Source organism: Brassica rapa, chromosome A08, assembly GCF_000309985.2.
Source record: "Brassica rapa cultivar Chiifu-401-42 chromosome A08, CAAS_Brap_v3.01, whole genome shotgun sequence".
Classification (NCBI taxonomy): Eukaryota; Viridiplantae; Streptophyta; class Magnoliopsida; order Brassicales; family Brassicaceae; genus Brassica; species Brassica rapa.
Genome location: NC_024802.2, coordinates 10,836,528 through 10,889,157, shown reverse-complemented (window position 1 = coordinate 10,889,157; position 52,630 = coordinate 10,836,528). Strand labels below are relative to the sequence as shown.

Here is a 52,630-nt window from a genome sequence, read left to right as displayed (position 1 = left end):
GTAAACAATGAATTTAATCTCTGAAATGAATCGGAAGATGCATTGGCTGGTAGAGCTAGAATCTTCATGTGTAAACTTAATACACCAGTCTGATGCCGTCTGGATCATTCACAATTACCCAAAATGTTATATGTTAATTTTTTTTTTTTTTTGTCAAAGACACATTACAGAATGTTTGATGTGTTTCTGGTCACCGTTTAATGTTTGGTGTTTGCTAGGTTCAAATTTATTTAGGGAAAATTGCCAAAACGGAACAAAAAACCAGCATCGTTGTCCCTTTGGTATAAAACATTTTTTGTCCATTTTTTCTCCCTTTTACCCTTTCCATTTCTAAGACTTAATGAAATAAATAGTTTTATGAATCAAAAATTTTTTATAAAAATAGAAACAATTGATAAAATACCCATATACACAAACTTGTATTTTTTTTTTGTTGAAAAACTTGGTAAATTAAAATTTTTGTTTACGTTCTACCAAAAGTAGATTTCGTCTTCTACGGAAAATAGGTTAGTAGAAATTGAATTCCAGATTAAACAAGTTCATCTACTTGTTTTAGAACGAACAATCTACTTTTAATTAAACTTCTAAATATATGGAATGTGAATTCTACTAACTGTAAAGTTAGCTACTTTTTCTCAGAATGCAGTTTCTACTTTTATGAGGTATTCTAAAATTCTCGGAATGCGAAATCTAGACAATACTCAAACGTCTACGTGAGGTAGAATCTGCTTATGGGATTTTTGTCTTGGTTCTACCCAGTGTAGAAAGTACCTTCTACAGATAAGAAAACTTGATTTTGGCAAAAATTATGGAAGTTTCCGTTAAAAATATATTCTAACTTCCTTTCTTAAAACGTATATATTTGTAGTAGGAGGTTTAGTTAGATCATATATTTGCATTACAGGTACTGTATATGTAGCTGGCTCAGTTTGTGAAGGAAAGACTTATAGGGGCTAAGGGACCCGAGCTCGAACGTCAAATTTGAATTTTTTGCTCGTGTTTTGGATTAAAAATTATAATAAGACAGTCTTAGGTCGAACACACGACCTTTAGGATGATCAAGTATAATTGCTTTCATAGTAAATCTGTAAATATATAACGATGGTTCACCTACAAAAAATGGGAAAAGTTGAGTTTTTGTTCTTACATATGTTGGGTAATAGGTTAATTGTGGATCTCAATCGGGTCGGGTTTTATGACTGAGCTGGATCATAATCTCGGGTTTATGAGAAACATAGTCAAGAGTGTTGTATTTCAGTCATGATATGAACTCGTGGAAGAGAATTAGACAAATTATTTTGATAACTTTGCGTCTCTAGACTACTTTTGGGACGATTCTAATTAAGGAATTAATATTTCACTGCCTTAGGGTCTATTTGTTGTGTATTCTAAAGTTCCACTACAGTTGTGATTTAGGGTATCGTTTAGGGTTTGTTAAGGGTCCCATTTAGGTTTGTTTAGGGTCTCATTTAGGAGAAACTTATCTTTGTTCATAAACAAAATACGGGTCAAATATCTCTAGATGGGTGCGTGCAGTGTTGAATTGGTTAAACTTGAGATGTGGGTTTGAAAAATTGGAAGAAACGTTTCTATAGTAACTGTCATTAAACTACACCAAGACATTCAATTGCATCTGGTACAATATAATACAACTTTAAACATGGAAAAGAAATCAAGCTTGAGTATAGGAACAAGCCTAACTTGATATTGACATGGAAAATAACTAAGTTTGTAACAAATATACCAAAGTGAAAATGTGATATCGAACAAGCATGTGCTCAGTGTCGGATCTGAAGCATTGAATCTGGTCAGCCCGTCAGCCTTAAAACTCAAATTGTAGATCGATAACAGTATGGTTGTACTTGTTCATCTTCGTCGCATCCTCCTGAAGGGAAAACAAGCCAATACAGACAAAAAAAAATAAACACTGAGAAATGCAAAAGAAAAGCCTTTTGAATTAGCATCAAGACAAGCACTCTTCCCACATGGATGATGAAACCAATGCAGCTGTTGTAATCAAGGAACTCCTTCTATTGTCTCCCAATAGAACGAACTACAAGTTCATTATTCCCATTGAGAGAAAGGTTCTCAAGAAAGGAGAATACAAGAAAGCATATACACACACGAGTGCACAGCAATACAATAGCATCCAACACTAACCAAATAACTCTTTGTTCATCTTCTGTTACCAACAAAAATACTAAGGTGTAAAACATTGATTTACATCGAATATAATATCTTCGCTATCTTTTTAAAAACTTAACATATAAGCTTGTAGCTACAAATTCAAACATCAAACAAACAATTCTTCAGAAACAGATAAGAACGATGACTTCATGTGATCTAACCCATCAACAAAGAACATAACTTTCCTCGAGAAATCTAAATCCAAACCAAAACCCAGATTGTAGAATTATTGGAAGAACGAAAAGATTGTTTTAAAGCACCAACCTCCAGAACTCCTCGACCGTGGAGAACGTGAACGCGGATCTAAGGAGCTTCCCCAAGTCGTCTTTTCGTTAGAAAGTCAACGAATAAAAAGAGGAACTGTGGAAAGTCCACAAATGCTCCAACGGATGCGATTCAGGAACTGTGGATTTCCCGATTTGTCAACATCTCCGTCTACGATCTCTCCTTCCTCCGCATCGTCGCCTGGTCCAATCAGATGCTCTACATAATTAGGTTTCGCTTCCTTGGTAGCAACAACAGGCTTGAGAGGGTCGTCTACAGCCATCGTATCTCCGACTTCTCTTCTCCGAACGATCTACTTCTTCTCGAAGGGATCCACATCTGTAGCCGTCTCAGTTTGTCGAGAGAGACGGAGTAAACAATTAGATCTAGGGTTACGGAGAAATGGGTTTTTTTAATTATTATTTTTCTTTTTATTTTTAATTACGTTTTTAATATTTAAAGTAGTTTAAATTATATTGTATTTGATTAATCAAAGGCTAATTTTGGAATTACGAAAAAACTTATACCAAAGGGACAAACTAAGTTTGATGTTATACTAAAGGGACAACTATGCTGTTTTTTTGTTCTGTCAAAAAGGTTTCAATAAGGCATATGCAATTCGCAGCTTTATTTTCCTTGGGTCGTGTGGCTTTTTCGACTTTCCCTTTATCTTTCTATAATTAAAGAGGCTTTTACCCTGACCAAAAAAAAGCTGTGGTTCAATTTTCGACAAAACAGTATGTCTTTTGAATCTAAAGAGATAATTGAACCAAACCGAATCAAAATCAATTCTTGCAACCAGTTCAGAGTGTTCAGTTAAGTTTGTCTAAAACTGGCCAAACCAAACTAGTTTTTGTTGGACCAAATATCCCTTAAACAAATAATTTTCTTAGAAAATATAAAATACCTATCCATTGCAAAATATATAACTAAAAGTATGAAATTTAAAAAATGTACTGCTTTCCTAAAATATTATTAAAAATACAAACTAAAAAATTTCAATCATTTATAAAACTGTAGAACACAATTGGTTTCACAAGTTTACCCAAAAATGTTGAAACATTATATATTTTGAAACAAAAATATCCCCTAAAACACTTATTATTTTGAAATGGAGGATGATTTTTTAAAAAGAAAAATTGGTTCGAATTTATTGTTTTTTTTTTTAAATGGACTATTAATGTATACAGACAAGGTTTATATATACAAACACCTGAAATAGTTATTTTGAAAAAGTATACATTTATCAAGTTTTCATCAAGCAAGTCAATAAAAGTAGAAAGTTAACATTAAAACACAATATTAAAAGAATCGGGGATATTCATTTGACCATTTATACTAATAATAAAGATTTTTAGCTAAAACCTCTATAACTAAGCTTTTATATTTTTGAGTAGAAACCTCTAAATTAGAAATTTACCATGAAAATATTTAATTTAATTTTATTTAATAAATTAGACCTTATGTCTATAATACCCTTTAAACAAGATGATGTTACTGTTAAATTTTAGTTTAGAAAATTCTATTTAAGCCCAACTTAACTGGGATTTTTAGCACTAAAAATTCACAACATAAATATAAACGAATATTTAATCCAAACTGTATTATGAACCAAAGCCGATATGTTATGTATTAATATCCGAATGAAACTTAAATTTATGCTTGCGAACCTGATAATCCAAGACAAATGAGTTTAGACGACGAAAAGTTAGAGTGCAAGAAATCCCCACTACAAGAAAACACAAGTTTTACGAGGGCAGTTTTCCTCGCTAATTCGTCGTAAAAGCAGTGTTACGACGAATTAGCGAGGAAACCCGTTTCGTCGTTATATGTTTGTCGTAACGCATATATCCTCGCTAAATCGTCGTAAGTTAGCGAGGAAATAATTTCGTCGTAAAAGCGAAGGAGGATATTTCGTCGTAAAGACCACGTAAAGATTCCTCGTAAGGACGTCGCTAATTTTCCTCGTAAAGACCACGTAAAGATTCCTCGTAAGGACGTCGCTAATATTCCTCGTAATTACCACGAAAATCTTTCCTCGTAAGACACACGTAAATAAATACTCGTAAAATTGACGTAAATACCTTGAAAACTTTCCACGTAAAGAAAACGTAAAAACCTTGATAGATTTCCAAACGTTTCCTCGTAAAAACCACGTTAAGCTTCCACGTAAAGAAGCCGCAAAATTAGCTACGAATTTACTTCGTTTCATTGTTTTATAGAAATATAAAAAATTATAATTATAAATATAATTTAAATTATTAATGAAATTAAAATTCTAAAAAAATCAAAACCAAAATATTTTATTTATAAATAAGTTTTGAATTCATAATACAATAACCGAAATTAAAAAGAACTTGGGTGGTCGTTAATTAATCGCCTCGTAGAATTCATCACTCCTCGCCTGAACATCCGCCTCGGCATGTGAGTCGTCGGTCGGTGACTGGCCTGGGATAGGATTTTGTTGTCGCATGGTCCTCAACAAAGTCGCCCATTCCGGATTTGTGGCCGCTACAACGTCCAAGAAGCCCTCGAGTCCACCCATACGAGATCGCAGCTGAGTAGAATCTCTACGCAGCTCAGTAGACTCTCTACGCAGCTCTTCGGACTCCCTACGCAGCTGAGCGACTTCATCATCCCGTCGCTGAACATAAGACGATGTCGCTATCGGAACATCGTTGACGGAACCAATCCCCAACGTCCGTCCCTTTTTTTTAGGGACAACCTTAAAAACAAAAAATAAATTTTGTTAGTAAAAATTTAAAGTTAAATTAAATGAATATTTAAAAAAATTAAAATTTTAGAAAATTTACCTCCTCGTAAAGCTTATCCACTTCAGGTGTGGATAAGGTGACGGGTAATCCATCGGTGGACTGTTGGGTCAGCTGGGTCTGGCGTTCTTCAACCCGAGCAGCCAAATCGTTGTAGATTTGTTCGGACTTGCCATCTATAAATCGGCCCGCCTTGTTCTTGTGGGTCCTCTCGTAAAGTTGCATAAGAGACGGGAATTCTCCCGTCTCTTTGGCCTAAAAAAACATTTAAGAAAGTTGTTAATTAGAATATATATATAAAAATATACTAAAAATTTAATATAATTAAATTTTTAATTACCATTTCCAAACGGACACCAGCGTGAGGTTTTTGGCCCGTAGTGTGAAGCATCGGCCCGTTCCCGTGCTCATCGACTGTGTTACGGGAGTTAGAGCAAGACTGGGCGATTCTAATGGAATCAGGAAGACGCCAATATCGGATGAGGCCATCCCAGACATCCGTGGTGAGCTCAGCGGGTTTGCCACGCTCATACCCCTTCACGATCCAGTCACCCTTCCAGTTGGAGACCGTGTCCAACAAGCGAACTTTCGCCTTCGCTTCAAACTTCTTCCTCACCCTCTCAGTGATCCCGAAGGCCCAATTATATTTTTGCTGTTGGAAAAAATAATTTCTAATTAGTTTTTCAGAAAAAAATATATATATAAATAATTAAAAAATTTAAAGATATATATTTAATTAATAGAACTTACAGCGTAAATTTTGAACCACGTCTTTCTGACGTAGTGGGGCGTCATTTTCCAGTTCGGATGTGCCATGGAGAAGTAACCTTTTATCGTGTCGGTTACGTCCGATGCAAGACATCCGTCAATCCCCCACCTGAAAAATACAAATTTAAAATATCAATTATTTTTTAAAGTTATAAAATAATTTAAAAAGAATAAAAAAATAATGAAACATACCATAAAGTTCCGTCCGGTCGGTCGGGGTCGATGACTGGTAAACCTTCTCTGCCTGGCAGACGGAGAATGTCCTCTACGGTGTACTGCGAGTAAGGAGCACTCGGAGGCACCATCAAATCGGGATGAATCTCGGCCGCGGGCATCGGAGGTGCCGGCATCGTAGGAGGCACAGGAGGAGGAGGCATCTGGGGAGCACTAGAAGAAGGAGATCCAATGACTCTCTGAGTGTACTGAGTCTCGGGGACAGTCTCCTGACCCGAAGAACCGGGAGCTGAAGAAGACGACGGGTCTAAACGACTACCCGGCTCTCCGAACATCTCTCTGTAATGGGCAGTAAGTCTACCTTTTCGAACCTGAAAAAAAAATTTAATTTTTTAAATTTTCGTAAACATATACTTCCCAAAACTATCCACCTAATCAACACTAAATAACATAAGATCCGTAAACCTATCTAAATTCCCTATACTAACCACCTAATCTATCCTAAACTAATCAAACTAGAGAGGAATTAGGGAGACTTACCATTGCTACGAATTAGGGAGGAAGTGGAGAGGAAGTGGAGAGGAAAGACGGAGCGAGCTCGCTCGGGATATATATAAGATTACTTGTCCTCGTAATTTCCTCGTAAACTTACGAGGAATTACAGAGGCCCGCGTTTTCAGTTACGACGAAATAGCGACGAAATACAAAGGCCCGCGTTTTTGTTAACGACGTTTTTACGACGAAAAGGGTTACGTGGAATTAACGAGTTAACCAGTTACGAGGAATTAGCGAGCCTTTATTTTCTATAAATACCCACAACTTTCCTTCTCAAACCACCCACACAAACTCACAAAACACACCCTATCTCAAATCACACTCCTCACCAAAATACTTTTCAAATTAGAAATATTTGAAAAAAAAAGAAGAAAAGAAGATATTAGAATTTATGTGGGTGAGACTTAAGTCTCGCCACATATAATTCCAGTATCTTTCTTTTTTTCTTTTTTTCTAGTTTTTATACTCCCGCTTTTCACCAATTTAGAAAATTTGGAATCTTTAGACTTCCCACCGAGTCGTCCAATCTGGCTAAAGATCTCTGGAACACCAGCAACTGCATATGTTGGCGCAACTCCACCATCATCATATCTTCTTGGAGCTCTTCTACGGGTACGTACTTTTGACGCAAAGTAGTACGATGTGAAGTGAGAAACTTCTTCCGTCAAACTTCCAGCAATTATAGAACCTTCAACTTTGGCGAGGTTCTTTGCTTTTCCCTTCAAATATTTCATGGCTCGCTCATACTGATACATCCATCCGTAATGTACAGGTCCACGAAGCAATGCTTCATATGGGAGGTGGACAGCTAGATGCTCCATGACGTCAAAAAATCCAGGAGGAAATATCTTCTCCAAGTTGCACAATAAGATGGGAATGTTTTCCTGAAGCTGTTCTACAACTTCTTCTTTAAGAGTGCGTGTGCTCAGATCCCTGAAAAATGCTCCAATGCCTTTTATATTCCAAAAACAATTAAACACATTGTTAGTCGTATATTATTTTGAAAACTAGACCGTTATAAAATTATTGTGATATAAAACACTACGAACCTGCAAGTGCTTCATGTACGTTTGTTGGAAGTAGCTCCGCAAATGCAAAGGGCAGTAGTCGTTGCATAAAGACATGACAATCATGACTCTTCATCCCAGAGAACTTTTGACCCTTTTCAACACATCTAGAGAGATTTGAAACATACCCATCGGGGAACTTCACTTCTGATGCCACCCAGTTGAACAACACCGACTTTTTTTCTGAAGACAGTCTGAATATCGGAACAGGAACTTGTCCATTGCTTTTAATATGTAACTCGCTTCTTGAGCAAATATCCGGCAAGTCTAACCTCGATTTTATGTTGTCTTTTGTCTTCCCTGGGACATTCAATATTGTATTCATGATGTTCTCAAAGAAATTCTTCTCTATATGCATCACATCGAGGTTGTGTCGCAGAAGAAGATCCTTCCAATATGGCAACTCCCAAAATATACTCTTCTTGTGCCAGTTGTGATGAACACCGTAAGAATCAGGCATATTACGAGGGACATGCCAATTACCACCCCAACGAACTGTTTCGTTAGCTCCGTAGTAGTCGATTTGTGCTTCAATTTGTTCTCCAGTTAGATATGGTGGAGAAGTGTCTCTCACAACCCTTTTGTGCCTAAACAAATTCTTGTTTCTTCGGTAAGGATGGCCAATGGGAAGAAATCGACGATGACAATCAAACCAACTTGTCTTCCTACCATTCTTCAGTTGAAACGCATCTGTCGTTCCATTACAATATGGACAAGCTAATCTTCCATGTGTAGTCCATCCAGACAACATCCCATATGCAGGAAAGTCACTTATGGTCCACAAAAGCATAGCTCGCATCGTAAAATTCGTCTTCGTTGAACAGTCATACGTCCTCACCCCTGTTGACCACAAATCCTTCAACTCTTTTATCAGTGGTTGTAGGAAAACATCCAGGGACCTTTTTGGATGGTTCGGACCAGGTATCAATATCGTCAAGAATAGCAACTCCCGTTGCATGCACATCTCCGGTGGCAGGTTGTATGGCGTAAGAAAGACTGGCCACAATGAATATTGTCTCCCTGACATTCCGAACGGACTAAATCCATCTGTGCATAATCCGAGATACACATTCCGGCTATTGCTAGCAAAATCCGGATGTACTTTGTTGAAATGTTTCCAGGCTCTTGCATCTGATGGATGAGTCATCTCACCATCCGTCTGAGTATGCTCGGCATGCCATCTCATCTTTGCAGCAGTCTGCTCTGATTGATACAATCTTTTCAATCTGTCTGTAATTGGTAGGTACCACATCCTTTGGTACGGTACCCTATTACGTCCCCGTCCTTGCGGTTTGAATCGTGGCTTCTTGCAGAATCGACATACTTCTAGCTTCTCATCATCTCCCCAATAGATCATGCAGTTGTCGATGCAGACATCTATCATCTCCGAAGGCAACCCAAGACTATAAACTAATTTCTGAATCTCATAATAAGAATCAGCAGACACATTGTCTTCCGGCAAATACTCTTTAAACAAGTCCGCCCATTCGTTCATGCAACTTTCAGGTAGATTGTGATCAGTTTTAATATTCATCATTCTAGCAGCCAACGACAATTTAGAGAGACCTTCTCTACAACCACTGTAAAGTGGTTGATTCGCCGCGTTTAACATTCCGTAAAACTTTTTTGCATCTATATTAGGTTCTTCATCTTCATCATGAGCTACGAATGCATCAGCTACCATATCATGAACTCTATCATAATCTACCATCTCCTCCTGATGGTAACTATGTTCATTATGCAAATGATGATTAACCGGTTCTTCCTGAAAATTGCTATTACTACTACTAGCTTCATTCTGATCATAATTATAACCTTCCCCATGTTGAAACCAGATATAGTAATTTGGCGTGAAACCTCTATTTATTAAATGCTTCCAAACATTTTCACGGTTTGCCAATTTCGAATTGTTGCATTTCCGACAAGGACAGAACATCTTACCACTTTCTTGGGCGAGCGGTGTTGAATCTGCTTGGTGCATAAATGTCTCCAGCCCCGCAAGGTATTCTTTCGTCACTCTCCCGTTAGCATCTCTATGCATATACATCCAATTCCGCAACTCGTAAATAGTCCCAGAGCCAGCCATTTTTTTTTCTTTCACGTTTTTTGTTGTTGGTGTGTTTAAAATGATGTTCCAACATCCATATTTATAGAAAATTTCGAATCTGGTAGTTGTAATTTTACTATGAAATTACGACGAAAATTAATTGTATGGCCAAAAAAAAAACGTGAGCCACCTACCAAGTTGGTGGATTCAAAATTTCCTCGTTAAGTACACGTAAAATATTTCGTCGTAAAGCACTCGCGAAATTTACGTGGCTTTTACGAGGAAAAATTATTTCCTCGTAAAAGCCACGTCAGTTTACATCGTCTTTACGACGAATTTTTTTTGTCGTTACCTTACGACGAAATAACGATGCTTTTCTTTCTCAACGTAATTTCCTCGCAAAATCAACGTTTTTTTACGAGGAATAGTTTTCCTCGTTAAACTTCCTCGGTAAAGATACGTTTTCTTGTAGTGCCCACCCAAACCACCTTCGGAATTTCATTCCTTTCTGCCAACGGATGTAGTTGTAACTGCAGTAACAATTTATGTGTTCTTCATTTCTCTTATCTTACTTGGGTTTGATGCAATAAGTTTTGTATTTGTCAGACATGTAGTAACTGTCAGACAAATTGGACAGAACAAACAAAAATGTAAGTCACCTAAAAGGCCACTAGAATAACCATAAAGAGAACATAAGAGAATGATTGAACTTGGCCCGACTTAGCTTGTCTAATGATGTTTATTGGCTTAATTTTTGGAAAAAAGTTTCCTAACTACATGAAGTTTACTATAATATGGTGGAAATCATCCAATGTATGAAAATGTGTCAACAACTACACGAAGCTTATGTTAATACATGTCACTTGTACGAAGTAAATAATAATATGGTGGCAACATCACAATCGGGTTTAATTGATTTTAAGCTAAGTTAATGGGGTCAATCCATAATTTATTAAACTTAATAAATTTAATGATTTATTAAGTTTAATAAACTTAATTGATTTTGTTAATAAACTTAATAATTTATTAAACTTACTTAATAAACTTAATAACTTTATTAAACTTATTAAAACTAATAAATTTATTAAACTTAATAAACTTAATCATTTATAATAAACTTAATCATTTATTAATAAACTTAATAAACTTAATCATTTGATAAACTTAATAAATTTATTAAATTTATTAAGTTTAATAATTTATTGAGTTTCTTAAGTTTAATAAATTTATTAAGTTTAATAAGTTTAATAAAAAAAATTTAAGTTTAATAAATTTATTAAGTTTAATAAATTATTAAGTTTAATAAATTATTAAGTTTAATAAATTTATTAAGTTTAAGTTTATTAAATTATTAAGTTTAATAAATTTATTAAGTATAATAAATTATTAAGTTAAAGTTTATTAAATTTCTAAGTTTATTAATAAATCAATTAAGTTTATTAAACTTAATAAATCATTAAGTTTATTAAGTTTAGTAAATTACAGATTGACCCCATCAAGTTAGCTTAAAATCAATTAAACCCGATTATGATGTTGCCACCGTATTATTATTTACTTCATACGTGTGACATGTATTAATATAAACTTCGTGTAGTTGTTGACACATTCTCATACATTAGATGATTTCCATCATATTATAGTAAACTTCGTGTAGCTAAGAAACTTTTTTTCTTAATTTTTTTAACTCGTCTTAAGGTATACTCAAACCTTTTTAACTTTGTTTTGGCTGTTCAAACATAGTAAAACCGTATTGCTTCTTTTACTTTGCCTTAAGAATCAAGTTTTGGAACAACAGTTAAAAATAAAATTTTGAACATTCTACGGATAATCCAAAATCAAGATGAAACAACCTGAAAGTCAATGGTAAGCTAAAAATAAACAACTCACTTTTAGAATTTTCTCTAAAACTCTCTCAAGCACCATAATTCTATCAAAAATTCAAAATTTTCAAGTTGTGCATTATCTACTCACTTAAACACATGGTTTCCCCCGATTCTGTGAAGGTTTAGTTCGTATTGACCGCATTCTGACATTTCGTCTTAAGAACTCATTTGTTTTGAGTTTTGGATTTGGCGAACATAAGGTTTAAACTCAATTTGAATATTTAAACATAAAAGATCGGAGTCGGTTTGAATTTTATAGGTTTGGTTCATGTTCGAATGCCCTTTATGTTATAGACTAAATGTTTAAGGGGCAGAATTAAAGGGAGCATCTATTACATAAAGTTTTATTTTTATTTTATTACATAAAGTAAAACTGGAGTTTTTCTATCGGAAACAAATTTAGATAGAGTTTAGCATTAATTTTTTTTGTCTATTTGATGAAACGTGCATTCACATTCGGAATTCTTTTTAAATTATTATGTGCTTTTATGTTTTCTCGTTTTAATTATTTAACAAAAAAAAATACCAGTGAAAAAAAAACCTTCAGTGTTGGCAAATTAAGATATGTATTCGTTATGTAACGACAACTTATAAAATGACAATTAATGTTTGTTTTGTTTTGCTGGAAATAACCAAAACATATACGTCTCCGAGACCAAGAGACACGATCACGGTTGTTTATCTTTAATATAGGACAACTCTTGAGAAAATTTTGCAAATGGATATTTTTATGCAATTATCCTATTTTATAGAACTTGTTTGTATTATAATTTTACGTATAGATCAACCTTTGGTCGTTCAAATAATTTTTACACGTTAACTGAACTTTCCAAGATTTTCCCATCTACCAAATTATATACTTGATTTCCAAGAAAGTGAGATAAGAGCTTATAAACTTTGTCCCATACTCATCTTACTTTATTGACCATAGTGTCCCTGATATTTTTGGCATTTTGACACAATTGACCAGTGTCCCATACAAAATCTCACCACATAATTTGTATCAGATTATAACATAAGGGTATATGTACATATTATAGCATAAGGGAATTTGTATCCGATTTACAAAATACCATCATCTTTCAGGTATGAAAAAGTTAAGTACAATGTAAAAAGAAGTAACTAAAATTTATAAAAGCAATTTTTTTTATAAACTAAATACATTTGTAAATCCAAATTAAATTATTAATTTAAACATAAAAACAAAATCAGTAAACAAAAACTTTTTATGTTTATTTATTATGAATACTTGTCATTTAATTTTAATTCTAATTTAAATATTATTCTAGCTTACATTATTAATATAACTATAAATTTCTAATTAGAATAATTTAGTCATTTAACTTAAGAAAAGGTGTAATTTTCAACAAAAAAAATTCCTTAATTTTATGTTATTGTATTCGAAAGTTTATTTTCGATACGGACCATTAGAATGACACCATTGATTTCAGATTTAAACTATTTAACTTGAATAATATCTCTGTGTCGTAACAATAATTTTACCTGGAATTTTGGCCATGGCTTAGCTACACTCGTTGACAGTGTCACATAAATATAGGATATGAATTTTGTATACGATATGCTGCGACTTATATGGAACCTTAGTTTATATAGTCGACTGTTTATATAGTCAACGAATAAACAGAAAGTTGGTAGATGTTGGGTTTTAATTTGACAATGTGAAACAAGCCTGAACATTGACCCTTTAATCCATGAAATTAATTAACGATCACAAGTACATAGTAATGAAGTATATAATCAAAGCTTAACATTTACACCAAAAAAGTATATAATCAAAGATCTTCTGTGAGAGTGAAACCTCATTATTAAAAATTACAATCAACGATTACTCTAACCATAGGAAACTTCGTTTTATGTTTCTTCTAATTTGTCGCGATCCATCTCATTCATTTGAAAACAACAAAGATTCTGTTACATGTAAGATTTTTCTAAATGTCCAATAGTATAATACAACGTAATATTTAATATCAACTTTGTGGTTACACCTTCTCATATAATCCACTTTCCAGTTTATGTGTTCCTCACGCTATCGAATACATGTTTGGAAACCTCGAGATTTTAAAAATGAATCAAATGAATAAGTTGAATTACCTTATAATGTAAATTACTTTGAAAATATTGTATAAGAGGGATCATCTAAATCTGTATTGAATATAGTGTAAATTACTTTGAAATCTCTACCATTTGTCCCTTTTCTTATATACACCCATACATACTGACAATATTGTTGTGTAATCAAACTGAAAGATTAAGCAGTATGCAATTTTTTTAACAATACAGATTAACTTTCATAAATAAGTTATATTTATGCATACATATTTTTAATCAAATTTATGTATACATATCTAATAATCAGAAACTGAGACAACATATATATAGAAAAATACAGTTCCATTTACATTTTAACGTAACCAATATGTATAAAAAAACAAAAAGTTATATATTATGATACCATTGGTCATCTTAACGGAAGTCAAATCAGCCTTTGGTGAATTATTTTTATTTGCGTAAATGATTAAAGTTTATAGAAATCAATTTAAATTTCAGTGCAAAAATCCCAAATCATGCATAGAAGCCCGGAATGTTTCGGTTAGGAGAATTAGAAGAACAGTATTCTTTTGAATTCAAATGGAGGAGGAATAAGAGAAAGAGTAGGCTTTGATTAACCATGAGAAATGAAGCAGGTAGAGACTTCTTTGAATGCGGTGGAAGCAATCACATAATGGTAAATACAAGATTCCAATTTTGATGAAGATTGCAATGAGAACATTATTAAGCATAACTGAATTAAATATTACCTATATACACTATTCAATGAAAAAAGTTAACTATGGAATTTATTAGTATGCATTTAAGCAAATTTTTCATCATAGTTTGTACCATTTTCTTCAAACTATAAAGTCTAACCTAAATATATAGCAAAACTGTAAACATATATTATATATGGGATTTGACCAAATAAAACATATTAGAATTTTTTTTCTTTTAGCAATTTCTTCTTACAAAATAGATTATGTGATTTTCAATATTCCGGAACTCTCTATTTTAACGTGGGATAAGATATTTTCACTTCATACAGTCTCATCTCAACAAGACTATCACCAGTGTAGTCTTGATGGAGATGTTCCCTGTGAATAAAAATAAGTATCTCAAATTTGAGGGAATATAACACCAACCAATTCTGAATCACTTCGATAAAATTTTAAGCTAAAAAGGTGTGTTCTAATTTGATAGTCGGTTGTGTGATAATCCTAAATTCGTGAACTGTTCGAGGAATTTTGGAAGGTAGGTAACTCAGATTTTGTTTTATCCAAGATAATCCGGATTAGAACCCAACTGATGGAGTGGGTGAAGAAACCAAATGAATCCGTAATCATTCTGGAAAATCAAAACTGGCTGGAACAAGCTCTATTCAACAACTTTCCAGATCCCCAATTAGTATAGTCGCTGACCAAGATGTCGCAAAAAATGTATGAAGAGCATGAACATTTTTAGAGGCAGAGAAGCATAATTCAGTGGTAAACGATGTAGACCGTTATTCAAACTTTCTTCCAAATATAAAAGAGGCTGTAGAACCCAAAATAAATATTCGGTTATTGAAGACGAAATGGAAATGTTTTTTTGGAAGAAGGACAAATTGTTTACCTCTTAACAAAATCAAGATTTGAGTGTAGTAAATAATAATGCACTAGAGAAAAGGGTTGCTCGAAAAATGAATCAGGATCATTCCCGACGACTTGGAAATCAAACATGCAATGTTACATATCTATCCAGATAAAGCACCAAAGCCTGGCGAATTCTTTGCTGGCTTCTACCATTATTTTGGGACATTATTGGTGAAAATGTATCCAATGATAATGTACATCTTAAGTCTAGCTCCCTGAACCCAAGATTTAATGAGACTCATGTGTGGTTGATATCTAAAGGGTCATAGGTCATTGATTAAGGAAACTGGGTTTCCATGAGATTTGGCTTTCATGGATAATATAATTGTCTCGTCTATCTCATATTCCTTCTTCTTTAATGGATGCCGCATGGTAAATTCTACTTGTCACGTGGGATCCGACAAGGAGACCCCATTTATTTGTACATCTTCACTATACACGGAGCTACTCTTAAGCTTATGCAAACAAGCCTAGGAAGTAGGCTCCCTTCTAAGGGTGAAGAATGGATGCTAATTCTATCCGATAAGTCACCTTGTTTTGCCGATGACGTTATGTTTTTTGGTAAATCGTACCGGCTAGTGTTCGAGCTCTAATCTTTATTCTCCTCCGCTATGAGAAGGCCTCAGGACAATGCAAAAACATGACTAAATCAACCATAATTTTTTTTCTAAAACGTCCTTGGCTCAGAGACTAAAACCAAGTTAAGAGGGAGCTCTACGTCTCTTGTGAAGGTGGAATTGGGAAATACCCAAACATTTTGAACAACAGAAGCATGACATCTTTGCTAGTATTGTGGACCGAGTGAGGCAACGGTCTCACATCTGGACATGCTTTTATTCCAGGGCAGACAAAATGGTACCCCTCAAAGCAGTATTAGTGAGAATACCGAATTATGTTATTTCCTACATCAAATTACCTAAGTCCTAAAAAAATCTAGTTGGTCCTCACATGCTTTTGGTGGGACGTGAAACATGAGATGAAGAAGCTTTGTTGGGTATCTTAGGATAAATTAACCTTTCTATAGTTTGTGGGAGATCTTGGGTTCAGAGATATTGAGATCTTTAATGACTCCATATATACTATCTTAAAAGAACTTCTCTATTTATTGGGCTGGACTCTACTGGATAAGTACTGTAGGCACGCATCTTTACTCAATTGTTCCGCCCCATAAAATGCATCACATGGATAGAGGGCCATTTTTGCTGGACATGAGGTCCTACAAAAAGGTCTAGGATGGGTGGTGGGTAGAGGTAACCAAATCAGTATATGGAATGAGACATGGATGTCCAAGATCCAACCATTTAGGCCTATGTGACCTTACTTTTCCAGAGGACATGATAACCTCTTTGTCAATGAACTGATCTACCTAACAACAAGAGAATGTATGGTGGATGTGATCAAACTTGATTTACTTCAGTAAGAGATTCAGACTTTAAAGCTGGCTTTGAGATCCAAAGACATAGATGCCGAGTTGGAATCAAGGATTTATTCCACCAAAACCGGTTATGCCCTTGCCAAGCTGAGCTTTACAATCCAAACAGTGGATAAATTCAACTAGAAACAATGTATTTGGCAAGTTAAATGCCTTTCCAAATTACAATACTTCATGTGAAAGCAGAAAATAAGGCATTCTCAGTAGGTGAGACCCTTCACCCAAACGCGAAATGGGTTGGAGCTTTCACAATAATGCATGCATAATTATTAAGAAATGATCATCTCAACACCCCCCCCCCTTTTGCCTTGCTACGGAAGTATGAACCTTGAAAGTTGTTGTCTCTGATGCGCTAATCGCAAGTTTTAAAGACACTAGGGACGTGTCCTTGCTTCGCGTGAAATATTATTTCATTGTTGTTAAGTATAATTTTTTGATAATGTAATTATGTTGTTTTCTTTATTTGTTAAAAAATTATTTGGTGTTTTTATTGTGTTATGTAGTAGTAGGTGATATATTAATATATTATGTGTTTTTTCTTCAATAATATGTTGTTGTGTGCATAGTAGTAATTGTTAATAGTGAAGTTAGTTTCTATATTAAATTTCAATAAATTTTATGAATTTGTTGATTCTAATATTAATGGTTTCGACTTCAAAATTGTATTTTATAATATTTTGGAACATTATTCTTTTAAGTGTTTTGTGCCCTCTCTCCATATTTCGACTGTGAGCCGTCACCATCTATGTATTTCGTTTCTCTTTCCGGTGTGCGGTGCTTCTCACCATCACCAAAAAAGACTAACCTTCGTGCTCTTGTTCTTCCTCGCCTTTTTCTCCTGTGAGATTATCGAATATCTGTTGTAGATCAGATTTATGAGTTCCCAGTTGTGCGGTTGTTTCTCATGCGTTTTAGGCTGTTCAGGTCAATATTGGCACTCCTCTTCTTTGGATTATGTTAGGAGCTGCATCCCCTTGGGTTGGAAAAAAGTTTAGTCTTCTTTGATGTTGTCTTTCTGTCGTCGTTGGTTTGTCGTTGATAGTCCTTGCTCGTCTTGAGTTTTAAGATGTGGTTTTTGATGATCTGACTTCTATGCTCTCTTTCATAGCTTGAGGATTGTTCTATGGTTTGCTGAATTTTTTTCGTTGATGCAGCTTTCATCACTGTTTGCATCTTTGGTGGTTCTCCTTTTCGCTATGTTTGCCAATCCAAGTTTGGATAGTGATTTCCTTTGTGTATGCTCAGTTGGCTTAGATGGTTGTCTCTGGTGTTAAGCTTAGGCCTTGTTTCTCGGTGTTTACCTTCCAGTCTCCCTCTCTCAGCTTGTTTATCTTGTTCCTCTCTTTTCCTTGGTATGGGTATGCCAAGTCAGTCTCTTGGAGCTTTGGTCCTTTATATCTAGAGCTGTGTGGTTTTTTGTTGGCATGGACATCTTGTCTATGCTTGTTTAGTTTATGAGATGGTTCTTACCTTTTGGCTGCTGGTTGTGCTTCCAGTGATTTAGGCATATATTTCTTTGCTTCAAGGTGACTTTAGTCTTCCGGTGATTATTTTTCCTCTGGCGTTTTTCTTGGTTCTTTGTGTTAGTGTTTGATTGTGCTTTTTTGTGTTCGGAGATTGCTTTGTCTCAGATTTTATCTTTCGACCATTCTCTAACTTATGCTTGTTCTGGCCAAGATACTCTATGGTAAGTTGGTTTTGGTTCTCGATCTCTTTTCAGCTTCAGACCTTTATTGAGTTAGCGTTATTATGTCATTTTAGTTTTCTTTATGATTGTGGAGGTTTTAGGGTTAGATTATGTGTTTGCTCTAGTTTATTATTCTTATTTTGGTTATTTTATAATTTTTAATAGTAAAAATAAAAATATAATTTGTAAATAAAATACTGTAAAATAGTAAAAAATAATAATATAATGAAAGTTTATGTTATTTTTAGTTGATAATAAATTAAATATTTAAAATATATTTATATTATTTTATTTATTTCTTTATTCATATTGAATTTCAAATTACCAATAAAATAGATGATTAGATTTTATGTGGTGATGATTAGTGCAAGAAGGATTAGATAATACACAATTAGAAAATGTTAAGCTAAATTGCAATAATCTAAAAGAAAAATGATATAAAATGTAAAAAGAAAAAATATGAAAACACATGTTATCAAACCCATTTTCCACATGTGAAAAGAAGGAAAAAATGTCTACTTTATATATATAGATAGATGGTATACATGTTAGATTATGGTTACTTTTTTCTCTTGTTGGAATTCAATCAAATGCATTTTCTATGACATCCGTGTGTTGCGTAGGTCTTTTACCTCTATTTCTTTCGATTTTATCCCCACAAGTTGTAATGTTGTTGATGATGGTTTACCAAGACAGCTTTGTTTGAATCTTCTTTCTCTATGAGGATGAGTAACTCTATATGCTTTTGAATTTAAAGTAATGAAAGATTTGATACAAAAAATATATATAATATAGGAAAGATTCAGAGTTTTCAGATGTATTTAATTTTGAAAATGTAAATCTAATGTCAATAAGATCAGCTGGGTTTAGATTGCGAAATTATACTATAGTTTGTTGTATAGTACATCTAGAAGTAAACGTACGTAACAAATTCAGCTAGAGTTCTTTTTGTTTTTTGAACTATCAGCTAGAGTTCTTTTAACGAACTATATGCATTTTCGTTTCAACTTTCAAGCTACGCAAGGGCAAATATTTATATACCAAATCCAATAACGAAATCCATTAACAACTATATATTGCTTCTTAAACAAGGGTTAACAAGTATATATTGTTCTTATTCTTTTATATGCAAATTCTTTCTTTGAATATCATCCCCACAATTACTCTGCGAACGCCATGACACATCATATTATCATTACCTAATCTTGATTTTTGGTATAAATATATTGCTTATTTAACTTATTTGTTGAATGACTCGTATATTGTAGACTAATAGACTTGTCACACACTGTGAGAAATAATATTTACATAAAATCGTGACGAATGCATAAAACTTTAGTTTTGTCATGGCTCCTTTTCCCACATGTATATATATACACATACAATAGACCGTAGATAGCTACGAAAGAAAGAATCAAATCTTCAATAATCCTTAATAAAATTAGGGTTCTTAAGAAAAAAATGGGAAGATCACCGTGTTGCGATCAAGACAAAGACGTGAAGAAAGGACCGTGGATGCCCGAAGAAGATGATAAGCTCAGGGCTTATATAAATAAGAAGGGTTATGGGAATTGGCGGTCGCTTCCAAAGCTCGCTGGACTTAACCGCTGCGGTAAGAGCTGTCGTCTCCGGTGGATGAATTATCTCCGGCCTGATATCCGGCGAGGCGAGTTCTCCGACGAAGAAGAGAGTAATATCGTTAGACTCCATGCCCTTCTTGGCAACAAGTAATACCTTTTTGTGAATTAGTATTTTTTTTTTCTTTTATGAGACTCTTTAGCATCGACTAATGATTTACGTCTCTATTTTTTTTTTCAAAACGATGTTTATCTGTTTCCATTTGCATGTTTTCATAATTTTGAAATATAAAACATTTTCCATTTTTCATAAAATAGTTATGCGAAATGCATATTAGACGTTTTAACGTTAATCGTTTGTGTGATGTCAAAAAAATACGTTAATCGTTTGCGCTTACAAATGATTAACAATTATTGATTAAAATGCTTAGAAGGTGACCCGTTTTCTATTTTTTTTTTTTATCTATTACTCCTTCCCTCTGTATCAAAATAAGTGGATTTTAAGGTTTTTGCACACCGATTAGGAAATTACAAATTTTTATTTAATTTTTCTCGCTTGTCTAAAAACAACAATAAATACATATAATTCAACCAATAGAAAATCATACTGCAGAATACAAATAGTCAAAAACATAAAATTACATTTACTTTTTACATGGAAACTTGAAAACATCACTTTCAATGAAACAATTTGTTTTTCTTTAAAACATCACTTAGAGTGATACGGAGGGACTATAGGATTATTAGAAGTCTAGTCTTCAATTTAAGATCTCTTACCATAAAAAATGTTAATCTTTGGTTTTTGGTTGTAACGATTAAATTTGACATTTATTCTACAGATGGTCGAAGATTGCGAGTCATCTACCAGGAAGAACAGATAACGAAATAAAAAACTATTGGAACACTCATATGAGGAAGAAGATGTTGCAAATGAGGATTGATCCAACCACGCACGAGCCAAGAACCAACGATCTTACCCCTATACTCGACGTTTCTCAAATGCTTGCGGCGGCTTTTAGTAATGGGCAATTTGGTAACAGTAACCTCTTCAACAACAACACTGCTTTGGAAAATCATCTCAAACTCCAATTAATCCATAAAATGCTTCAAATGATAACCCCCAAAGCCGTACCAAACATCAATAGCTTCTGTACCAACTCATTGATTCCTAAACATGAGCCTGTAGTCAATGATTTCAATACAAATTCAGTGAATCCTAAACCGGAGCCGGGGGCTGGACAACTGAATGCTATTGGTGGTCAACAGGTTTTCATAAACAAAAGTGACAATGAAGATTTCATGCCATCTTTTGGACATGACTGGGATGGTTTTGAAGATAACCAGCTTCCTGGTTTGGTTACGGTTTCTCAGGAGAATCTGAAATCAGCTAAACCAGGTACCAATACTACCACTGAGGTAAATTATAAAACCGGACCCGACATGATGCCGGGTTATTGTGGTGATCAATTACGTGAAATCCCATCTACTGGTTTGATATCGGTTTCTCCTGAAACATCCGGTTTAAAATATCGTGGTACGACTCAACACTCATCAGCTTCAGATGTCCTAGAGGACTGGGAGAAGTTCCTTGATGATGAAACAAGTGACTCTTGCTGGAAAAGTTTCTTAGAGTAAGAATTTTTTCTCCAGATTTATTTTTAATATATGCTATTTAGTATTTATACATGGTAATAAAATATACTTTCTCAAATTAAAAAATATATATATATTAACAGATAATTGCTATCTAATATGCAGCTTAACGTCGCCCACATCGTCACCCTGCCCGTTGTAGAAGTGGATATTGTTTAAACAACATTCATACACAAAAACGTCCATTTAATGTTATAAAATTTTGTAACAAAATTATTGATTTATATGTTTGTATTGATTTTCTTATGAAGGAATGTATGAATTGTATTCCTTCTCTTTGGTTTGTTTGTTGGATAAAAAAACACATTGTAATCACTTTTCTATATTTAATTTTTAATCAAAATTTGTAGTAATATAAATTGATTGAGGAACATTACAAAACTTTTAATTGCTATTTGATCACATGTTATGCCATCAAAAATAACTAAGAATAACGATTTCTATTATTTATATAAAACGAGATATGAGCCTGTTGCGTTGCAACGGATTTTGTTTGCGGTTTTAATTTAATAAAAACCATAAAATAATAAATCATTTTATTATAGTATTATGATTATTTTTTTGCATATGTTGTTTGAGATTTATTTTATAACTAAAACTTGTTTTCACACATAAGGTTAAGTTAATATTTCTATTTTATTACCATGGTACATAGATGACTTGTTATAAACTTTATACTTAGGATTAGAGAAAATACTATACATAAACATTTAAACTAAAAGTTAAGAAATGAAAGTTAAATACACCAATCGAATTAATGACAACATTATCCATATTCTTATGTATTAATTTAATGTTTAATTAAATAAGGCTTTAAAATTTTATTTTGCTATGATTTTTTTTTTAAAATGGAAAACATTCTATTTTATAAATCTCCTATTTATTTATAATTAAAAAATAAAAAACAATATTAAATACTCTTTTACAATTTTGTTTAAGATCTTAGAAAAGTTAAATTACTATCATATAACCTAGTACAGTTATCTTCTCTGTAGAATTTCAGAAAAAAATATTTTCCATCAAATAATTATTTTTAGTTATTAACAAATATTTTTAAAATTGCTATTTTTACCATTCATATCAATACTTATTTTACACTTCTTTTGTTAAATAAATAATTTTTACTATCATGCTCATCATCAAACACTCTCTTACAAATAATATCATATAAATTTTTACAATTCTCTTTTCGTTAGGACATAAAAATATTATACAAATTTCTTTTGTTTTGGACTTTTTTTATAAAAAAAGAAAACAACTATCAAATATTCTTTTACAGTTTTGTAAGATTTTAGAAAATAAAACAAATATTACATAATCTTTCACAATTATATTTGTCTAGGATTTAAGAAAAATATAATTTATATCAAATAACTATTTCCAGTGAATTAACTATTTTAAAAGTTGCAATTTAAAAAAAAAACAAAAACAAATTTCAATATCATTAATATTTTAACAATTTTTCTTGTTAATTGAATAATTGTTACTATGATGTTTATCATTAAATTTTTGAAGTAAAAATTGCTATTAAATAAAGTTTTAAAATTCTCTTTGGTCACGCTTTGAAAAAAAAAGAAATTATTAAGATTCTAGGAAAAGAAGAAGTTATTTTAACATAATGAAAGTTTTTATTAACACATTCACAATTTAATGATCTATGTTTATTTTGAAATTTTGGTTTATATTTTTTAACACAAAATTATTAAAAAGTAAAGTTAGTTAATTATAAGAAAAATAAGATTACTTCTACTTTTATATTTTATTTAGAATTTTAAAAAGGAAATTAATTATTTTATTTCTTTTAGATTTTTATACAACTATTTTATTTTAATAGAAATATTCTGTTTAATTATTTACTTATTTTGTCTTATACATACAAACACATATTTATCATAATCACACATACTCATGTACGACAATAGCATCAAAATTAAAAGTTATGCTAGCATCATAAGATGTAGTATGGATAATAAAAAAATTGAGTTGTATCAAGAAATTAAAAGAAAATACTTAGGTAATACTTTTCATGTAAATACTATTGGTTTTTTTTAAAATAATTTGTGGAAGCTTAAACTTAAATATAGATATGAAATATTTGCAGCTATTTTTTGTCATAATTTTTTAACATACAATTATCTATTAAAAAGGGTAAGTTATTTACATATAAGAAACTAATAAGAGTACTTTTACAATTTTGTTTTATTTATGCTTTTAAAAAAGTAATATTATTTATTTTAAAATTAGTTTTTCTTCATGTTTCTTTTAAATAATTTATTGTACTTGCAGGATTTTACAATTCGTTTTTTAAACATTTTTTCATAAAAATTAATGTTTATCTTTTATAACTCACTATTTTAGTATCTTTTAATACAAATATTATGATGAATAATAATAATAATAATAATAACAATAATAATAATAATAATAATATTAATAATAATATTAATAACTATTAAATAATATTTATAATTAATTTTTCAGAAAAATAGTTTTTATTAATTTAGTATATATATGTTTGATTATGATATAGTTTAACACATATCACATTTTTTAGTATATAACTACCATGTGTCATATCATGTTAATTAGCAATTTTGAAGAACCAAGCTCAATATAATCTTTTATAATTATATCTTCATTAAAAGTTTAGAAAAGAAAATTATATTAAATAAATTGTTTTCAAATCTATTTTTTAGGATTTTGAAAAAGGAAAATTTCTAAAACAATTACTACTAAAGTTTTTTTTAAAAAAATCGTTTTTACTATTAAATAATTTTTAAAAGTAGTTGTTTCAAATTTTGTTTTTATTATGTTATTATATATATTTTTAATCATTATATATTTAAACACAAGTCACAATATCTTATTATCAAAGAATCTTTTGCAATAATCTTTTGATTAGGATTTAAAAAAAGAAAATTACTATTAAATAATATATATAAAAAACTTTTATTAAATTTATTTTTGTTAATATCTTAGTATATATTTTTAATTATGAGATAAATTAACACATGTCACAATCTTAAATATATAATTGCTATGTGTCGCGATCATATTAATTAGCAACTTTTAAGAACCAAGCTTTATATAATAAGATCATAACTCGGTCTATCTACAAATATGTATTAAAATACAAAACCTAAACCCACCTAATTAGCAGTATAATATACAAATACTTACTTTTTAATCAAAATAAGAAATATGTTAAGTCAATCTCCAAAATAAAAAAATATGTTAACTCAGGACCTGATATATGATATCACGTAAATTATAAAACTGGGATTTCACGTCAGACGAGTAGATGGGATTTATATTTTACGTAAAATCCCATCTACTGGTTTGACATGATTTTAACAGCGGACTCAAGAACACCATGTTCAACCAACTTTTTTTTTTTGATCTTAAAGATTCGACTTGACCGTCCTCGGTTAAGCCTTCAAGATTATCCGTCTGAGCAGCCTCGCAATTCCCCTCCACCTCATCGGTTAGGCGATCGTCCTCTACCGATTGATCTCAACTTCCTGTTCTCTTTCCCCTTCAAAACCAACTTTCGCTCTCTTAGAAAACTTACTTTTCTTCTTCTTCTTTTTGGACGGACGAGTGTCAGACACCTGATCAATCGCCCCCTCTACCAAAGCCTTGCCCGCATAAGCATCTATCCACCCTTCAGGAGATCCACGAGCGTCAGAATCCTCCTCTTCCGCTGCCGTCATGGCACTGAATCTCTCGCCACCTAATTGAGCATCGAGAATGTCGCTGTAGTTTGGGTAAGACTTCAGGATTTTACCCATGAGTGGAAGCTTCAATCTTTTTCCCTTTATCTCCTCGCAAGGAACGTTCGATGGCCAATCGTCTGAGGCAAAGAGAAACACAAGTAAACCCAGAGAAATATTTGATGGCCGATCGATTGATCATAAAAAGGGAGAAAAGAAGGGACCTTTAGCGATTCGTTCTTGCTGGCGACTGATCCTCCGACGGTCAAAGTTTTCCCAATGTTGCCGACTGAGTACAACGATCTTCGGAACGTCCTTCCAAAAGGTATCCAATGGTCCAATAGTATTCAGATGAATAACTGCAAAGTCAGAAGACAAGCATTTTAAACCGACATTAAAAAAATCAACCAGTCGCTTGAGATCAGCTAAACTACCGGTACGACTAGGATGCAGAAGGGGTCGTCCGGCGGCTCTTCAAAGGCACTGTTAGCTTTAACATAAAAGTAGTAACGCTGCCAGAGTTTCATCCTCGAAGGATGGCCGGTCAGGATACTTAACCCCGAACGCATCTGCACAGCGTACACACCGCCGGGTCTCAGTTGGATATGTGTCAATTCTTCGAAGATTCGAACAGACATCGACAGACATCGACATGTCTATCTCCGCCGCCATCACCATCAACGCAATGGAAATTCTCACCGCTCTGATCATCAACTTAGTCATAGCTATGTCCCGACGCGCACAATAAGAGGTGATTATGCGAGGAATCGGAAACCACAACTTAGAATCTTGTTGGAAGAAACACTCATAGACGCATTGAAAACCGATCAGTGGAGCCGAAGGCCACTGGTGGGGCCGAGGAATAATAAACTCAATGCCGTGCGCTCTACACTCCTTCAACAGCGAAGAAACACTCTTGAAAGTCGATCAGGTGGGCAAAACGTCGTTCCAACTCTGCCCCTGTATGACAGCCGGTCGAAGGAATCTTGACGAGAGATCCAGCTGATAAAGGAACGGAATCAGCTGACGGGTCTTCTTTGTCGAATTGTCCGAGCGACCACCCGCGTCCTCTTTACCAATGTTGACGACCCCATCGTTCGCCAGCGAGTCGTAGTCGCTAATCGTTTTCCGAATCGCTCCTCAGCATCGCCAGCGACCTCGATCCGATCGGAGTTCAAGCTAGCAACATCACCGGGAGCCCCTCGATGAGCCCTAATCGCAGCATCCAACAGCTTTAGACCAGACGACCGATCGATCGAAGTACTCGAATCGGCCCTAATGCCCTTTCCCTTTTCATTTTCAGAATACCTCCGACGGAGCGACGACATCGAACGACTCAACGACAGTGAAAGATCCGGCGGAGATCCGACGGCGAGAACCTAAGTCGGCGACGGAGACCAGATCCGATGGCGCTCTTCGAAAACAAGAGGAGGTCGGCCAAAAAAAAATAAAAGGAAGGGAGAGAGAGGATACCTTTTTGGATCTGTGCAGAAATGACAAAATAAAGGATGAAGACCCTATTTATAGCAAAAACATACGGGCTTTGGGAACAGTCCCATCATTAGGCTTATTGGGCCTATTAAAGCCTCGTTTTCAGCACCACTAGAGTTGTCGCTTCAGTTTTCCACGTCAAATCAGACCGTCCGATCGATGAGTCTTCAACAAAAATGTGAGCAATGCAAGGAGCAACCTGGCGGCCGATCAATCAACCGGTCAACGCATAACTAATCAATGTTCCCCTCCTTTCGCCCAAATGCCATACAACGGAATGCCATACAACGGAAACCAGGCAGATAACTCAGTTAGCAATCAAACGACAAATAACATTGTCGATCTCTAAACCCTGCGACGTATCAGAACGAACGAGCAGGCGAGCATCGATCGAGGACTTGAGCAACTAGGTATATGTCGATTGATCGACCTAATGCCTAACAAGACCAAAACATCCTCGTGATAAACAACCTCGCACCAAACAATACTTCTCTAAAACCCGCGACATATCAATCCCCTGCGATCAGGTGAGCATTAATCAAAAACTTGAGCAATTGGACGCATGTGAATCGATCAATCGGCGCATGTCAATCGGTCAAATAGTATACCAAAGAGCATTAAACGATCGATTTGCGCAGGACCGAACATGTTGTTTTCAGAACTAACTCTTGCTACCCACTGAGACGAACCATGATCCCTCACGAGTGGGCTACCGGGGGGGGGGGGTTACTGTTGGAGATGAATTTGACATTCCTCCACAAGGCCCATCGAACAACATGATTCGGCGCATTAACATAGAAACCCCGACGTTGATGAGCTCGGTTAATGGATCGGCCGGCTTGAGGATTCGTTCGACTCCTTTAGCCTCACAAACGATCGACTGATCAAGTCAACATCAGCTCAGCAAACCTCTGTTCGACTCAAAAGCCCATCAAAGATGTAATCAAGCTTGGGCCTTTAGGGCGAACACCGCCTTAGGGGGAACGAAGGATAATGAATTGAAGCTATAAAAGAAAGACACGCAGGAGAGAGAAAGGGGATCCGAAATAGACACTAAAACACTGACGGCAAGTTTAGGGTTTTACAACCGATCGAGCCTCTTTGTATTCTCGTCGGTGCTTTCAACGAAGCTCCGAACTTGTCTCTTTTCCTTAAAATACTTGTAATCACTTTCGTTATCTCTTACCGTTCAATAAAACGTCTTTGAAGAACCCACAAATCGAGTTTTGTTTCATTTCATTCGACCTAACCAAACTCGGATTCAGCAATCATTTATTTCTACATGTTCACAAACGAAATGTCACATCATTTCGTTTAAACGCCGAGTAGGACAACCGTGAACTGAACTCGGAAAAATCCAGCTATGATAATCTCTTTTCAAAGTTTTCTCCATCGCCGCTGGGAACCTTTTCATATGAAAACTTGTCTTAGTTTACATAGATATGATTTCATATTTACAAAATTACAAATATATATTTAACAATTATAAGAAAATTAATATACTAATTTTATTTATTATTTGTTTAAAGTATGGTATATTAATTTTATATTAAAATAATTGTCAGACTTAAATTTTGTTGGTGTTTGCTTAAAGCGTATTATATAAAGAAGATTTTTTCTTTCCAAACTCTCAGCAATTTCTGTTTTTTTTTTTCCGTCTAAATAGTTTCATTAAAAAGGGACAAAGCCCAAACTGAACCAAACTACAAATGGCCCAAAACAGACCGGCCCAACTAAATCCAGAACGAAAGGCCTTCAGCCCCAAACAAACTGGACCTTCAGCCCACACCCAAAACCTAGGTCAGGAAACCCTAATTTCCGCGCCACACCGAACGACGGCGGCGCAGCCCAACCCCCACTCACCACCGCGCTAACTTCACGTCGCCTGGGATCTTTCTGTTTAGACAAAGGAAAAATGACGTATCAAAACAACAACATATCAGATCAACAAAAAGTACAAAACTAAAGAAACATAAGATTTTGTGATGTTGAGTTTTTGTTACAAGAGATATATTAGCGTACTAGGTTAAGACCCGCGCCTTGCACGGGATGAACATTATATATATAAACTATTTTATATATTATATATTTCTAACATATTATGAAATAATAAATATATATTGAATAATTAAAAAATCAGTAACTATTACTTATATAATTAAATTGGTAAGAACATATAAATAAATTTTATTAATCCAAACAATATTTTTTTATTTGATATATTATATAATTAAATTTAAATTATAGTAACATATATATAAATATTTTAATATTAATATTTATTAAATAATGCATTTTGCTCATATATTTTTATCGTTTGTATCTGTTATAGCAAAAAAAATTAAATTACTGATAACAAAATTATCATTGTGGGATTAATATATATATATATATATATTCTTATATCTTTTATTTTAATACTTATTAAATGAGACTTTCAACTTATATAATTTTTTAATTATTTGTATCATGTCATAACAGAAAATTTAAACCATGGATCACAAAATTTGAATATGAAACTTTTAACAGTTTTAGTAATTTATATTCGTTTTTAAAAATTCAAAATATAACATATAAAGAAAATTTTTAATTTTTATTATATGGTTACTATGGTTGTTTAATTTATTTTAATAGTTTAAAATTAAACAAATATAATATAAGACACACTTATTTTTATCAAATCTTTATTATTCAAAATAATTAATTGTCATATATATACTTTAGCCACATTAGGCAATTCCGTAATTTTATTTAAGGAAGTAATGCATCACATTAATAATGTATTTATGGTTAGTTTATTAAAAATCTTATTATATATTTAGATGGACCAACTTATTTCTCTAAAGATTCTAAGAATCATTCTAGTGATGACATGTGGTTACAAAAAATGTTGTAATGTTTCTCAAATAATATATAGGGGATTTTTCTAAAAAAAAACATTAACGTATTTGGAAAATAAAATGGGTATTTGAATTCGGATAACGAGGTTGCATTACACGCAGTAGAAAAGCGCATATGGAAGAAAGTTTGACTGAGAGAACCCAAAGTTTTGACGTTTGTGGCTACTTTCTACTGCCAAAAGATTTGATTTGACTCTCTGCTTGCTTCGAGGGAAAGCAAGAGTGGTGGACAAGCCTCTCTGCCTTCTCGCCGTTAAACAGAAACTGACGCCGTTTGCTCTTCCTGGTACAAGTAACGGCGGTAAGCACCATCACCGCCGTTAAGAGGAACAAAACAAACAAAAAGAATAAAATAAATATATACCTCTTATTCTTCTCTTTAAACACTCACTGAATCTTCAGTTTCTTTTGTTAATTCCTCCAAGGAAACAAAAAAAAAATGTACGAAGATCATCAAGTGGCGAAATCAGGCAAAGAAGGAGGACACATGGTTACTAATTACTCCGACAACATTTTCGGTTCGGCGTCTTCATCTCCGACAGGAACAGTCCAAAACCCTGATTTCAAACTTAGCACCTTCCTAAACCCTAACTTCTCCTACGTTATCCCGGTTTGTTTTCTCTTCCTAAACCCTAATTTCTCCAATTTTATCATTTTTTGCATCTTAAAAAGCTTATCATTAATTTTGGGGTTTTTTTTAGAAGGAAGAGTATGGGATGATGAGCATGACTGAAAACGGGTCAGCTTGGTCGGGTAATAACCCGGTTGAGGATAGCGCAATCGAACAACAGCTTCCTCCGGTTAAGAAGAAACGCTTACACAGACACAGTACTCATCAGATTCAAGAAATGGAAGCGTACGTCATTGCCTTTTAAAAAAAAAAATTTGTTGAATAATGATGATTAGTGTTAATTAATTGGTGTTTATTGTAGATTCTTCAAAGTAAATCCTCATCCGAATGACGATGACAAAACCAGATTAAGTGAAGAACTTGGTCTCACGCCTCTACAAGTCAAGTTTTGGTTTCAAAATCGACGTAACCAAATAAAGGTACTCTTTTTTTTTAAATTGCTTTGGATAAGACTTTGTAACAAACCGGTTAGTTATACTAAACAAACCGGTTTAAATTCGGTTTTCTTTGGCTCAAAACCATAATGAGATTAACAGATAGAACAAGACAGAAGCGATAATAAGATGCTAAAAGCAGAGAACGAGACTCTTAAGACAGAGAACCGGAAGCTTCAGTTCGATCTACAACGCCTCTCCTGCTCATCTTGTGGCGGCTCTAGAGACAAACTCCACCTCGAAAACTATCGCCTCCGCCAAGAGGTAACGAATCAATCAATATCAGCTGTTGATGTTTGTCTAACTAATTAATTCAAACAAACGGCTATTACATGATATGCAGCTTGATCGATTACACAGCATTGCCTCATTGATGAATCCTTGTCTTCCTCCACCAGAAACAGCCTGTCTTTTTCCAGACATGAAGGATAACATAACCAACAACTTGTTAATTGCGAAAGAAGATAAGGCGGTTGCAATGGATCTTGCGGTTTCTTGCGTTCAAGAGTTAGCGAAGATGTGTGCCACAAATGAGCCGCTGTGGAACAAGAAGGGGTCAGACAACGAGATAATCTCTCTTAATGAGGACGTGTACAAGAAGATGTTCCAATGGCCTTCAGTGGATGATAATCATTTTCGCAGAGAAGCTTCAAGAGCTAACACAGTCGTCATCATGAACAGTATAACTCTTGTCAACGCATTTCTTGATGCTGTAAGTAAAACAAGTCGAACGTGTTTCTTGACTTACAGTTTGAATACTTACAGTTAACATTAGGACAAATGACTTAGGTAGTAGAAAAAACAAACTTGACAAATAGCATTAAAATTTCTAAAATAACATTAAATAAAGAGTAAAATAATTAAATTACTCCAAACCTTTATCTCTTACTCTAACCCCATCTCCTAAATACTAAAGTCTAAACCTTAATCACTAATAGCTAAACTAAAACCCAAATATAAAATGTCTTTTTAATTTTTAATTAATGCTATTTGATGAATTTTTGCTATTTTGGATAAAAATGTGTGTTTAATGCTATTCTATGGTATTTAAAATTTGCTTGAAAGGATAAATGGTCGGAGATGTTTTGCTCGATAGTGTCAAGAGCCAAAACAATTCAGATCATTTCTTCGGGAGTTTCTGGAGCAAGTGGGTCTCTTCTTCTGGTGAGTAACATATAGAAGAGTCATCAAATCAATTCGTGTTCTTGTAATAATAGAACTTTTTGTTTTGTTTTCAAATAGATGTATGCAGAGTTACAAGTGCCATCTCCATTAGTACCAACAAGAGAAATTTACTTTCTACGGTATGTGAAGCAAAACGCAGAAGCTGGAAAATGGATGATTGTAGATTTCCCGGTTGACGGTTTGATCAAACCGGCTTCGGGTATTACTACTACTGATCAGTACCGGAGAATGCCTTCTGGTTTCATCATTCAGGACATGTCTAACGGATACTCTCAGATCACGTGGGTTGAGCACGTGGAAGTGGAGGAGAAGCACGTGCACCACGAGATGGTTAGAGAGTATGTAGAGAGCGGTGCAGCCTTTGGTGCTGAAAGATGGCTAGCTGTGTTGCGGAGACAGTGTGAGAGGATGCCTAGTCTCATGGCTACAAACATCACTGACCTTGGAGGTATTAACTTGTTCCACAAGTAAACCTAAAACTTACACAATCAATACGATTAAAAAGTTCATAATTTCTCCTTCAGTGATACCGTCTGTAGAAGCAAAGAGGAAGTTGATGAAGCTGTCACAGAGTATGGTGAGAACTTACTGTCTGACCATAAGCAATTCGTACGGACAAGCACTGTCTGAATCACCAAAAGAGACGGTGAGAATCACAACCAGGAAAGTTTGTGGTGGTGTTGTTCTATGTGGCGTCTCCACCACGTTGCTTCCTTATTCTCATCATCAAGTCTTTGATTTTCTGCGCCACGATCATGGTCGCTCTCAGGTAAAGATTCAAAACCAAAACCTTCTTCGATTGTTTCTTGTGTCCCAAGATTCTGAAACTATGTTTCTTAATGAAGATGGAGGAGATGTTCAATGAGAACCCGTTTCAAGAAGTAGCTCATATCGAAAATGGATCACATCCTGGAAACTGCATTTCGCTTCTTCACTTCCATGTTAGTGTTTTTTTTTCTAATAATTATTCGAAAACATCTGTATATATATCTCTCTAATAATATTAATCATTACAGGGGGCTAGTAGTTCAAATAATGTAGAGTGGATGCTTCAAGAAACATGCACTGATAACTCCGGCAGTCTCGTGGTTTACTCCACCGTCCACGCCAACGCTGTTCAGCTCGCTATGAGCGGCGAGGATCCTTCTAGAATTCCTCTTTTGCCCTTAGGGTTCTCTGTTGTTCCTGTGAATCAACCCCATGTCGTTGAGGGCATTTCCGTCAATTTGGATTCGTGTTTGCTCACCGTTGCGATACAGGTCTTGGTGAGCAACGCCACCACAGCAACACTCAACCTTTCCACTACAGTTATCAACAACCGTATTTGCTCAACTGTCTACCGTATCTCCTCCGCTCTCGGAAGTCCTCTGCTGCCGGAGATTCCGTCGAGCTTTAAACAAGAAATAAGCAACTAAGAGAAAGATTTTTAGGGTATTTTGGTAATTAAAACGCAGCTTAAACGGATTAGGTTTGTTTTGTAGATCCCATCCCATGAGAAGGGCTAAACACTAAATTTTTTGGGGAAGTCAAGAACGCACCAAGGCATGATTGTATTTTTGTGAACCGGGCTTTATCCGGTTTGGTACATGCGTGACTGGTTCGAAATTGACTTCCGATTTGGATAAACCAAAAAGTTGGATGTAATTGGTTTTATTATTTTGCAACTTTAATGCTAGTTTTATTAAATCTCTTTATGGTGTTTCATGTTGAATCTTTTGAAAATGCAGTCTTATATACTAAACCTTGTACTAAAAGAAATAAATACGTTCAAAATTCAAGTATTTATTAAATATAAATGAATCCGTCTAAGTTGTTCACATAAATTTAATCGTGCGAGTTTTCTGGCCGTTAACTACGCTTCCCTGATTATGATGATGTCCAGACGAACTGAAATGTGGTCAAGAAAAAGTAACAAGTGAACATGTTGATATTATTGTCAAAAAAAAAATGTATAAAACTTCCAATTATGGAACAAAAATGGTTTATTATTTGATCCATAAAACTTACTTATGGATCTGATTTCAAATCCAAATATAATTTTCCCGTTTTATTATGATATCACCGTATACCTCTCAAATACTATGAAACTAAGTTAGATTTGTACCTTGCGCGGAATAAATATTATATATATAAATTATTTTATGTATTATATGTTTTTTACATATTATGAAATAATAAATATATATTGAATAATTAAAAAATCAGTAAATATTACATATATAATTAAATTGGTGCGAACATATACATAAGTTTTATTAGTCCAAACAATATTTTTTTCTATTTGATATGATATATAATTAAATTTAAATGATATTAACATATATATATAATATATTTTAATATTAATGTCTATTAAATGATGTTTTCTACTCGTATGATTTTTTTTTCATTTTTTATTTTTATAGCAAAAACTTTAAATTACTGATAACAAAATTTTTATTGTGAGATTAATAGTTTTAGTAATTTGTAATTTAAAAAACTAATTAAGTTGTCAATGTTTGTTCAAAACTTTTATCAAAAAAAATTGTTCAAAGTAAATTTTGAAATTAAAATATTTATGAATTTTATATGATATATACTTTAATTTAAATATATATATATACTTATATGATTTTGTAATCATTTTTATCTTGTCATAACAAAAATTTTAAACCATGGATCACAAAATTTGAATGTGAAATTTTTGACCTTTTTAGTAATTTATAGTCATTTCTAAAAATTCAAAATATAACATATACAGAAAAATCTAAATTTTTATTATATGTTAATGTGGTTGTTTAATTTATTTTAATAGTTTAAAATTAAATAAATATGATAGAAAATACAATAATTTTTTTTATCAAATCTTATTATTCAAAATCATTAATTGTCATATATATTTTAGCCACATTAGGAAATTCTGTTTCTGAAAGTAGGATTTTCTAGATTTATTTTCTGTTCCAAAATGATATATTTTCTAAAATTTTAAGGTAGTTTTAGTAGTTAATGCTGAAAAGTTGTATACTTTTAAGAAACATTAATTGAAAATATTCGAATTGGTTGAATATTATTGGTTGATATTTATTGGAAAATGTATAGTAAACTAAATAATAAATTCAATTGTAAATATTTATTATATTCTTAATATGCGTGAATACTCTAGAAAATCCTTCTTTCGGGAACAGAAGGAGTAACAAAGAACATTAATAATGAATTTATAGTTAGTTTAATAAATAAACTTATTATATATATCTAGATGGACTTACCTACCTATTTTTCTAAGAATTTTAAGAATCATTCTAGTGATGATACGTAGCTAAAAAATTGTTGTAATGTTTCTCAATTAATATATAAGAGATGTCATTCATATAAACTTATGGTTATACTTGGAATATTTGTCACCCTTAAACCTTAACTAGATTTTGACCCGCAAGCCCGTGCGGGTGCATTTTTAAAAAAAAATATGATGCTATTTGATTTTTATGTCACTATTTAAGGTTGGTCAAAAAACTCGAATTCGAAGAATTGAACAGATTCCAATCCGAATAAGTAGAACTAAATCTGAACCGGAATTGATTAAATATCTGAATTATTCAAAATTTTGGTATTTGAAGAACTGAAATCTAATCCGATCCGAACCGAAGTATTTTGGGTATCCAAAATAGATTTATATACTTATATATATTAATTATTTTTAGATTTAATATATATAAAACATCCAGAATATATATGATGTAAATATATACAAATAATCAAACGTAAATACTTAAATATATGATGTAAACTTTTAAGTTCGCTTAAATGCTTGAAAATATGATGTAAACTTCTAAGTTCGCTTAAATTACTTATATAAATGATGTAAACTTTTAAGTTCGCTTAAATGCTTGAAATATATACAGATAATCAAACATAAATATCTTAAATAGTTAAGATATACTCAAAACTCCAAAAGTACTTAAATTATTATTAATTCTCTATCTAAATATTTAAACCAAACCTATTTAAATTGGTTATCCAAATCCGAACCAAATCCTCAAAGATCTAAACTGAACACGAAATCCCAAAAAAACTCGAAAATGAACCCGAACGCCCACCCCTAATCACTATTACATATATATCCTATATGTGTCATCATAGGTTACAAAATATGTGTTATCATATAATTAAACGTATTTTATACGTACCATCAAATAAGTTTCTTATAATTAATAATATTTTATACGTACAATCATATAAATAATCACATATATTATATTTTAAAATTTAATGTGAAATATAAAAACCATAATTTAAGTTGGTGTTTGAAATTGGGTTTTGTATTGTATTTTTCTTATATATATTGAAAATATTTTTATAATAGTTGTTAGAAAATATGTTAGTAAAAATCAAATTTTGAATATATATATATATATATATATATATATTTTTTGAATGAATTTTTAATATAAATCAATTTTAAATTATTATTTTGATTTGAATATATTATATATCAAATAACATAGACTCATTACTTTTTAATATAATGTAATAGGCTTCCAATTTTTAGTAGCATAAGCCCATTATTATTTTTCCTAACTTACTACTATCCATGTTTCCAAACAGTACTATTTTTTTAACTACTATCTATATTACCAAACAATCTCAATGTGTACTTCAACTTTAATAATATAGATAGATGTACATAAAATAAATGTAGTTGTTAAAATAAACAAAAAAAAATAGTACTAAAGTTAATTTTCTCTTTTTGTTTTGTCGTTTAAGGAAACTAAAAAGTTGTTCAAAAAAAAAAAGGAAACTAAAAGAAAAATTTCCATAAAGAAGGAAGAAATACAGAGAGTTGGAGAAGCGAAGCAGAGAACGAGAAACCCTAAAATTCTTGACATCGTCACGGTTACAGAGATAAAGTCAGAGAAAAAGCTCAAAGCCTACCTTCCATCGTACGGGGAAACAGAGATGGGCAAACCCTTGACTGTTGTCTACTTGGTTGCTCTACTTGTTCTTACTGTCTCCGCGGCGGCCGAGGAAGGAAACGACAGCGGTTGCTCCGCTGCTGCTGCTGTAAATTCAGAAAAGGATCTTAAGTATAAGATCGTGGCTATCTTCTCTACTTTGATTTTCGGAGTTTTTGGTGTTTGTTTGCCCATCTTTGGCCTGGATGGAGATGGTTTTTTCTACGCATGCGTTAGGCAATTCGGTGCCTATGTAATGGGACTCGCCTCTGTCATCTACATTCTTCCTGATGCTACAGCCAGCCTCACAAGTTCTTGCATCGGAGATTTCCCGATGACGGGAGTTGTTGTAGCCAGGGCTGCTGCCATCTTAACCATGATTGAATCCAAGTCCTTCGCTTCAGCTTTTATGAATATATCTCACTCGGAAAATCACAACGGTGATGATGATCATGTTGATAATAGTGCTTCACAAAGACACACTGTTTCCCGACAAGATCACAATAAGATTAGACAGAAGCTCGTAACTCAGGTAGTCTAGACACACCAAAAAAAAATATCCAAACCTTTTTATTTATTTTAGTTTAAATAAATTCTTGATTACAACGTTTTTGATTTTAACATATGGTCTGCTCTCTTTCTTTAATTGTTTAGGTCTTGGAATTAGGGTTTGTGGTTCACTCAGTGATTATTGGAATAGTTTTAGGAGCATCTCCAAATCTTAGCACAATTAAGCCTCTTATACCTGCAATTGCCTTCCATCAGTTGTTCCAAGGAATTAGTCTTGGAGGTTGCATCTCCGAGGTAATCTTACTTTGTTTTAATCTCTCCAATGTGATAATGATGTTCTTATACCTTTTTTTCTTTTGTTTGTGTGTGCAGGCAAAGTTTGAATTGAAGAAAACTTTAACTATGGTGATAGTCTTTTCTCTCACAGCACCTGTAGGAATCGGGATTGGTATTGGAATCGCCGAGATTTACTACAAGAATGGCCAGACCACGATGATAGTGTCCGGTTTCTTACACGCTGCAGCCGCCGGAATGTTGTTGTTCATGGCTGGGGTTACTGGTTACAACCTCAAACCTCATAGTACTCTTCACATGTTAAAAGCTTTAGGTTTTGTCCTCCTCGTGTTGATGTAGGGTGGGGGTTCAAATTACCCATTCGGGCTCTCTCCTCATCCTTCCTCCACTCTATCACTTATGTCTCTTTCTCAACCATGTAACCAAAGAAAATAAGTTTTATTCGACCAATATTACTTAATTTCAATATAAAATTGTAAATTCTAATCTCTTTTTATGAAAAGTGATTGATTTTGTTCAACTCTTAGCTCCTTTGCTAGCTTCTGCATCCTGTGTTAGTATTAATAACCCTACCATTAAAGCACAGCTGTATAACAAATATATCAAAGGGGCATCAAGTGAAAATAGGTCAAGGATTCCTTGTAAGCCGGCTTGGCTCGAGAAGTATCATATTGCTTAATCTCATAGTGTAGATTTAAGATGTGACATGGAATTTTTAATGAAGTTACATAGTTTTGTTCGATTGGTCGTAATAGATTGTTGATGTGGCAGCACCACTTGCCAAAAATCCAGTCTTGTTTTTTTTTTTGGTAACACAAAATTCAGTCTTGTTTGTATAAAGAAGATAATGGTTTAATTCACCGACCTATTTTTTGAATTTAATAACATATTATTCTGAACCATTTTGTAGTTTTTATATTGGGAAAATTGGAAAAATAGGACATTCTCAACTTAGATTTGTCTCAATGGGATTTTTAGAAGATTATTTAGGAAAATAGGATTTTAACTCTTGTAAATACCATAATACCCTTAAAATAAACCAATTAATATGAATTATAATTATAACAATGATTTTTCGTAATTGATTAGTATTAAAAATAAAAAAAGGAAAAAAAAGATACGGTCGAGGTAAAACCCGTAAAGTTGCCCTAATTTTTTTAATCTTCTTTTCTCTGCCGTAGCTCTTGACTTCATTCATGGCGATTTAGGGTTCTTGGAAAATCATTGTTCTTCATCGATGTTTCGTCAGATGGTTAGTCTTTAATCTCGTTTTCGTCATCCTCCTCTTCGTTCTCACATACGAAAAAACGAAATCGTACGAGTTTCGACGGTTCATTACGAAATAAAAGTGTTCTTAGATTAATAAGTTCTTGAGTTAAGACACTTAATAGTTTTAAGTGTGTTTGAATCTTGAATTATAATCATCGCAGGAGCCGAGAGTTCCTCTGGCAAGGACACACTGTTCACGCCACAAAAGAAGACGCAGATAAAGAGGTAACACTAGTTTTTTTTTCTTCGTGATCTAAACCTTAAACATTTATATACTTGAAAAACATGTTAATTTCTGTGTTTAATTTTTTTAGGTTCTTGAGGCTTTGGACCATTACCGTCACATTTATGAAGAGTATTTTGCAGTCCCAGTTGTAAAAGGTATGAAGAGTGAGAAGAAGTTTGCAGGTGCACGTTATACCACAAGCGTTGAGGTAAAAATTACATTTAAAAACTTGGACTGATGTATTTATAAGTTGTCATGTAGTCTCTTTATTTACAAATCAGTAAATGCGATTATGTTTTAGGCTTTCATACCAGAAACTGGTCGTGGTATACAAGGTGCAAAGATGTTTGACATCACATTCACAAATAAAGAAGGAAAAAGTAAAAGGTGTGGCGAATTCTTGGGCTTATAGTGCCATAACGGTAAGAAAATCTTGAAAATCTTTTTTTAGTTTTGTATAAAAGTATTTGTGCTTGCTCATATGAAACTTACTATTGAAGTTTCTAACATTTGTTTTGAAGATTGGAGTGATGATATTGACTTATGGAGATGACAAAGGATTGGTGAATCCCCCTAACGTTGCACCAATCCAAGTCAGACTCAGTGAGGAAGGAAATGGTCTTGATGTCTGTGATAGCTAACCAAGATTGAGCTTAACCGAAGTCTGTGATAGCTTTGATCCAAGGGTCTTGATGTGATCAAGCAAGCTCAATCTGGAACACAAAGACAGCTATGAAATTTAAATCCGGCGTTTTGCAACAGCTTGATTACACTCTTGTTCAGTCCCAAGCTTTTGTTTTTACTCCTACCATGTAGTGTTAGCTCATTGCAGTTCACTTTTTTTTTTCCATAGCATATTGTTTAAGTTGTTTGCATGAAGTTGATCTTGAATGTTTGTCTTGCTTTTCTTGTTGGCATGAAGTTGTTTGACGTCTTCACACAATACATAAATTTCATAAATAATACGATACATGGCATACATTATATTCCAAGAAACAGAAACAAACAAGAAAATGGTAAAACTGGACAATAAAGGTAAGCAAGTGGCAACATTTAGTAGTCATCACTTACATAAACTCTCACCGTTAATTTTGTAGAGTAAAGAGGCATACAATCTCGGTATTTATGGGTAAGAGAATGATATAATAAACAAGACAAAATAACATAGATTAGAACCATGTTGTACTGATAGAGAAAAGAGGTGATTTTATGGATGAAGAAGAGAGAAACACAAACAAAGAGAAAAAGATCGTGGGAGGAGGAGGAGGAGGAGAAGAACGTGGATAAAATATTTTCAAATATATTTTGAGAGATTTATGTTAGATTTAGTTTAGAATTAGAAAACTTCTTTAACTGAATATGAAAGTTTCCATATTTTCACGGTTTGCCTAGAATATGTACACTACCTAAGCAGAACACCGTATAGTAGGTGAAAAATGTATTCTTCATGTAGGCGTCATATAAGGTAAAAGGCAGAACAAGTTATGTCTCGTAATATAACTGACATATATCATTGAGTTGTGGCTATATATCGTTATCGAGCTGTAGGTATACCGAATACATCTTTCTTGATTATAACGTAACTGATTCTATCTTTGCTAGAATATACAAGAAAAGTTAGTTTACGGTATATACCCTTGATATATCTATGTTTAAAACTTAGAATCAGACATATAAACTAGGTAGATTACCAGAATGAGTATTCTAATTGTAGCTAGAAGATAAAATAAAATATGATTTCAATTTTTTTTTTTTTAAAGTTTAAACATATATATTGTCATACTTATGTTTCCAACAGTTTTCATATTTTTTTACATTTTTAAAATTCAATTTACTATTTTTCCCATTAAAAAAGGGTAAAACATGTCCAGAATTACCAAAAGTATGAGAAGTCTTATTGTGACAAACAAAAGTTCAAAGTGTCCCATTTTTCCAATTTTCCCTTTTATATTAGTGACCTCGATATACTTTAGACCAAATGAAACCCGCAAATATAATCACAAAAAATGTTAATTAAATCATCAATTTTTAAATTTGATTAAAAAACATGAACTTTTTTTTATAAATCATAAATAAAAATTAACTTAAATTTTATATATAAATATTAATTAATAATAGTTAAATTTAATTGTTAGCTCCTTTGCTAGCTTCTACATCCTGTGTTAGTATTAGTATACCATATCCTACCATTAAGGCACAACTATATAACAAATATATCAAAGGGGCATCAAGTTGAAAAGGTCAGGGATGCTCCTTGTACATGCAAGAGTAATCAAGCAACACATGCTTACTTGCAAGTTCAGGTTTAAAACAATATAGTAAAGAAAAAGACCTAAAACAATTCATGATCATATTAACTTCCAGGTTAAAAACGATAGCTAAAGTAAAGGAACCTACCCACTATCAACGGCATAAAAGTATTAAGCTGACAAATTGAGATTATTCCACAACATATATAAACTGGAATTATCAACGGCAAACATATGAGTTACATACAGTAGCTAAGCATTAAGCTACAAAACAAAGAGCAAGAAAGAACCATCAGAGAGTCATTGGCATTGCATCTTAACACACTCAAAAACATCTTGATGATCAGACAGAACCAAAGGTAAGCCAACAACCATCTTCAGATATTTCCAAGAAATCTCCAGGTAAGATTATGGGAAAATTCTAAGTATTTTTGGATACTTTGGGGGTTTTTGAGTATTTTTGGGATCTTTAGGTACAATTTGAGGTATTTTAGGTTTTTTTTGGGTCCCAAATACCTTAACCGATCCAAATCCATTACTTATCCAAAAATTATATGTATTTTAGTTGTAGACATGAACCGACCCAAACCTTAATCAAAAATATTCAAGTAGCTAACTAGAGGTCTTTTTTGGGTCCCAAATACCTTAACCGATCCAAATCCATTACTTATCCAAAAATTATATGTATTTTAGTTGTAGACATGAACCGACCCAAACCTTAATCACAAATATTCAAGTAGCTAACTAGGTCTAAATGTTACCCGATAGAAACCGACCAGGGGAGTCGAATGTCTAGACCTACATTTAATCAAAATTAAATATTTTTAACAAACACTAAGAAAAATATTCATTCTCATTGTTTTAGTTGAGTATCTCATCTAAAACTAAGATGTGGTACTATTTTCTAGTTCTCCTAACGAGTTTGATATATGGTATTGTTGATTTTCTATCACTTCAACATATGGATAACAGTTAATGTGTATAGTAACAAAAATGTATATCAGCATTTTATTCATTAAAATTTGATTCAACTAAAACAAAGAGAATGAATATTTTCTAGTTCTCCTAAAGAGTTTGATATGGTATTGTTGATTTTCTATCACTTAAACATATGGATAAAAGTTAATGTGTATAGTAACAAAAATGTATATCATCATTTTATTCATTAAAATTTGATTTAAGTTTTTATGCTGTGCTCATCATTAACGGTATTCGTGCTGAAATTTTGAGTTATTAAAAGAAAATCAAGAGAGTTGGTGAAACCTTCTATTTCGCTCAGCAGCTCTCAGTACCCTTCTTATATAAATAACAGAGTTACAGAGACGACGACTCCCTCTCTTCTGAAATTCAATTTGGGGAAACTCTCGATTCAGATTCAATCGAGTGACATAAGCACGATGGAGGTGGTTGCGACGTGGTGGAGAGATGATAAGAACTTCATCTCAGACAGAGAGGTCGTGGCTCCGCCGGTTCAGATGCTTCTGAAGCAGGTAATTTGTGGTTCATGGTGTTGTTATTATGATCGAATTGTTTTGGTTCTGCCATAGTCATGCTCAGAAGCACGATAAACTCGATAACCTTGATCATCATCACGCATATCACTTGGAATCTGCATCTTCGGCATTATTTATGAAGATATAACTTATTCAGGCTATATACTGTTACGGAGGAAGAAGGTTCTGGCTAGGTGTAGGCATTTAGAGAGGATTCCATTAAGTGGATGGTTTCCTTGTCTCTTACATTTTTGTTGCTTTGAATCGGTATGGAGTAGTTTTAGGACTGATTTTTACTTTCTGTTGTTGTTGATGTTGATTTGGATCGGTATAGAGTGATTTTAGGACTGATTTGGAATCTGCAGCTTCTTCAGTAACCTTGATCATCATCACACATACTCACTTGGTGTCACTGCTATATACTGTTACAGAAGAAGGTTCTAGGTCAAGAACGCACCAAGGCATGATTGTATTTTTTTGTGAACCGGTACCCGGTTTGAAACATGCGTGTGCGGAAATTGACTTCCAATTTGGATAAACCAAAAAGTTGGATATATTGGTTTATTATTTTGTAACTTTAATGCTAATTTTGTCAAATTTGTTTATGGCGTTTCATGTTGAATAATTTGAAAAACGTCTTATTATAACTATGCAGAACCTTATACTAAATGAATTAGATACAAAAACCTTGTCCTGAAAGAATTAAATACGTTCAAAATTCAAGTATATGTAAAATATAAATGAATCCGCCAAAGTAGATCACATAAGTTTACCCATGCGAGTTTTCTGGCCGGTTTTGATTAGTTCGTGTAGTTCAAATGTCAAGATTGTTTCTTGAAGATATTTTTGCTTGAGTTAGCTGCTACATTTCACTGATTATGATGATGTTTACTTTAACGATTCTGCATAGTCGTGTCTGAATTGCTTGCTAGCAGCTGCATTTTGCAGCCTGAAATTTTGTGATCCTAATTCTTGCTTTCTTTCGTCTATTTGGATTCATTTTGGTTTAATTTTCTACTTCTTGTGATGGTTAAGTACGGCTGAATTGGGCGGCCAATTCGCTAATATTGAACCTTTTCTATCATCTTTCTTTCCTCAAGCATGAAACGGAGTTGAGCGGTAGGCATTCCTTTCCATTACAGTGGGAAAGTGGATGCGAGTCGGCTTTCACCCTTCCATTGCACTTTCATGAGTCAACTTTTTTGTTTTATTGCTCCCGCTTCCTCACATCTGCGCTCGTCAAGCCAACTTTGCTTTTTTTGGGAGGCGTTAAAAAATTCTTTCACCAAAGGTGTGAATTGGGGAGGATTGGTCGCCGAAATATTAACTGGAGACTGAATCTTAATATACCTCAGAAGAACTACACTTGCTTCTGGATAGATGTGTGGGACAGAGGGCTCGTGGTACCTTCTGCCCACCCTTCCTCCTCTGCTTTGAGAACTGTGTGAACGGAGAGTGGGCAGAAGGGAAGGAGGTCTAGATCGCTTGCTATAAGTAAGGAAACTCCTGAGTACGGAATTGAGACCGAAGAAAGGAGATTCCACTCAGTTCATATCTTTAAGTTCGATCATTGACAAGGTTCAAAGAAAGGGTGGGCCGTCGGTTTGAATCCAATATTATGCACTTTTTTTTTTCGATTTAAGTTCTTTTCTTTCTAAGAGGTGGAATAGAATAACCCGGTTGAAGCCTTTTTTTCATGCTTTTCCCAGGGGTCTGGAGAAAGCTGCAATCAATAGGATTTTCCTAATCCTCCCTTCCCGAAAGGAAGAACGTGAAATTCTTTTTCCTTTCCGCCTCGAAGTGGGAGCAGGTTTGAAAAAGGATCTTAGAGTGTCTAGGGTTAGGCCAGTAGGGTCTCTTAACGCCAACCCGAGCTGGTCTTGTAAAAGATCCGCTACAGAGCGAATACGTTTATTTTTCAAATATCCCCCTTATCTATTTCTGGGTAAATAACTTGGTGACTAACAACGGTGATCTCGTAGTTCCTACGGGGTGGAGACGATGGGGTCGGTCCATGGATCCTTCCTTTTGCCGCATTTCGCTCAAAGGGTTGAAGGGAGATAGTGCATCAAGCGACATGAATTTTAATGGAATTTGATGATTTCAATAGTTGAGAAGATTTTACAAGTTTTATCCAATATTCTTACATAGATTTTCATTACTTGTGTATAGAATTCTATTGATTGTTATTAACTTTTAAGGTAAGAAATTAATGGTATAATAGGAGAAAAGAAAAAAAAATCATTTCAGATATTAAAAAGACAAAATGTCATTGTACCTTTTAATATGTAGATATATAAATAAAAGTTATTTTTTATAATTTTAAAATATATGGTTTTAAATTTGAACTTTTTATATAAAAGCTTTCGATTTTTTTTTCAAATTGTTTTTTTTAATTCTTTTTGAATTTCGAAAATACTTTTTAAAACTATTTTTTTTTACTTTTATTAAATTTTTAATATTTGTTTTCTACTTTTATGTTAAAGTTGTGATTTGTATTATTTTATTGTTCAATTTTGTGTGTTTTTGGATGCGAGTGTATTTTATTGCATAGATTTCAAAAATCTTATGGGTATAGATGATATTCTCAAAGTTTAGTCTTATGAGTAAAAACAAAGAAAATTTACATCCCAATAACAATAGATTTTAATAGAATCTTAAAATCAATGAAAACTAAACTTTTTCAATAATAAAAGATTTTGAGTGGAATTTAAAAGTCATCATCCCAATAACAATAGATTCTAATTAAATTTTAAAAATTCATAAACCAATAACAATGGAATCTCAAAATTTAATAACTCTTCTTGAATTCTTCTACCAATAACCCCCCCTAAGAATTGTTTTGGATTATATTTTTTGTTTTAAAAATTAGCGTATAAAATGAGATTAATATTTCATTCATAAATTTATATATTTGTTAGAATTTATAGATTTGAATTTTAACTATTTTATTTGATTATTTAGACATTTCTTATGCTGAATACATATCATATAATATAAATTTACTTTTATATGTAACTTGATAAAACTAAAAATAAATTTGGAGATGAAATTCATTTTGAATAAAGATACACAATACTTTTTGTATATGTTTATATAAATTTTATATATATGGTAATTATTAATTTATGATTTTAATGAGACCATATATTTATTTAAGAGTTTTCTAAATATTATTATCTTATTATTTAGATGTTTAATTTTATACCGGTCCAACTTAGGACCTAAAAATATATTAATTTATAAAGTATTAATTTATATTGTATTAATTTATAGAATTTATACCGTATATAAACATGTAAATATTGCTTCTCATTTGACCTTGCTGCACCCGGGAGAAAGGTAATAGTTATAGGTTTCTACTATGGGGTCATCCTCAGTAATTCTCTTTCAAATGATCTCCAAGAGAAAGGAAATTTGTAGGTTTGGTGTGAGCACTTAATAGCGGATCAATATCCTCTATATATTAATCCTGGAGCATTACAACATGTTTTGATAGCCATGTGTCATCATTAAGATGATTCTTAGAATCATTGGAAAAATAAGTTGGTTCATATAAATATATATTATGCTTCTGAAACTAACTATCAAATTGATTAGTAGTGTACAAAAGAATATTCACAGTTTTTTTCTTAAATAAATGCTACGAAATTACCTAATATGATTAACATATATATGATAATTAATGATTATGAATAATACATATTCGATAATAATTTTCTTATATGTTATATTTTGATTTTTTTAAACGACTATAAATTACTAAAAATAGTAAAAGTCTCACATTGAAAATTTGTGATCAATGATTTAACTCTTTTTTGTTCAAGAAAAGTACAAATAATCATAAATCGTATGAATATGAAGTCTCATAATAGATATATATATATATATATATATATCATTTAAATAAATTTATATACTATATAAAAATCTAAAAATATGTTAATTTCAAAATTTTCTTTGAAAAAATTATTGAGATCTAAATATTTTAATTTTGACATATGTATTAATGAATATCATACTAATCTTTGTGATTAACGGTTTAAATTTTTGTTACAGAAAATATATGAATGTTAATAAAATCATATAAGTAGGAAGTGTCAATAACAAATATTTATATTAAAATAATATTATATATATCTAAGTCAATATCACTAAAGTTTAATTATTTACCATATAAAGTAAATAAAGTGATTGTTTTGATTTATTTACCAAAACCATGATTGTAAATAAACAAAAGATATTGATTTTGATTTATGTGCTTACTCAAATGTATATACTTTCATGTATACACATTATTTTTTAAATAGGTAGTTTCTAATATGTTATTTGATCCTGACAATCTTAGAAATACACTTATTCAAATCAAAGTGATTTATAATATTGGAACCACTATATATATATATATTATTTTATTCAAATTAAGTATTTTAGTCTTGATTTTTATTCCTAAAAATCTTTTAGTGAAATATCATGACAAGATTTCAATCACCATTTTTTGAGGTTGTTTGAAGAATGGGAGATTTGATAATTCGTCTAATATTTATTTCTCCCTAATATCATAACTAGCTATTATAATTGTAAGAATAAGATATTTGAACTATTTATCATAAAGTTTCTGGTTTATCATTTAATAAATCAAACAATTCTTAGTTTATACATAGTTTACATATACTAGAAGACTTATTCTTAGGTTCACTCCCCAGGATGAACCTTTAGGTTCACTAACCAATAGGATTGTTTCATTTTATATTCGATATCTTTTAAAAAAGGAAACAAAATATTGTCAAATTATATTATGTTTTTAAAATTAAAAAGGTAAAAAAAAAATAGTAGTAATTAAAAAAAAAATATTTTACATCGTCAGCGTAACATTAAACCCTAAACCCTAAATCCTAATCCCTAAACCCTTAATCCTAAACCCTAAACCCTTGGATAAACCCTAAACTCTAGGATAAATCCTAAACTCTAAATCAAAATCACTATACACTAAAACACTCAAGGGTTTAGGGTTTTAGTGTTTTTTATTTAGAGTTTAGGATTTATCTAAGGGTTTACGGTTTACCCAAGGGTTTAGGGTTTACCCAAAGGTTTAGGGTTTAGGGTTTAGGGATTAGGATTTAGGGTTTAGTGTTTTGTTGACAACGTTAAAAATATATATATATATATATTTTTTAATTCTTTTTCTGTTACTATTATCTTTTTTTACTTTTTTTATTTTAAAAACATAATATAATTTGAAAATATTTTGTTTCCTTTTTTAAAAGATATTGAATTTGAAATAATGAAATCTTATTGGTTGGTGAACCTAGAGGTTCACCCTAGGGAGTGAACCCAAGAATAACTCATACTAAAATGGTAAAGTATTGTATATATATTTTATCGGTATACTCAATTTTTAGACCAAACTGGTGAATATATACTAGACATGCAGTTATATTTCGAGTCAGCACTTATATTCTATAATAACTTCATATATTAGATTTGAACACTAACCTGTGAATAGAGCTTGTCGGTGATTTTCTTCAAAAATTTGATTCTTGGATATGTATCTGGAGTGGAACTAATTTTTACAGATGTTCATCATTTTAAATTGACACTTATGTAATTCACTTAATTAGTTAATTCAGAGAAGAAGTTAAAAAAAGAAACAAAAGTCATATCAGTGAAACATAAACAAAAACGAAAGCACAGTTTTATTGAGATAGAAAATGAAATCACTTATGGAGAGTCAATAATAAACAAATCGAGAGCAGAAAACCTAATACCCTTTTGTCATTTTACAATCGATGTTGCCTATATAATTTTTGTGATTTGTGTCCACCGTAAAATTTAGTTTGTTTTTGCGCATATAAAATCTTAAAAATAATTAAAACTAGATGTAATATGTTAACTATTCAACAACGATGATACATTTAATAGACAAATATTTGTATTCGTCATTTTACAATCGATAAATATTATAGTGTTACAAAATATTTAAACCATTTAAGGAATAAACATTAATATAAAAAAACTCATCATGCACATGCACGCGGATTATCATCTAGTTTCACATTGATTGCCAGTTTATATCTTCTTTTAATATTTGTCAATGTTTTGCTAATATAATTTCCGTATATAAACTAAAAATAATAATTTCACTATCTAAACTTTCAAAATTTATTGTACAAATTAGTTAAATTACAATAATATAAAATTAACAGATTTAAAAATCACTAAACTGAAATATATACTCGAAAGAATTCATAGTTGTATAAATTTTTTTTAAAAAAATCATAAAAATGGTTACAAACGCAGGTCCCAATAACTTAGTCAAACAGTTTTCCTTGTATGAAATGACAAGTATATAAGCTAATATTGTTTAATACATTTTCCTCGTTACTCTCACATTTGAGTTAAAGTTTGAAAGCAACAGTTTCTCTGAATTTAAATTTATTTTATTAATCAAAATCCCCAAAGTTTAGATTTGCTTAAAAAAAAAATCTCCCAAAATGATTCGTGGGAGCAATTATTCTAACAAGCTCCAAATACCTTTCCTCTAACTCCTTTAGAAAAGATTCAGTGTGCTTCCTACTTTTTCATTCCAATCAATTTGTTTCCTATTTTGCACTTCTTTTCACAATTCTGTGTGATTTCGTTTTGGGTTTAGTGCTGAGGTGTAATATATGATAGAATTAAGAATATTGCGTGAGATTAGGACACTGACGGACTGAGATAACAGTACTCATTTAAGTATTTGTTCGTCTCTCTACTATTGTGTGTATCCCCTTTGTATTATTTGAGAAACATTACAACATTTTTTTGTAGGTACGTGTCATCACTATAATGATTCTTAGAATCCATAGAGAAATAAGTTGGTTCATCTAAATATATAATAAACTTTTTATTAAACCACAAAAAATATATTATTAATGTGCTTCATTATTTCCTTAAATAAGATTACAGAATTGCCTAATGCGGTTAAAGTATATATGATAATTAATTATTTTGAATAATAAAGATTTGATAAAAATAAGTGTGTATTATAATTATATTTGTTTAATTTTAAGCTATTAAAATAAATTAAACAATCATAGTAACCATATAATAAAAATTAAAAAAAATTATTTATATATTATATTTTGAATTTTTAAAAACAAGTCTAAATTACTAAAACTGTTAAAACTTTCACATTCAAATTTTGTGATCTATGATTTAAAACTTTTAATATGACATGATACAAATAATTAAAAAAATAATATAAATTGAAAGTCTCATTTAATAAGTATCAAAAATAAAAGATATATAAATATATGTATCATTTTAAATTAAACTATATGCCATATAAAATACATAAATATCTTAATTTTGAAATTTACTTTGAACATTTTTTTGATAAATAATTTGAAAAAATATTGACAACTTAATTTTTAAAATATTTTAAATTACTTAAACCATTAATCCCACAGTGGAAATTTTGTTACCACTAATTTAGACTTTTGGTATAACATATACAAATGATAAAATAAAATATGAGCAAAAAACATCATATAATATATATTAATATTAAAATATACCATATATATGTTACTATCATTTAAATTTAATTATATATCATATCAAATAGAAAAAATATTTTTCCGATTTATAAAATTTAGTTATATGTTCGCACCAATTTAATTATATAAGTAGTAGATAATGACTTTTTAATTATTCAATATATATTTATTATTTCATAATATGTTATAAATATATAATATATAAAATAATTTATATATATAATGTTCATTCCGCGCACCAACAAGCAACAATGATCGAGAAAGACTTCAATCGCAAACTGATAAGTAAATTCGTTAAAAGAATTTGAAAACCCATTTACAAAAAAAAACACTTTAAACGAATTAACAAATACATTCAACTTTGGCCGTTAAATTCTTACAATTTTACACCAAGTGAAGTGGACATCATAATTTTCACTGTTGAGTCCCCATGTCGGAGTACCTACTGTACTAATTTATGAGAGGTTGTCTATTATTTTACCCGATATTTGTTATAGTATATGATATTTCTACAAACTATCAATACTATTAAAAGGGAATGAGTTTTAATAAATCTACTTAAAAAGTTGTTTGGACCCTTTCATTAACTAATAATATTTTGGTCTTATATTATTTGGACAAACAATATGTTGCCTTAAATTTCTCTAGCAATCATTTAGTCAAAACTTTATTTATTGAACCCATATCTTTTTGTAAACAAAAAGATTATACCATATATATACAATCACATAAATTTGGTTCACGAAAATATTATCACATACACTTTATTAAACTCTTCTCTAAATATGTCTCATTAACTTCAAAATTAAGATAAGTTTAAAAATGATATATTATGTTAATTTTATTTTATTGATAAATAACAATTTAATATTTAAGATAAGTTTAAAATTATCAAAAACCCAACAAATCTTTTTTTTACTGCTCAACAAAAAAGCTACAAATCTATACTGTTAAATTATCCAAAAACCTCTCAAATAAATTTTAAGTTTCACCAACTAATCAAATGTAACTTTTATAAAATGCACAAAAATATAATGAAAGGTTAGATTTGGGCATTCGGGTCTTCGGGTCAAATATAAATCGGTTTCTTCCAGGTCCAAGTTCTTTGGGTCTTGGGCATTTATATTCAACTAGGTATTTGATTTTTTTTTGGTTCAGATTTGTTCCTTTTAGTTTCAGGTAAGTTTGAGTCAATAATTCAAGTATTTGTGAAATTTACTATGTAATTTGGCTACGTAATGAGTCTAGCTCACTTCGAGTATTTAGGAAAAAAATCTAAAGAATCCGAAAAGCCAAAATAATCAAAACATGAAAATACTCAAAATCAAACAAATACCAAAAATAACTAAATATCTAAAAGACCAAAATCTTACCCGGGAACCAAAAATATCCAATATTTTAAATATATTTTTACAATTTGAAATTTTACCCAAAACCTGAAACTATAACAGAAAACGCGAATCCAAAATTTACAAAAATATTTTTATACCGAGAACATATATGAATTACTCAAATATACATAATATGAACAAAATATTCTAGGTACTTTGGATATCCGGAGTCCAACAGAAACCCGCAGGTCCAAAAATATCTAATAAGTACTTTTTCTTAATCTTGAACCTCAACATGTATTTCGTATTGGTTTGGTTCGTTTATCAAATTTAGGTAAAAAATTTGTGCTTAAGAAAGCGTTACATAAAAACGTATATAAAAAATCTCGAATAAACTTATTCATAAATTATATAATTTTAAACAAATTTCTATATTCGATATAATACGACTTTATAATATAATAATACACATATACTCAAAATACTATCTCATATCCAACTTCGTATATAATCCATAAAACCTGCGCTTTCGAAGCGCGGATCAAAATCTAGTTAATCTGTTAATTCAGAAGTGAGAAGTAGTACATAACTAGTGATTATAGTTCAATCGCGGATTCCTGGAGTATATATGATTGTTTTAATTATTCTTTTCTGATTGTTTTGATTCTTCTGTGGGAAACGAAT

The 52,630-nt window shown here is 32.0% G+C and overlaps 3 protein-coding genes and 2 long non-coding RNA genes across 7 annotated transcripts; 4 read left to right on the top strand and 1 right to left on the bottom strand.

Moving 5' to 3' along the window:
• Positions 1 to 11,116: 11,116 nt before the first annotated feature.
• LOC103834032 (transcription factor MYB39-like) lies at positions 11,117 to 23,001 on the top strand. Its single transcript, XM_009110095.3, has 3 exons — positions 11,117 to 20,248; positions 20,938 to 21,729; positions 21,857 to 23,001. The coding sequence occupies exons 1-3, from the start codon at positions 19,983 to 19,985 to the stop codon at positions 21,891 to 21,893; spliced, it is 1,095 nt and encodes a 364-aa protein (XP_009108343.1). The 5' UTR covers positions 11,117 to 19,982; the 3' UTR covers positions 21,894 to 23,001.
• Positions 22,859 to 29,473, bottom strand: LOC117127417. Its single transcript, XR_004450431.1, has 2 exons — positions 25,689 to 29,473; positions 22,859 to 25,604 (listed from the first exon to the last, which is right to left on the bottom strand). It is a non-coding gene; the product is annotated as an uncharacterized LOC117127417 (long non-coding RNA).
• Positions 29,474 to 29,693: 220 nt separating this feature from the next.
• LOC103834031 (homeobox-leucine zipper protein HDG4) lies at positions 29,694 to 33,795 on the top strand. 2 transcript variants are annotated; one of them, XM_033277597.1, is made up of 11 exons: positions 29,694 to 30,156; positions 30,281 to 30,465; positions 30,557 to 30,711; positions 30,788 to 30,905; positions 31,023 to 31,184; positions 31,264 to 31,632; positions 31,986 to 32,084; positions 32,163 to 32,553; positions 32,630 to 32,874; positions 32,951 to 33,046; positions 33,122 to 33,795. In XM_033277597.1, the coding sequence occupies exons 2-11, from the start codon at positions 30,295 to 30,297 to the stop codon at positions 33,518 to 33,520; spliced, it is 2,205 nt and encodes a 734-aa protein (XP_033133488.1). In that variant the 5' UTR covers positions 29,694 to 30,156; positions 30,281 to 30,294; the 3' UTR covers positions 33,521 to 33,795. The 2 variants fall into 2 exon arrangements, with proteins under 2 accessions (XP_033133488.1, XP_009108342.1); XM_009110094.3 differs by having other exon boundaries at positions 29,694 to 30,465.
• A 2,947-nt stretch (positions 33,796 to 36,742) lies between these two features.
• LOC103834030 (probable zinc transporter 12) lies at positions 36,743 to 38,943 on the top strand. Of its 2 annotated transcripts, XM_009110093.3 has the most exons (3): positions 36,743 to 37,565; positions 37,688 to 37,837; positions 37,916 to 38,943. In XM_009110093.3, exons 1-3 carry the CDS (start codon positions 37,038 to 37,040, stop codon positions 38,174 to 38,176), a joined length of 939 nt encoding a protein of 312 aa, XP_009108341.1. In that variant the 5' UTR covers positions 36,743 to 37,037; the 3' UTR covers positions 38,177 to 38,943. The 2 variants fall into 2 exon arrangements, with proteins under 2 accessions (XP_009108341.1, XP_033133489.1); XM_033277598.1 differs by having other exon boundaries at positions 37,688 to 38,943.
• A 52-nt stretch (positions 38,944 to 38,995) lies between these two features.
• LOC103834028 lies at positions 38,996 to 47,930 on the top strand. Its single transcript, XR_004450393.1, has 2 exons — positions 38,996 to 39,754; positions 39,854 to 47,930. It is a non-coding gene; the product is annotated as an uncharacterized LOC103834028 (long non-coding RNA).
• Positions 47,931 to 52,630: the final 4,700 nt, after the last annotated feature.

Excerpts from the sequence above, each read along its gene's own strand:
- LOC103834031 (XM_033277597.1), top strand. The coding sequence starts at position 30,295 with ATGTACGAAGATCATCAAGTGGCGAAATCAGGCAAAGAAGGAGGACAC. Across the intron at positions 30,906-31,022 it reads ATCGACGTAACCAAATAAAG|ATAGAACAAGACAGAAGCGA; the intron begins GTACTCTTTTTT and ends TGAGATTAACAG. Across the intron at positions 32,554-32,629 it reads AAACATCACTGACCTTGGAG|TGATACCGTCTGTAGAAGCA; the intron begins GTATTAACTTGT and ends TTTCTCCTTCAG.
- LOC103834032 (XM_009110095.3), top strand. The coding sequence starts at position 19,983 with ATGGGAAGATCACCGTGTTGCGATCAAGACAAAGACGTGAAGAAAGGA. Across the intron at positions 20,249-20,937 it reads CATGCCCTTCTTGGCAACAA|ATGGTCGAAGATTGCGAGTC; the intron begins GTAATACCTTTT and ends TTTATTCTACAG. Across the intron at positions 21,730-21,856 it reads TGCTGGAAAAGTTTCTTAGA|CTTAACGTCGCCCACATCGT; the intron begins GTAAGAATTTTT and ends TCTAATATGCAG.
- LOC103834030 (XM_033277598.1), top strand. The coding sequence starts at position 37,038 with ATGGGCAAACCCTTGACTGTTGTCTACTTGGTTGCTCTACTTGTTCTT. Across the intron at positions 37,566-37,687 it reads GACAGAAGCTCGTAACTCAG|GTCTTGGAATTAGGGTTTGT; the intron begins GTAGTCTAGACA and ends TTAATTGTTTAG.